The 72,089-nt window shown below is 41.5% G+C and overlaps 1 protein-coding gene across 1 annotated transcript; it reads right to left on the bottom strand.

Annotated features, from left to right (window-relative positions):
- Positions 1–11,818: 11,818 nt before the first annotated feature.
- FAR2 (fatty acyl-CoA reductase 2) lies at positions 11,819–69,602 on the bottom strand. The gene is made up of 11 exons (XM_062490906.1): positions 69,405–69,602; positions 36,373–36,548; positions 33,306–33,485; positions 28,530–28,707; positions 27,359–27,403; positions 22,577–22,695; positions 21,467–21,534; positions 17,943–18,114; positions 13,983–14,112; positions 12,991–13,118; positions 11,819–11,981 (listed from the first exon to the last, which is right to left on the bottom strand). The coding sequence occupies exons 1-11, from the start codon at positions 69,591–69,593 to the stop codon at positions 11,819–11,821; spliced, it is 1,548 nt and encodes a 515-aa protein (XP_062346890.1). The 5' UTR covers positions 69,594–69,602.
- Positions 69,603–72,089: the final 2,487 nt, after the last annotated feature.

Below are 72,089 nucleotides of genomic sequence, written 5' to 3'. Positions count from 1 at the left end.
TCCTCACCTCATAGGTATATCCATTATCAAGGTATCTTGGGAACCTCTGCAAAATAGACTTGGAAAAGGCATTATCCAAACTCTAATTCTGGGAGTGGAGAGGAGCTGCTGCACTGATCCACTAAACTTTTGCTGACACAGCCTTTCCTGGTGCTGGATCTGTATCCCAGAGGGTCATTGCCCAGACCTGGAAAGGGATGTAATAAATCAGGGCTACTGCTGGAATTGCTGTAGGCTGCAGAAAATCCTCAATGATTGTCAGGAATACCAGGAAGGTGGTACCCTTGGCATCCAGGGGAGACAGAACATTCTCAAAGGTGATGTAACAGATTTAAAGGAGAAGAACACAAAAGGCTGGGAAACCTCATCCCCTAGTCCTCCCCTAACAATCTGGGTGCAATTACTAATAAGCACCCAAAACATGCTACTGGAATGGGGACGCAGGGTAGGATGGAGAAACAACAGATGATACATATTTTGAACAGACCCACTACCTTTGTTAATTCCCTAGGAAACATTATCACCATGCCCAGAGAAATAGCAATTCTAACTCATGCCCCTCTACTGTAAAAGCTACATGTTAGGGACAAAATTGGAGCCATCTGTGGGTAAGAAAACAAGCCTAAGGACCAGAAAGGTATTATTACCTCAAACAAGCCTGGGGGAAAGGTATTATTACCTCAAACAAGCTTGGGGACCAGAGAGACATTATAAATTCAAACAGCATGGCTACTGACTGCTTTATCCCAATACAGAGTAAGTAAAACCAAAATTCAATTAGTACAGGTTTTTTGTTGTTCTTTTTTTCAACTCTCTTGAGCTCCACATTGGGTGCCAAAATATTTGCGTTGGTTTGAGACAAATTTGGGAGGAAATGTCCAAAAGGTGTCTCCTCTGAGAAGGCAGATTCCTGCTAGCTGCTCCCTCAACCACTTCAGGAAAGATTTCCTTAGAGAAAGTGGGAAAAAAACCTGCTTATTTAACAAAGCAAAGTATTCACAAGCATGAAAAAAAATGAATAATATTAAACAATAAAACATCTTGCTGCTCTGAAGAGATGGCAAATTCAGAGAGTCCTTCTGTGGGTGTGGCTCTGTCCCCATGAGTCTGGAGCTGGCCTCTGGGCTGTGGCCATGGAGACCCTGGGTGATAGTCTAGTATCTTGGACTGGAGAGAAGCTGGAAGAAGCCACAGTCCTAGGAAACTTTTTGTCTTGGCCGATGAATTAGAAGCTAGTTTAAAACCAAGGGAAAGCTCTCAGTTCTCTCTTCCTGCTGCAGGGCTGAGAGGTGGGGAAAACCGAGACAGCTGAGGAGAACTGAGAGCCTTATATCTGTGTTTTTAAAAACACAGGTGGCAAAAAATTCCTCTGCTCCCCTGCCTTCTCCGGGCCTAGTTTAAAGCTACAGGAACCATTTCTTTTTCTTTTCATTTTTTTTTTCCAGACGATGGGGATACTGGACCATACAGTCACCCCAGGACACTGATCTAGGTACCCCAAAGAGGAGCATAAATCTTCTCTCCTCTGTGCTGGGGGATGGTGCAGTGCTAGCCCAAGAGGCTGAACATCATCAGAGAAACAGAGAATGGCCTGAGTTGGAAGGTGATGATCATCTTAAAGATGATCTCATTCCAACCCCCTGCTATGGGCAGGGACACCTTCCACTAGCCAAGGTGTCTCCAAGCCCCATCCAACCTGGCCTTGGACACTGCCAGGGATGGGGCAGCCACAGCTGCTCTGAACAACCTGTGCCAGGGCCTCACCACCCTCACAGGGAACATTTTCTTCCTAATATCCAATCTAACCCTGCTCCCTGTCAGTGTGAAGCCATTCCCCCTTGTCCTGTCACTCCAGGCCCTTGTCAAGAGTCTCTCTCCATCTTTCCTGTGGGCTCCCTTCAGGTACTGGAAGGTCATAATGAGGTCACCCCAAAGCCTTCTCCACTCCAGACTGAACGATCCCAATTCTCTCAGTGTTTTCTCATAGAAGATGTGCTCTAAATTTGTTTAGGGAACATTAAAATATCTGGGTTTTAACAGATCCTGGGGAGTCTTTAGAGATAAAAACCTCCTAAGGTAACAAGACCTCTGGGCCAGCGCTGGCTTTCCAGCTGTGTCCTTCTGGCTCATTGCTCTTGTTAATAAAGGATTATGGAGGGACTCAGAGTCCTTATTTCCCAGTTCCAGAAGCCCTCCTTCGTTGTGCCAGCCCTTTTCATCCCTGTGGGATCATGGCTGCGCCTTTCAGGCCTTCTCTGTGTTCATGCACACAGCAGAGCCATGGGGCAGCTCTTTGACAGTGATACCCTGCAGCTGAGGGCACAGGTTTAAGTCCCGTGTGCTTTCAGTAGTAGCCCCTCCTTGGTGCTGCCCTAAACTAAGGTGATTATTTTGTTTAACTTCTTGTTTTCAGGCCACTTCCCCTTATTTGTCAGGACTAATTTTAGTATGGGAAGAGCTGGACTCCATGATCTTTGCAGGTCCCTCCCATCTTGGGATATCCTGTGATTTGGTGATGTGACCTTGTTTTGTGGCAGTCTCAGGTCCTGCTCATTGCTTGAGCTTTTCCCTTTATGCAGTTGTGTGCTTTGGAGGATACAGGCATCCCATCCACAGTAACAGACAGTATTTTGCAATAAAAAAGGAGTATTTTCCCTGGACTTCATAGTCCATGATATATGTGTGAAGGAGCTGGTTGGATTAGATGCTGCTGGTTGTCAATAGACCTTTATGCAGCATCCTAATAAATCACATTATAGCAAGGTCTGTTATTCCCTGCAGGGAAAAATGGAAGCCTGGATTAACTAACTTCAACATACTGGAACTTCATGAAAGGATTAATATTCCCACTGTCTAAATGAATCTGGCCTGAGATACTGAAGTGATGAGTGTCATAGAAAAGTGAATTAAGAAATGAATTATTTTCTTGGTCCAGCAGGAGTTTGAACTGTGTGGCATGACAACTTGTAAAACCACCAGGTAATAGAGGTGCAAAAAAGATTGTGAAGAGTTTTCTCACTCATCCCTCAAGTTCACTAAAGAAAGCAATGGCTCTTCAGGCAAAAATAGCATGTAAGTAATAGAAGAGCCTGTTATAATACATGAGTAGGTTAGAACACATTGCTATGGCATTTTATAATTTTAAATTCTTGAGTCTGGGAAACTAGTAATGTTCATTTATATAAAATCTTTTCAAGACTGTATCTCAAATTAGACAAGTCCATATTAGATGTCTGTGCAAGTGTTTTTAATATGAAAGACATAATTTTCACTAACTTAAGTAGGAGCCTTGGGTTTCAATTTAACAGGAATATTCTGTGTTCTATCTAGCCCTGTCCCCTGTACTGCTCACAGCCTTCTCACCTTGAGGTCAAGGTTTTAAAGAGTCTACTCTCTATCTCAGCATTTAGATCCTTAATGAATCTGTTGAATCCTCTCATCTGGGGTTACACATAATTTCCCAGGTTAACACTGAATTGCAAATAAGTATTGTGATTTTCTGTCAGGTCTTGCATTAATTTCATAGTGTTTGCCTCAGCTTATTCGTGAGAATGATCATGTGAGATAAAAACCTTTTAAAGCACAGACTGTATGCCATCTCCAATTCCTCTGCTTTTAACAATGCCTCTCACTCTATTGTAAGAGAAAATTTGATGTGACATAATTTGCCTTTGGAATTCCACACTATTATTCTTTTCCTTTTCAACTGCTGTGTGACTGCTGAGTATTGTTCTTGTACTGAAGTCAGGCTCACTAAAACTAGTTCCCAAGTTCTTGTCCTCTTGTATTTCCTCTATCTTCTTCAATCTTGTCCATCTTTCCTGAGCTCTCCAGGATATCTACTAGCCTACCTCAGCTTGCTCCAGCCTACAGGTGACATTAAAAAATCTAAATTAAGTGCTCTGTAACCTCTGTCTGCTCTGAGTTCTTACCCTTTTGATGCTGTTCTTGTGTTTATTACATAATGCTAATCTTCCCCGCAAAAACAGAGATTTTTTTTTTCTCCCTGTTGTCTTCCAGTCAATAACATTGTAGAATGTTTTTGGACTGTTTTATGTTGCAGTTACTTTGTTGCTTGGCTGTGCTTTACTTTTTTAAAAAACTTTATTTTATGTACTCTGACCTACTTGTCACCTCCTGTGCCATTCCTGTTCATAATTTCATTCCAGTAGGGAAATCTGTGGCTTGTCAGATTTACTCTCTCAACCTTTTTTCTTCCCTTTCTCTAGTTGGAGGCAGTACATTCTTCAGCAGTTTCTTAAAGGACATTTTAGTGCACATCTTCCCACTAGCTGTTCTCCAGAGATTTACCTGCCTTGGGATCTTACTACTGATTCTCTGAGACTGCAGATACCTGATTTTTGGAAATACAGTTCTTTCTTTTTTGGTGGGTATCCAGTTCTCACCATTTCCTCAGCACAAATGAGGAACAGGATTTTCACTTGGTTTTTGTGCCCTGGGGCAGTGGATGTTGCCTGGGATCTTTCCTCTCAGTATTTTATCTCGCTTCTGATAAGGCAAAATTCTTGTATTTCACAGTTATCACAGGATCACTGATGTTGGAAAAGACCTCCAAGAAAATAAGCAAAACTTGTCAATGTTTCAAATCCATATTCATCACAGGATATAGCACTTCCAAATAAAAATGCCAAAGGCTTTAATAGAGCAAGCTGTAAAGAAAAACTTCTCAGCAGATAAATTCTTACTTCACATACCAAAATATATTTACTGTTTTGTAATCCTCATTGATTGATTTTATGCTAAGGCTAAACAGTACCTTAATTAGAAGAAATGCTAATAGAAGCTAGTTGGAATTTACTGCATATTAAATTCTAGCTAATTCCTTTGCTTGCTTTCTATATTGTCAGTAGTTATGAAGACTAGGGAAAAAAAAAATCTCTTTTTCTTTTTCTGGAAATATTAATGTCATCCTAATGCCAAAGATTAAAGAATAAATAAAATAATGTAACTGTTGCTTTTATTATCCCACCACTGGGATTGTCAGCAGATGCCTAAACTCACATCCTCTCTTCCAGCTTTGAGTGCAGAGTGCCAAACTTGAGCCTCACTTACCTTTTAAAGCTAATTTACCTCATTAGTATTCACTGCTGAATTTGCCCTTGCTGAGTAAATCTTAGTTTATTTTTCTGGCATATCCAACATGGCAGCCCTTTATTTTATCAAATAAAGCTTCCCCAGAGGTGTTAAGTGATGGCAAACTTCCCAAAGACCTCCACAGGCAGCTGGCATTTCTCTTTCCCCCAGACCAACTGTCACATCAGCCTCAGCTGGGGGGGAGTAACAAAATGTGCAAAAATTATCAATAATCATGGATTGTGAAGAGAAGGCACAATTTCCCCTTAAATTCAGTGCTGCATAAACACAGTCACTGTTGAACAAGTTAATGCTGTCCACACTTTCAAGCAACCAGTTTTGTTACTCTACAATTACAACTGTGTTTTTACTGTTTGTAGCTGTAATTTTTTCATTTGTTCTTCAAGTTCCACAATGCCTCCATTTTTAAAAGCCTGGGACAAAGATACATTTAAACTCACCTGCCTCTCTCTGCAGGATTGTGCCATACTATCAACTTTCTATTACTTTCTGCTCAAAACCTACCTACCAGAGGCACTAGGATACTTGCCTGAATTTCGGGGGCTCTTCAGTGTCTTTGTCTTGTGACAAATGACAGTAGCAAAGGATCTGTGTTATCAGTAGCAAAACATCAGTCTTTGTGTGCCTCAAATCTTGCCTATTTGCTGATCCAAATACAGTTAAAACCCCTTTCTATAAACATTTTTGCGGCGTTTTTACCAGCCCTGACTACTCTGGCCAGTTTCTAGATGTTTAATCCAGTATTTCATTTCTTGAAGCAGCTTTCCCCAGGTTAAGCCACTGATTCTCAAGGGTTTGTATTCTCTGGAGTGGTTGTGAGTCCCAGTTGGAGAGGAGGAGCTTGAAGTGGTAACTGAATCAAGAAATACAGAAGTCAGGGAACAAGCTGAGGTGGGAATTCCTGATTGAATGCCTTCTGCAAAGCTCTCTGCATACCTTGTTCAGGGAAAGCTGGGAAAAGATTGATCACACTGGCAACTCCAAAGCTATTGCCTTAATCCTCTCTTGCCTAATCTTTTATAGAAGATGCATTTCTTTGCTGTGTACTTTTGCTGTGGCTTTTACATCTGGGGCTGGGTGTTACCTGCTGCTTCCCTGGAAAGAGCAAGTCACCTCTAAGAGTGACTGCTGTTCACCTCTGCAGTGCAGGCAGCTGCAGGAATTTGTATCATCGGGGCACCTGAGGTAAGAGAAGCGTGTGGCCCTCTCCTGGCTCTGGATGGGCTCTGGGCTAATTCAGCTTTCTTTGCTGTGGTATCCATTCCATAGGTAGGGCATGAGTCTAGAAATACAATTTATTGCTGTTCCACGGCACATTTCACAGCCAAGTTATCCTGGGAGTTACGGCTCAGTTCTTAACACCAGTTGTCCTTAGTTGAGGGAGATGGGGAAAATTGAAAATTGACTGGGATGCCTTCCCTTGAGACCATGTGCTTATTCTGTTTTGGACTTGTCTTCCATTACATAATTTTCCTATCCCCCAACTTTTGCTTCCCTTAAAAAATGCAATTTCCTTCCTTTATTTAATTGATCATTTGCCTTGATAATACTGTGCAATTAGAATGTCAAAAGAAAAGCTTTAAATATTGAAGTCTGCAGGTTGACCTCTAAGCCTGCTCTTTGGAAAGAATTTAAACTTTCTTGCTGATGGCTTTAATTCACTGACGCATCTTAATGGAAAACTGATTTTCTTTTTTCCTCCATAAAGATTACATTTACATATAAAAAATGGAAAGTCATATTTTAAGGAAAGATTAGCTAACAAAATGAAAGTGATATCTTCGAGGTATGCCCTGAGTTTCAGGATTGGAAATAATTTTCATTAAGGAAAGTAATGATAATGGTTTGTGTATATTTTCCTCTCATTCAAGTCTGCTATACTGCAAGGAAGTGAGAGATAATTCCTGGACATTATCTACTCTTGCTTGACAGAAAACTAACATAATAAGGTGAGGTCTCTACACTTATGAACTAAAAATTTGGGGTAATATACTCAGGTAAAAATGGAATGTTGAGTTCGAGGAAGTTGGCTGGATTACTCCCAGTTTTCCTTTGCTGCAGTCCTCTCCCAGTGAGTTTCCACAGGGCACTCATCACAGCAGGACCTCCCAGTCTTCTGTATTGAGGTTAAAAGCCTCACTATGGCACCCTTTAAAATTTGGACTTCTCTCCTGTAGGTGGGGCTACCGTTCCACTGACAGCTGTGCTGAAGATGTGGGCAGATGTGCTGGAGAAGCAGCCTCTGCTCAACTGCTGCGATGGCCAGCAAGTCACCACCTCGTCTAGCAAACCAAGCAATGCAAAGTGACCATAGCTTTAAAATATTTTGTTTTATTAAATTTTTCAAATAACATAAACATCGTATTAACAATTTTATGGCTGAGGTTCACGTAATTTGTTGTTTGATAATTTTGTCTGATTTGAGAGCTCAAAAGGTTGCGCCTTAACATTAGAAACTCTGTAATTAAGATTTATAACAGGAAGTTTTCTCATAGCTAACAAGAGGATAGAAATAGCAGACAGAACTGTAGAAACTCTGGACAGTGGGAGAGTATGTATTTTACTATAAACTGGGGTCTGCCAGGATCATGTAAGGACAAGAAAACTTTTGTAAGTGGCTTTATGTTCATCTGAAAAAACAATTCATAAATGGCTTTTAAGCAATAGAGAAAAGTGGGATAGTAGATCTTTAATTATTCCCCAAATACATTTTATTTTTTGGATTTTAATTCTCTTTAAGTAAATCTGTACCACCTTCATACCAGTATTTAGCACCATGTAATGGGGTGTTCACCACTTACCTTCTGGGGAATGTTATTTTCTCTGTGCTAGAATAAGGGGTCCAATTGTACTAAAATTGTACTGAAAGTTCATCCTTGTTTTCAGCAGTAGAATGTCAACGCTGGAAGAGCAATAGCATGCTTTCAACCATGAAGCTGTGGTTTATTTACAAACAAAAGGATGCCCCCCTCCCTCTTTTCCCAGTTGCTTATTTGTGATAATGACTCGATTAGCAGCTACAGGTTAGGTTCCCCCTACACTGGAAATGAGGGTATGTTTTAATTGCTTCCTTGTGAACTGAAGTGTAACAGGGCACACCAAACAAGCACAGCCTGGCACTTCAGGATGAGCTCCACTGCTTTTACCACGTCTGTTGTCTGGTTCTGGAAGATGCAGCTGTACACACAGGCAGATGTACTCATGCTTCCTTAGAAAATGTAAATAAACACATTTCTGTAGGAGGTGGGTAGTGGGCCAACAACCTGTGATTTATCAGTGGGTCTGGTTACCCCTCCCTCCCTACTGTAGAAGAATTGTTTCTTAACAAGGAACAGAGGAGGGTGGAGGGGTAAGAAATTCTATTTTTTAGTTAACAGACATGCTGAAGATAAACAGCTTTGGTGTCATTCAAAAGGCAGTTAAAATACAGATTAATTAAGGGATTTGTTGTGGTTGGTTTGTTTGTTTTGTTATCGCTGTTTAATTAAAATAAGATACTTGTGAATTGCAAGCTTCTTCTCAATGCTGATGGTGAGACGATACTCAGTGTTTTCTTTCAGATATTTTCCCCAAGGCTTAGGTTTCTTCAGAGCACAAACAAATCCACTGAGGAGCACAAAGCAAAGCATTGAACATCAACCACTGCTTGAGGTGAGAATAAGTTCTTATGCCGAGCTACTCATGATGACAGTCACAACTGGCACTCAAGGGCCACTGCCACACATCAGCCCCTGCACTGAGGTTTTCTGAAATATGTCTGTGCTTCAGACCATCAGCTGGAAACATCTCAAGCCACAAGAAAATATATTAAAGATTCAAGTTCCCCTGCATGTTACGTGTGTGTTAAGACAAGCTAACAGCTTGATCTGCCCCAGGCAAGGCCAGAGCTCTGGAGTCAGCTGCTGGCAATGCTGCGTGGGCTATTCAAGGTCTCCAGAAGAGCAGACACCATCTGCAACAGCTCTGTTTTTCCAACCCAAACAAGTCCTGCTGTTTTATTGGGGCTGAGTAGCTTTTCTGCGGCTGTTTCCTTCAGCAAAATACTGAAGAGCCTTAAAATGTAACACCACCACTGTTCTGAGTGCAGCACCTTTTTTGGTGTTCAGAAAACCAGGTCTGGATATATTCAGGGGAGCAGAAAATACACCTCAGACTTGTGAAGACAATACCGTCTGTGCACACAGCTGTGAATGCCTGCAGGCATATTGTGAGGAATTCCTGGCATGAGCAGGGAAGAGGAAGAAAAGGTGGGACACTTTACTCTCAGGAGAGCTGACTGGTGTAGCAGCTCTGCACCTTGGACTTTTCTGAGACCTAAGCTTTTGTCTGTCACGGTGCACAGCCCAAGGCTTATGATCACTACTGTTGCTTCTCTTCATCCTTAAGGCAGTCACTTAAAAAGACTTTCAGGGTCAGTGTTGAAATTATTTCCTAATGTTTGAGTGGAAGTTTGTTTCCAAGTAATCTACAATTTCTGTTTGCTTTGTTTTTCAAGCTCCCTGATGACACGATTATGTAACTGAGGGAATGCACTCATCCTGGAGCAACCTGCCTCAGTCCCACCAATGTAGCAAAGTATAATGCCACAACCTTCAACAAAATATTGCTGTGGCAGCCCTGGGCAGGGAACGTTGGTCCCCAGCCCCTAAACTCACAGGTCCAGGTTTCTCAGGTGCTGACGCCTTGCACAGCATGCCCTGAAGCTTGAAAACACACACCCAACAACCAGTTTCACTACAGGAAGCACATTTCCAAGGCAAGAGCTTCAAAAATTTGCATCTTTGTAAACTGGGTGCTTGACCTATTTAAGCACAGATCAAAAGCAGTTTGTGACAAACACAGAGCCCTGCCATCCTGGATACCACATTTCTGGTCAGGCTCTGCTGCAGGCATCTTTTGGCAATTGCTTGGAACCAGACCTCTGGGACACACAGAGAAAGATTAATTCCCCGAACCTTTAGAAAGATTTCTGAACCAGTCTGAAGTGCTCAGCTATAAATACACTGTCATAATTAGCTCTTTACTCTTTACACTGTCATAGCTCTTACCTTCACTACTAAAACCAAGTAAAATTTTTGAGGAATGCCAGGTTGGCAAATTCTCTGCTCTTCTCAGCTCACGAAAGAGCAACTGTGTCACTTTGTTGTGCTTTTTTGTGTATCATTATTTTTCAGACAGCTGGCATGACACAAGACTAGAGAAACTGGGTGCTGCGTTGAAGACTGATCATCTTAAAAGTGGTTGTTCAGTGTTATCTGAAGAAAAAATATTTCAGTGTAAGATTTGACACTGAAAATCTGACAACACAGTAAATTTGTTGCTGTTGTTGCAACAGCTACTTTCAAGAAGGCTCCCTCTCTCTCTCTGCCCCCACAGGAATTTACAATTCACTATAAGAAACAAGGATCTCCAACAGCCATGAGCATTGGCAAGGTCCTTGGCTTCCTTTCTAAATTGCAATTTAATTCAAAAACTCTGAAAAATCAAGTTCTGAAAATTTTAAACTGCAGGACAAAGTGTGTTACCTTCACAGTTGCATGACTGTTCTTACAGAGAAGTCAAAGAATCACAGAGCTGCTTAGGTCAGAAAAGACCTTTAAGATCATTAAATCCAACATCTAACCTATTCTCAAGAAAAACAAGTTTCACACTTTTTAATTCCTCCTGACAGGAGTGGCAGTCGAACAGGCCCAGTGATGTTTCCTCCATGTGTGTCTTTACACTTTCTTTGCTAGTGGAAATGATCAACTGCAAAGTGATTTAGCTGTAATGCAAGCCCAGTATCAGGCTGGTTTTGAGCTACAGGGAGAAATATTTCCTGCAGGGAAAAACAAATACCTATACTTCAAAAATAATGACGGGTTTCTGTATTTTGCTTCTGATTTTTATGAAGTCTTCTCTTCATTCTCAGAGTTAATACAGCATTTTTCAAGACCCCAAAAATGTTTCAAGCAAATGTGATAAAATGCAAGACCAGGAATTTTTTAATAGACTGAAACCTTAACCACAGGGAGAAAAGAAGACCTCTCTGTAAGAAAGCAGCTTGTGAGTGAGCAGAGTTAACACAGGTGCCTGAATTCTATGTGTGTCCTCAGGTACGGCCTGACAGCATCAGTACTCAACAGCAATACAAGATCTGAAAATTATTCCTTGTGTTCACTGGCCTTGTGTGACTGATCTTTTCTCCTCCTAAGTTTAGAAAAACTGAGAAGGTGCAATCTTGTTTTTTCAGCACTAAATGAGAATGAAGTAATAGCTGCTTTAGGAAGACCTCTTACAGGTTAATTTCCTTGGCTGGGTCTTCTCTGGTGGCATCCTTGTCTTCCAAGGTCATGCTTTAAATTTGCCTCTTTTGAGGAAGAAGATGGGATTAAGGTAACCTAAGGAGTAGTACATGGGAAGACAATGATTAATCCTTACTCTTGCACATCAGACTCTAGATGTCTACAGGGGTCCCAGCTTCACCTGTTGCTAAAGCTTCAGTTATGGCTTTAAAAATTGGCCTGGTCCTGTGGAAGAAAGACCACCATGTATGAAAGCATTAGTTAAAATTAAAAAGGTGAGCATGTAACAGTGTACAATAAATGCCAGCTGCTGTTGGAGGGAGTGGATTTTTCTGCTACTTTCAGACCCCGATGCCCACAGTTGCTGATCAGAGGAGATGGAGGTCCTTCTGGAGGAGGCTGGTTGCTGATGGATGGCTTCAGTGCCTGAGGGTGCTGGATGCCCTGAAGTAGGACAGGAACTTGTAGCAGAGGCTCACCACAAAGTACCAGATGTTTCGAGCCATCTGTGACCTCGCGATGAAGATGCGCCAGATGATCACGAGGAGGGTGGTGTTGAAAGCGTATCGGATGTTCCTCAGCCTGGGAAAGAGGCAGCTTATCAAGAAACACACAAACAACAAGAAGCTCACCAGCTCCCTGCATTTCCTACAGGTAATTCAGGAATAAATCCTATTTACAAGTGGCCCTTGGGCTTTTTGCCACTCCTGTTTTAGTGGAAATGCTGTGCTGGAGGTCCTTGGTCTTGCCAAGGACTGTGCTGAAGCTGGAGCACAGTGAATAGTTCATGGTGTAGGTGGAATTGCGGTACTGGAACTCTCTCCTGTTCTGTACTCTCATTTCAAACCAGAGCAAAGTCATATGGGGAGGTTCTTCTTTAGGACAGCCTGTGTCCGATACTTTCTGCTTTGGTTTCATATATTGGCTTTCTCCCACTTCACAGGACTTGAGACAGGCTAGAGAACCTTCACAGTAGTTGATGAGCAAGGTTCTCTTATTTGGGTAAAACCCTGTATTTGGTGTTGTGAAATGATATAATGATCATAAATGGTCTTCACTATTGCAATACTGCAGGGATTTTTTATTTTTTTGGGGGGATTGGGTTAGTTTACAGCATCAATTTCAGTGGTATTACTGAATTTTTCAGATCCTAATGATCCTGTCTTCTTTCTGTCATGCAAAAGTTTCTGCAGTTCTCTAGTTCTCATTTTCCCAGTGCTTGACCAAGGGGAAAAAAACACCTAAAAATCTCAAGGCTTGTTTCATTTTTATAAGAGCCCTTTTATTTTAAGGTAAACTTCATCACTGAACCACAGCCCACGTTCTGAGGCAAGTCAGTAGCCTATTCCTGAGGTCATTATAATCCTCCTAAAAGTGATCCATGAATGATGAACTTCTTTAGGATTCCTTGCTATGGCAAACTATTCCCTTATTCTATGTTTGTAAATACTGACAAAGTGCTGTGATAAGAAATAAGTTATCTCCATTTTAATCAATAATAATAAATAATAATTTTGCAACGCAGCTAGACTTAATTTTCCCCAAGGGTAGCCAGGAGCTCTTATCTTTTTTGTCCCTGGGTGTGACTTACTTGCGTAGATGCTGCTTTGCTGCTGGAATGCCAGCCATATCCTCATTTAGTAAGTACTTCTTAGCACCTATGCAGTAGCTCTCAATGTACTCTGACCAGTGCAGCTGGCGAACATCGAAGTTGTATAACTAGGATTTAAAGACAAACAGCAAAAGCGTAACACCAGAGTTCAAAACCAGTTCACTTGAAACATCAATTCTTCAATGATCTCTGTTCCTGACAAGGAAATTGAAATTCTGAAATTCTCAAAGCCACCGAGTTCCCAAGCACTGCCAGACTGTGTTTCACAGCTGCTGATTAATGTCCTACCCAGCTGGGGACATGGGCAAAGCAAGCAGAAATGCAGAGCCAGCTGGCAGAAAATACAGGTCTTTATCTTTCAGGTGGCAACTCTTCCATAAATACATGTATTTGTGCAAATGCGCGTGCGCACTCACACACAGAATCATGGAAGCAAATTGCCATTCCACACAGGCAAATGTATTAAAATTAAAACCTCCATGCAGTTTTAATGTGTCACTAGAATTATGTGTAAATAAATTAACTGGACATTGAGTCAACAGGTGCGTCTGCATCAGTGTTACTCTCAGTATTCTCTTTTGGCAGCTAGATCAACAGAAGTCTAGGAAATGGGTCACTCTGGTGTTTGACATAAACAAAACCTTGTTGCAGAGCTAACTACCCCAGTTCATTTTAGGTGCTCACACTGGACAAATTGTTAGCAAGCTCTCAGGCAGCTGTTTGTCTCTTGGAGCAAAGAAAGGCTTTGTGAAGAGGAAGAAGTTTTCACAGAATAGGCTGGGTTGTAAGAGACCTGAAAACATTCTCCTGTAATAAAATTGAAACGTCCTGAAATAAATAAACAAATAAATTCACATTAAAATTAATTCAAATCATCTAGGTATCATTTAAAAGCTCAACAATATACAAAAAATAAATGCTGCAGATGAACAAAATCTGAGATTAGCAACCCATATTCAAGGCATATTTACCTTTTTGTCCTCTGTGTTAAGGTGACTCATTAACATATTCATATTATCTGAAGACCAGTTCCAGGACTGGGTGGAGAAATACTGCAGGAGTGTCATAGACTTGTGCAGCCGATTGATGATCTTCATCATTCTGAAACAAAGAAGGAGCATCAGAGGTGAGCAGGAAGTCTAACCTTATGTAGAAGCTGCTGGTTTGTGTTTCCAACAATCCAGGTGAATAAACATTGCAATTCCTCCTGAACACTGCCCTGCTACTCACTAGGCTGAGAACTTGCTCAGCAAGTCCAAACTTCTCCAGCTAAGCTCTTGAGCCTAGAGCTACCCAGCTTTTATTTTTGACTCCAACATGGGAGAAAATGTGTCTGACACTGGTATCCAACTCACTGGTCTGACCTAAGCAAGGGTAGAAAGCTGCATCTATCTCATGTACTGCTGTGGAAGGAAGAGCCCATCTGAGCTAGCATGAAGTCTGCACTACAAAGGTACAGTGCTTCTGTTCCCGAGGTGGGTACTTCTCTCTCTGCCACAGGAATTCTCTTCTGCTCCCAAGACTGAGTTGTGTACTGAAGCAAGGCTCTGATTTTTAGCATTAGCTCCAGTATTTGGCGACCATATCCGCAGTATGGACTTGTGAGCTCAGAAGTCATTTATCCAACTTCAGTTTCAGACAGAACCAAAGAATCTCAGAGTGGCTTGGGTTGGAAGGGAGCTTAAACATCATCTGGTTCCAACCCTTGCTATGGGCAGGGACACCTTCCACTATCCCAGGCTGCCCAGAGCCCCATCCAACCTGGCCTTGGACACTGCCAGCGATGGGGCAGCCACAGCTTCTCTGGGAAACCTGTGCCAGGGCCTCACCACCCACACAGGGAACAATTTCCTCGTATATAATCCAAATGTGCTTTCTTTTAGTTTGAAACCACTCCCCCCCATCCTATGATTATGCTTCATGGTAAGAGTCCCCCCCTCTTCTTTCCCACTGGTCTGCCTTAAGTACTGAGAAACTGTTACCGCGTTTCCCATGTGCCTTCTCTTCTCCAGCCTCAACAGTCCTGGCTCTCTCAACCTGTCCTCACAGGAGAGGTGCTCCAGCCCTCTGACCATCTTTATGGCCCTCCTCTGGACCCACTCCAACAGCTCCATGTTTTAGTTGTCTTGCTTCAGAAGCATAACTGCGTAAGGACTTGGGAAATGCAGGTTCAGGTCCTCTCATGTGTCTTGGCCTTTCCTTACTAATTTTTTATATAGAAGCGAATGACGATAATGCTGTCCTACCCTGCAGGATTTTTTTAGTTGTCCCAGTGGTCATGAGTAAAAAGGGCCTCTGGCAGTTGTTTTGAAGTGTGATGCACAGGGTTTGGTCAATTCTGAGAGGACACCACGTCCTCTCAGACTGGGTAAGGGCAAGAGAAAGCATTAAAAGGCTGATTTTTTATGGAGAACAGAGCTGTTTTCATGCGAAATATTGAGCTGCCCAGAGGGTAACACAGTTGCTGTGACAAATAAAAGGTGGCAGCCTGGGGGAGAATGGTGCCAGGCTGGCCTCTCCCCACGCAGACGTGACTGCCACGGCAATAAGCACTCAGCACAGCACAGAAAGACACAATGAGTCCATCAGCTCAGAGCAGAAATGTGCTGCTCACCCAAACGAACTGGAAAGAGCACTGAAACCTTACACAAGCACTCCTCAAAGTGGTTTCATTTTAGAAGTAAAGCAGGCCATCAAAGGAACTTTCATTCTGAATAATTATGTGCACGTTGAACTGAATGCAGTTTATGTGAACTGCTTTAAAATTGTTTCAGATTAATCTTCCTGTGTAGGGCAAGCACCATGAGGCAAAGCGTTGTTAATATTTTAATATACTTTAGGACTTTGGGAGTAAGAAATTATGCAGCTAGATTGGAAAGATCTGAAGCTGCCCCACAAGCTGACTCCCCAAAATCTTTAAAATGCTTAGGACTGATGGAAACTGACAGGCAAAAAAAAAAAAAGGATAAGAGAACCAACTCTTTAGTATATGGAAAAAAAAATCTTCCCTGTGAGGGTGGTGATGCCCTGGTACAGGTTGCCCAGAGAAGCTGTGGCTGCCCCATCCCTGCAAGTGTTCCAGGCCAGGCTGGATGGGGCTCTGAGCAACCTGGGATAGTGGAAGGTGTCCCTGCCCATGCAGGAGGGTGGAACTAGAGAACCTTTATGCTTCCTTTCAACCTAAACCAGTTCTGTGATTCTATGGTCTGAAGAGGTGTGTGTGAAAACAGTGTTTCATGTCCACTGCCTGAGCTCAGTTGTCGTGACCACATTCAAAATACTGACTAATAGTTTGTATGAAAGAAAGGTCTTCTGAAAAACATCAACTGAGTAGAAACATGGCAAATATTTCTTACAGAAGTCTCATCCTCCACTTTGGAGGAACTGAGAGGAATAAACTGAGTATTGGCTTTCATTGTAGCCACACTTCAGACATGCATTTTGCCTTCTAGGAAACTGTTTATAGCAATGATTTCTTTATTTGCTCCCATACAGAGCCTTGTATGAGCAGATCCTGTGGTGAGACAGGATTGCCTCAGGAGACTACTAAGGGTATAAACCACATTATGCCCTAAGTCATGATGGATGTGCAGCACTCACAGGAAACCATTTAGGGCACTTTTGCTCAATATCTGGAAAGTTATGTGAAATAAACTTACACCTAAAAAGGCTTCTTTTTTTTTAAAATTTGATGTGGTTTAATGCCCTTAGACCATAAAGGTCTGATATTCAGGAGGCTGGGAAAAGAAGAAACAATGGGCTGCTACTGTGCTTTCTACCACATTGCAGTAATACCTGGATGAGCTCAGGTAGCGTGTAAAAAGAAAAAGAGAATTATATTAAAAAAAAGAAGACTTGAAAAACTCACAGCTTTGTTGGTGAGCCTTCTTTGCTGAGGCTGCAAATCTTAAAAGTTCAGAAGATCATGCTGGGGTCTGTTTGACATTTAACTACAGCATTGCAGGCAGTGTCCACTGGTTAATTATGCCAATCAGCTTAATGAAAAGAAATGTCAATTGTAATGGCAGTGCCAAGATCTTACTGCTGCCCATTTCAACAAAGATTGGAGATTCCAGCCTCATTTTCAGTTTACCTCTATTTCTAGGTAATTCTTTCCTCCTAGATTACTGAAAGTCTTTTTATGGACCAATCTGCCTCCAAAGCAGAATGTCAGGGATAAATCAGAGCAATGCCAGGGATTTCTTCAAAACAGCTGAAGCCAGCTTTCTAGCTGCAGAGGAGCACAAGAGCATCTGACATCAACACAGTGCTGGCATCCTGTTCTCACATTGCATAATAAATCCTCCTATGTGGTGGCAGGGAGGAAAGGAGGACATTGTCTGGAGTAACGTCACTCACAAGAGGATTCCTTCCACATGGGACATGGATATTGCTGTTCCTCTAAGCCATACCACTGCCAGGGCTCAAATACCACCTGTAATGGTGAACTGCCCTCCCAAATACAATTAGAATTTAATCACACTAAGAAACAACTGCTTCCTAGATTTCATGCCAGGGCTGGAAACAGCTACTTAGACATCTGATTTACGGGGGAAAAAATGCATTAGCTGGTACGTTCTAAACCTCGCCAGTCTGAAGTCCTTATGCAAGCCCATGCCAGAAAGGGGTGATCCCACTGGCAAGCTGAAGTGATGGAGATCTGGATATAGAGAAGACAAGACTACCAGCCCTCCTCTGCCTTGGGAAGCTTTGAAGTGTGTAAAACTGAGTTCAAAAGATATGCTGTTCTCCAGGTGGCAAGAAGCAGGGGAGCCCTAGGCTGTGCTTAGCTACAGCCATGCATTTTCCTCATTTTCCTCAAGACAAGGAGACAGGAAGAAGCGCAAGTACTGCAGTTCTCACTACTAGTGCAAGCTCTGCTCTACACAGGAGTGGCAGGCATGCAGGAGACTGAGGACACCATTCCTTACCTGGGCTTTCTCCCTGTGAGCCTCATATACAGGTCATAGAGGATGGCAGGTGCCTTGTGGCTGACAGTGATCCAGTACTGGTTTATCAAGTAGCTGGAGGTCATGTGAGCGTTGGGTGTCCGGAAAGCCTGCTCCAGGGGGTTCCTTTTGAACGTGGACATGACGTACTGCCCTGCAAGGGAACACACATTTTTCACTGGCTATCACTCACTTCCAGCTGCACTGGAACCACAGTGTAGCACGGCCAAAGCTGTTGTGCTTCACACCTCCAGCCCACAGCTCTCTGAACTGTCACCAGAGCTTGGACCGGGTTGTCCCATCTGCCATGAAAATTGATGACTCCATCTATTGCCTGTTTGAAACCCAATCCTGCTTCATACTTAACAATGGCAGACAAAAACCTCCTTGTCAAAGCACCAAAACACGAAGGAGGAAAAGCAGGCAGCAGATGTAAAAGAAATTGGTAAGTGCCAACATTTCTTTAGATCACTGAAAGCAGACTTTGATCTGCTACATAAAATAAAATTTTATTTAAATTTATTTATTTAAATTTTAGATTTAAATTTTTCTATCAGATTTTCCAAAGGGATGATGTCTGAGTTAGTCTGTTGCTTACACAGGGTGATAGCTTTAGAAAGACTTCATTATATCATTTCAAACCACATCTGACCCATGCCACCAAAGGCCTGCCTGTTTTCAGAAGACCTCTGGATGCTCTAAGGCAGCAAACTGTCTTGCATTCTTAACTCAAAAACAAATGATAGGGTGGGAATCGTCCCTTCTGTTTTCATATTAAGGCACAAAATAGGCAGGGTCTGATTCTGAGCTCTGGCAATGGCACAGTGCCACAAAGTGAGACCTAGATGTCCGTATCTGGGGCATTTGCATATTGCAGAGGCTTAATAGAACTGTAATAGTTGAGTGTAAGACTATCATCCTAGGGATTGATAAACAGATGGTGCTCCTATCCCTGAGCACCAGCAAGCTCAAGAAAGAAGAATATTTGGGCTTTTTTCACTTTCTAAAAAACTGATTTGATAGTTAAAGACATCAATCTGTGCTCATATTATAGTTTAGTCTCTAAGCTTATGTTACAAACAGAAAATCAGATGAGAATTTGCAAGCCACGAGAAACATCCAGATCATTCTCAGATAAGTAGATTCCAATTGTAACATTCAGACAAGGCTCTCCGGAGCTTGTGGTCAGCTCATTATTCCACTTCAAGTAGTGACTTTTGCTGTACTACTAAGAACCCCAAACCAGAAATTTGCCACCTCTAGGAGCTACTGCAATGACTTAGTGGGTGGGTAGTCTTTCCCTCCAACCTCAACACAAAAATGCAGCAGCAAACCTTACAACTCAAAGGCAGGTTCTGCAGGGGGAGAATAAGACACAGGTCTCACCCAGGTAGACTGTCAAGAATAAACTGAACTTTATTTTTGCCATGTTGAACATCATTTTCCAACCTGTTTTAAGGTTTAGTTTTGAGGAGAAACTGTAAAATGTACTTCACAAAGTCAGACTAACCAGATTCACATTGCAGCAAAGCAGAATATGCTTTTTCAGATAAAAATTTAGTTGTTTGACCACATCTTTGTAACATCAGGGCAAGTAATGAGAAAGTAAGAGAAAAGAAAAACTGCAAGGCATAGCATTATTTGGAAAAGAAAGAAATCAGTTAAGGTACCTTTTAATACTAAGAGTTTGTGTCTGAGGAGCTTTAGAATTACTTGCCTTGCAATGGATGTTTAAGCATAAATTCTCTTCTAGATCTTTCTCCTCCCTCCCTCCCTCCCTCCAAGCTCATCAAAGTGTACTCAAAGCATCACCATCTCAGTCACTTCTGTTCCCAACCCTCAGTATCCTCAGCCTAATCCAGCCTCAATTTCTCTGTTCGATCTTTCTCCTCTTGAAAAATCTCTACTCCCTTGTGTCCACCTGTCACTCCTAGAGCAGGTCCTGGTGTCATCTGGCCTAACCAGGTAACTCAGGCCCTTCCCTCTGCAAACCCCATAAATGCTCAATGCCAGGTGACTCCCATCCCCCTCCCTGCTTTCTCAGCAGCTTCCAGACACTCAGGACCTTCTACCTCGATGACCAGTCACACACCCTGACTCCTTGAACAGAATTATGTCTGTTTCCCAAAAAGAAAATGGTAGGAGACTGAATTGAGGATTCAGACTGGATGGCTCCAGTCATAACACCATGATGCAGTGAATCTTGGCCAAACTCATTCTTCAGCCATGCAACATCTTTAAAGGCAAAATTTTGCACTTTAATACTCCATCCTAATTCTCTGCAGCATGCTGTCCTCAGGATAACTGTGGCTACAACATGTGGTAGAAAGAGCTTCATAGTGTCACCCAAGGAGTAAGTTTTGTCTTCAGATCCACCACACAGCTAAGGTGCTCAGGAAAGCTGCTGCTGCTGCTGCAACCAGATGATTTCATGGTTAAATCCACAGTTAGAAGCAGAGGAACAGAATAAAAGGAGGAATGAATAAAATGCTGAATAAAACAAATGACAATGCACTAATATATTGCTGTTTTCATCAGTAAATTTACACTGAAAAAGGGTTAAGAAAGGCAAACCTCAGAAAGTGGTACTATGGTGGCTTTTGCTGAAGTCACAGTCTGTGAAGAGCTTTGCATTCACTTCTGTGAAAGAGCCACAGAAGGTCTGTGACTAATCACAGTATTTTATTTCCCATTAAAAAAGAAAGAAAAAAGGAAAAAAAAAAAAAAGAAAAAAATAGCCAGGAACTTGGTGTGACATCCTTAGCACTCAGCCAGCTGCTGAAACCTCTTCCCTGCTAGGCTACATGACCAAATATCATGGTTGAGACACTTACTCTGGAAATGCAATTATGGTCTCATTCTCTGCTGACTTAGTTTGCCTTGTAAATAATACAAGGGGAAAAGCAAAGCAAAGGCTGAGAGTTGGAGTAGCCAGCATCCTGTATTTAAAACACAGAGATATAAATGCAGGGGTAACAGAAAGTAAACCAGGCCCAGTACATCTGTCCATGAAAGTATTAACTGTACACAGCATTTCACAGTACACAGCTGAGACAAATCCTGCTGCTTGGCTTCAGCATGAGTTTTTCTCTGCAAGGGTGTCAGGATCTGCCTCCCTTTCTTTCACCCCTGCCTTGGAAATATATCCACTTGAAGAAAACTCATCCATGCAAATAATTTATTTTTTTTTCCCACAAAACTCATGATGATATTCGAACTGTTCTTGAAGCTCACGTGTCATCTCAATGTTTTCCTCCTCAAGTTATTTCTGTTCAGAATTTTCTGATGGGCAAGAAAAAACATTTCACTTGCGTAATATCACAGAATCCTAGAATGGTTTGGTTTTGAAGTCTTTTTCCTTTGCCTCACAGGACCCTCACCCACTGCAGCTGGGTCCCCAAAATGCAGTTTGAATGGGCAGACGTTGAATGCCATCTAAACTGTGGAAACCAATTTTTCAAAGCGTAAGGAACACTACAGATTTCTCCATTTAAATGAGACCTTACCCATTTCTCCCCAGAAGAAAGGGTTGATTCCCCCTGTTGTGCAGTTGTACACCAACAGGTTTTTTGGTCTGGAAAACAGAAAGAAGTATTATTTGAGATGTGAGGAAAAACTCAGTTTCTTAGGAAGGGATTAAAGAATCAGTAAATTTCAAGAAAATTCCCGAAGTTTGTATTTTTTTGGTGTGGAACTAAACATGGATCATACTGGTTTTATTTCTTCCTTCAACTTCCTTCAATTCTTCAAGTCAAGAATTAAACAGTTTTCTTGACCTAAGCTTGCCTTGCCAAGGGTGTCAAGTGATGACATCAATACACCATTTTTCTTACTATACACTTGAAAACTGCACAATTTTAATTTGGTGGATTTCTTAATAATGCTCTGAGGAGAAAGCTGGCGAGCTGCTCTTCAAGGTACTTTTAGGATCCAAATTTAGCTTACTGGATGTAGGTCTACCCTCAGCTCAGAGGGCATACTCTGTCTTTCAGAGTAAGACACTTCTGCCTTTTATTTGCCTGGGTTTGATTTCTCAAGAGTTGCATAAAACTCCAGAATAATTAATGTGGTTTATTCTCTGTATTCCTACCTAATGATTAAAGGCCATGCCAGAGGTTCACAGGAAAAGACCTTAAATCCTTAATATCACTTCTACATACTCTTCTCAACAATGCAAAGAAGGGAGATTTTTTATATCATATAACCTATAAGCCCATAATATATTTATATTGTGCAGTGTTTCCCAAGGAAAACACACAGAGCATTTTTACCAAGAAAACTCCAGAAGACACTTGAAAAGCAACTCCGTGAAAAGGAGGCCCAAAAATCCACTGCTGCAAAGCTCTTGGCCTTCAGAAGAGTGACTTCCGAGAGGTAAGGAACAGGTCTCACCTATAGCTGTAGAGATTTCCTACCTCTAAACCCTGCCTTCACTGTGTCTTCTACACTCTCAGTCCTTGCCCACCCCCCCAGGGAGAAAACATCAACCAGAAAATCAATCAACCAGCCTCTTGCACTGGGTTTTAATCAGCTCCTGGTTCCCTTTAAAGTGCAGGGAGCAAATATTCCAGGTGCGTGGCCAAAGAGGAATGCTAGGAAGAGGGATACCCTCCCACCTGTGCACTGCTGTGTACCACCCGGCTGCCAGAGTCAGGTTGATGGCGACGTCGACAGGAATCATGTCTGCCACCGCTTCGTTGTTGGCGATGACGGTTCGCAGGATCCCTTTGCCTGCCTGTGGGACACAGGGAGACAGGGAAACAGTCACCCACTTCAGGCTGGGCTGACATTTAACTGGCAGGACTCCAGCCGCGTACACTGGGCACCAGCCAGCACCGTAGCAAGTTTTTTTCTGCTGCAGATTATTTGGTTTCTGTGACAACGAAGATGGATCTTGTGTAGATCCCACTGTCCTGCATTTTCAGAGGATGCCTGGAAACATGATGATGTCTGTACTGTGTACAACAAGAAAAGCTGGGACTCTTAATTTAGCTCAATATGGAAGAAACACCCAGGGAAAGAAATTTATCTGAACTTGCTGCTGTGAAGTTCCCAGTGATGCCTGAAAGTTACTTTTTCTTAAATGACACAGGCAGACAAAGGTCTGAGTGTATATCAGAGACTGCAGTCGCTTTGGAAATGACACCAGTAAAATTTTTAAAAAGTTGACTACCTTTCCCTTGGATGTATTCACATTCTCTTTTCCAATGCTGTCTTTTAAGCACAAAGATGCAAAGGATGGCCCTGGCCTTGAAGGGCACATCACTCACCAAAACTCACTAAAAGGAATCAGTGCAAATACAAAGTACTGACAACAAAAAAGAAGAAATAGGCAAGAAGAAAAAAAATTCACCTTGCTTTGGTTGGAAATACATTTTTCAGGGGATCAGGCTCTCCAGAATATATAGATTTAACCTGACTGCTTATCAAGGGGTTTCCATGATGACCAGTCAGGCTTTGGAGGTTCCACAGTCTGCCATGGCAACAGCACGGCAGACTGGATCAGAGAGGACAAGGCAAAATACAGAAACGTGGGGGTGAAATGGGGTGAAGGAACCTTACTTGGTGTGTCATGGACGAGGGCTGAACACACCACAGAAAGAGATTAAACCCCACATGGCAGAGTCAAGGCTGTAATCAAGTTATTTCTCATGTGGGAAACAATGCAATGAAGCTGAGGAGCCAGGGAAAAAGCTGAGAGGATAAAAGTGCTGGTGAAGCAATAAGGAATAAAACCTCTTGTAATTTAGATCCGTGCAAAAGCAGAGAAAAGGACTGAGTGAAGAAGCAAAACAACATCTGCTACAGATCCATCAATATTTAAAAGTTAGGGCAAAGGAAATGTTATAGCTTTTCTTAAATTATTTTCATACAATCTCTGTTTTCAGAGATTTCATAATAAATGAGATTACATTTTTCTACAGCAACTAAACAGGAAGTGCCTAGTTGTGGAAAACCCCTTGTCTGAAATCTGAGGAGAGAAAAAAAGTCATTAAAAAAGTATTAAAGACTTGCTATTAACTTGTAAAGGACATGCCATTGTCTAGTGGCTATCGGTGGATTTTAAGGGACACTGTGTCCCCTCTGTGGGAGGTGCTTCTCTTTTGGGGCCATTTGGTAGCTGTTCTTTCCCTCCTTTCGCCTTCTACAAACAGATGTGTTTGTTGCATCTCACATCTTGCAAGCAATGGAATACCACTCCTGACTGATTTAATTTTCAGGAACTAGGACACCTGAGCAGTCCCATCTCATCCTTGGTGCATCTGGCAGAGGGATCACAGACTCTAACATAGACAACAGTGCAAGATTCCCCACTTGGCTCACTCCATTCTCCTCAAACCTGTGCCATGCACTGAATTCTGCTCTCCTGAGCTATGGTTAAGCCTCAGACAGTAAGACTTCAACTTGCAATATCACTATGATTTTCTCTGGGTTCTTACTACAGTGTTTTTTCAAGGGTGGGAAAAAGTCATAAAGAAACAAAGGAGGCAACCAAGCTCAGCTCTGAATTTTCCACTGCTATGAGCACATGCCCACTAGAGACCACTGTGTGATCAACTATCACATTTTCACACTGAAGACCTTTCTGAGGTCTTCAGAATGAGGATGTTTGATGGATCTGCTGCAAAATGTGTTCAGAGAAGCATGTGATGGTCATACATACATGAATAATTTTGAAATTTCCTACATTTTGTACTCAATAAAGGTTTGGGATTTAATTTTTTTAGGTTACTTTTTACATCAAAAATGGTTCAGTGGTACTTCCATCAGGTATGGCTTGGGTTTTACTTATAGATGCTGACATTTTTCTCTTTAGTGAAATAGAAGCTACTGCAAAGTGAAGCCTCCAAAATAATTTCCTGGTCAGAGTCTGATGTTTCTGGACAGCCTCTCAGCTGAGGCACTTTGGGGCCAGTCACTGTCCAGACCACAAATTAAGCAAGTTGTGCCCTACAGCTTCACTGCCTTGCAGGGAGGAAGGTCTCTGCATGTAATAGGGAATGGGGAGACAAAATGCCTTAATTACACTCCAGCGGAAATATAATTAATTTCATTTTGTTCCTCAATCAACAAACACAGCTCCCCACAGCAGCTGGAGCAACTGTAGGCAAAAGAAACATAATTAGATTATCAAAACCAATTTGGACTCCCATATTTCATGAATATTTAAAAGAATTGTGTCTGTTTATGGAATGAAATGATCAGACTCAAACACTGCAACTGAGGAAAAAGGCTTTGCAAGATTTGGAGACCAGATTCTGCCCAAGTGACATCAAAGATCATCTGAACCAAACCTGAATCTGGGGGATGTTCTCCATATAGAATGAGCTTGGTTAGAAGTTGAAAGTGAGTATTTTGGTCTGGAGGGATACTTCAAATGCACAAAACCAAACCACCTAAACCACTTCCCTTTTGCGTTTTTCAACATTTAATTAAAGCAAATAAAGCTACTCATCTAATGATCACAGGTTAAAATACATTTGGCCAGGAGAGCTGCTTGTACTGACACAACATTCAGGTAATCAAACTGATGCATCCCTCAGACCTTTAAGGGTTCATTTTCAAACAACTCACCACATTCAAGCACATTCATTCATGCATTTAATTCCCCTCCTTCAGAAGAAAAAAGTCTCTTGGGTTCCTAATAATGAACACTTTTGCCTTCCAGAAAACATTCCAAAAAACTCTATCTCTACATCCTGCATCCTTGTTGGCCAACTCTCAGTGTAGTTACAGACTGTATTTCAGCACCCAATAGCTCAGTATAGATGACACAAATTTTATTGTCTCCTTATCGACTATACTGAGAAGCATCAAAGTTTCAAACCTGGACCAAAAAATTCCACCTCTTTTTCAAATCTCAGTGCAAGTCTAGTCTTTGAGATATACAGAAAAGCTCTTTCTCTAGAATCTCATAATCTTTGCTTTCCATGGAGCCAACTTGGATCTAAAGATACAGGCTGCATCTGCATACAAAACCTGGCCCAATATTTCTTGCAAACCAGTCCTGGATAAATTTTGTGACAGGCATCATCAAAAGTTATGATTAAAAAAAACCTCACACAAATCAAAACCCAAACCAAAACAACAACAACAAACAAATCAAAACCCAAAATAAAATTTGTGTCATTACGGAAGTTAGAACACGACACATGAAAATCTAAGACATGCATCTGCAAAATTAAGGAATTGCAAAACATTCCTTGATCTTGATAACATCATTAAAGAACCCAGAAAACAGCACAAGATGCTGGGACTAGAGCAGAGGGGCAGTAAAAGCTTCTTGAGTTGTCACCAAGGAATAGAAGGCTTTTATTAAAGAAACTGTGACATGATTAGAAGCCAATAATTTGTGAACAAAAATGGAATGCCTCTGAAGTGTATAGATGGGGTTCAGATGAAAGCTTTATTTGTCCTATGCATTCCACAAGTCTAACAGTTTCTGTTTGTGCTCTACTTCAGATATATTTGGATTTTATTCTGCTCTCCTATGACTGCAGACCTCTAATCCTTTTATACACTCCACCAGGCTGATTAGAACATAGTTTTAACAAATTAATGAAGTTGGACAACTCATATATGAACATAAATATCTGCCCAGAGCTATACAGCATTACGGATTGACAGAGAGACCTAAGGCAGTGATTTTAGTTCAGAATAAAAAAATTATAAGGAAGTAGAAAAGGTATGCAACTTCATTTTTTTCATGTATTAATTGTAATGATTATTTTCATCCTACAAGGAATATTTTATCAAGTTAGGAAAAAACATAGTGGATTATCCATGTGACTGACAGTGTCTGAATCAATCATATACATTTTTTTAGGTGTAGTCTGTACAGGGAGAAATCCTCTACAGAGCAGTGGCAAATGGGACCAGAATCTTTGGTAACGTGGAGGGATAACAAGTTACAGCAGAGGATTTCAAAACAATACACAAAGAGACAAATGGAAGGATACACACTGCTGCCTCATATTGTCAGTGTGGTAACCTGGCCTGGAAAATGAAGCTGTGTTAAAAGATTCAAGATGTGACACCCGTGAATTACCCTCATTTCAAAGAAATATCTTTTGCCTTTTCTTTGAAAATCTGGCCAAACGTGTCCAAACCTTTAATTTTTTCAGAGCTTTTAGGAACTGCAATTCACATTTTAGTGAACCAGCAACATGAATACTTTCTCAATGTCCTTTTAAGGGTTCAGTACAAAGAGATCATCCTCTGGGCTCTACCAGCTGATAAATGTGTGGCAAGTGTGTGACAATTTCTCCCAAATTCAGAAAATTCCTGTGGTCCTTTACTGCACACAGTTTCTAAGTGGGGCTGTAGAGTAACATCAGAATTGCTATTTTAGTAACGCAAGCTGCTTCAAGGGGAGCTTAAATAGTAACCAGACATACCGCAATAAATATTCCACTAGTCCCGTTGAAGTTGTCAATCCAACCCTGTGGAAAAGAAGAATGATTAGTGTTCCTTTCAATGATGTACTGCTTACACAGTCTTCTAAATGATGACAATGGTGTGGTGTAGACAAAGAAGGAAGGAGACACCAGTTTAGATGGGATGCCAGCCCGTCTGGGACAGCTGCCAGGATGCCAACCAGTACCAGGGGATGCATTGCCTGCAGTTTACTCATCAACAACAGAATCGAAGTTTGTTCTTATAAGCCACTTCTTTCCTATTCCCTGGTGTCAGGAATAAAGTTTGCTTTTAACCACCACAGTGTCTTGGTGCTGCCACATTTACTGCAAACAGCTGGCGTGATACTTACCTTGACAGACAACATGAAGCCGTCACCAAGAGTGATTTGGTCACTGCAGCTAATTTCTAAAGCAAGGAAGAAAAAAAACCCCAAACTAAACCAAACCACACCACTCCTTTTGAATCCTACCCTACTTAAGGTCAGGGAAGCTACCACTTGTGGGAGCTGGAGTTCAGAGCAGTGATGAGCTGTTTGACCCGAAACAGGTTGTGACACCAAACAGAGCTCTCTGTCTTTCCAAGATGGGGAGCTTGGCTCAGAGCCTTGGCTGTATCTCAGCCATCTCTGGCACACTTCAGGCTGCATAAAAGCCAAAGGTGACTTTGTGCTGCCTTTCCAATTTGGCTGCAATGTTAGGGCATGTTATTCCTATTAGTATATTTAGCTTAATGAATGATCTCATTCCATAGTACAGCTGCATTTAATTACTGAGTGCCTGACATTTGTACTTCAACCAGAATGCACCAGGAGTATGACTGACCCTCAGATCCCACATTTTGAGCACAGAAACTCCCCTGGTGTGCCTGAATGGACAATCAACTGCAAGCCTAGAATTCTGCACCATAACTATCCCAGCTCTTGTTATTATTGCTTAAATGTGGTATTTTCAAAGGAGTTCTTCCTGAAGATGCTGAAGAAGGCTTGATGTTCTACTCCAGCACAGGATCTCCACCCCTTCCTCACATTTCCCTATGAACTGGACACCTGTTTGTCAAGACCCTGCTACAAGGAGGGACAGATTCCTGACAATACCACAGCTCCAGCTGCATCCAAACACTCTTAGTAGGAAATTGTGTATTCATGCTTACTGGGAAAGGCTCATGCCAGCTGGCTCCCACGATGGATGGCCTGATGATAGCAATGTTCAAGTTTCCTTTCTCTTGCTGAATCAGGTACTCTGACAAGGCTTTGGTGTAGGTGTAGGTGTTGGGCCACTCCCCAAGCAGCTTAGGTGTGATGTCTTGAATGATGGATTCATCCAACCACCTACAGGAAACAAGGAGAACATCATCATCCACCATGCAGGGAGAGAAAAAGACTCGGGCAAAACAGACCAGTGGGACAGGAATCCTCACCTGAAACAGAGGATAAGCCAGTCAAAGCTATTTTAGGTTTGGATTTAAAACAGCTCTGTGGGAGAAGGTTACTTTTGTATTCAAAGTGCAAAAAAAATACCCTGGTGAGTGTCATGCTACAATTCAGGTACCTCTACAAACTCACTTCAGAGTGATCTCTTGCAGGGTTAATGCTTCACTGCAATCTGTAACATAAATACTGCCATGGTCTACAGCCTGATGGAGATCTCCCAGCTAGGAATCCCACTAGGCAGTGCTCATCCTTAGCCAACACAGTCCCTATATACTCCCAAATACGTTTCTGGATATTCCAGGTAACCTAGAGTTAGCAAGTCATGTAACAACACAAAGGTCTCAAAAGCTGGAACAACATCCTACAGGATATTATTCCAACAGTGGATTTCCACCATTTGCAGTGTTAGATGCTCCTTCTAGCAGGCTTTCCACAGGTTTGTTCACACACAAAACCACTGGTGTTCAAAAAAAAAAACCAACCAAAATCAAACCACCAGAAAACCCCAAAAGAACTCAGCCGAGTTGTTTTTTTTTATTTTATGAAGATATTAAAGTACTTAATCCATCAGAAGCAGTTATGCAGATAGTTTTTAAAAAGCAGCCCTTACCACCATGGAGCTGCAGGAAGGGCCTAATGCCCAAAGGCTCTTCCCTGGCACAGCACCAGGACCTCACAGGTCCTGCCAGCATCTGGGTCTAAAGGACAAGAACTGGCTGTGCTTCCAAAGCCCTTGCTGCCAGTCTCTGACAGGCTCTCAGCAGCCTGGTGTTACACCACAGAATCGAAGATTAGCTCCTATAATCCAATTTGTAATTAAGTCAACGGACTTACAGTTCAGTCTGAAGGGGTGGACTCTTCCCAGGGGCATTGCAAGGATACTGCTTCCTGCAGATCCTCACTTCACCCCTCCTTGTCTTGAATTTCAGAAAAAGGCAGAGGTCAAGGGGAGAGAAATACAATGCTGACTGTCACACCTGAAAAATTGCTTGATCCTGTCAGCCCTTCAAAGACATGTGGGCTCAGGTGGCACAGCACTTTTCAGATGGCTCTCATTGGGCACAGATTGGAAACTGTTGTATGAGAAAGCACTGATTCACAGGGGAGGATTGGATGCAGCAAATCTCTCAGTTTTGGAATGCGTTAAAAATCAGACAATTTGTAGTATACAGGATTTTTTTCTTTAAATAAAAAAGCCCTATGGAGGCACAAACACATTCCTTGGCAAGCCTGGTCCCAAGCTGCAGAAACAAGGCAGAAGAAAGCATTTGAACATAAAATATGAACTACGCAGAGGTTACAAGAAGCACATAATATTGACATACTTTGCAAAGCCGCTTAGGCAGCCACTGAACCTCAGGGTCTCAGCTAAACTGCTATTGTTTGAATCTGCAGAGTAGCTAATTGCCAGCCTACAAAAGGGAGATGGCTATTTCTGCAGAGCCTGGAGGAAGACTAAGTTCATTTGGGAACTCTGGTTAAGCTGTGTGCAAGTATTTTTCCATTTTTTTTTTTAATTTTTATTTTCATAATAGTGCACTGCAGGTTTGCATTCTCACAAAGCAAAGACAGGTGTAGAAGTACAAGTAGAGGCAACTTCCCCTTGCCCTCATCCTTCCAGAGAGGTCTCTGCATTACCTGAGGACCTGTCCCAAGGGCATCAGCCTGCCAGGTGATTTGATTGACCAACATTCCCATCAGGGAAGCTTAGTTGGCACTTCAGCAAGGAGAACTGCTCTGTGACCCGCTCGGAAGCTTCTGGAATGCTAATTTACAAAAGCTTCTGCTTCTCCTCAATGCTGCATTTGCCCCTTCCTAGCAAACAATGCAAATTAAACAATTAATAACTTCTCCATTATATGCACCAAATTACTCTGCCTCAGGAAAAACACAACTTTCTGTGTTAACTCTTACTTGTAAGCAATGATGGATCTGTATTTCCTGCAATAACCCACAGCTTCACCCAAGACTTTGCTGTGTGCTGTGTTCCTTACCTCAGCACACCCTTCAAAGCTGATTTCCTTCAGCTTTAGATTAAGGCAAACCATGCTTGATGCAGCAGATTATATGTTTCCCCTGTTGGCCTGGCAGCACTTAGAAGTGTGACTTTTGGTTTACACAGCTTAAGCCTCAAAGTTTACTTGCAGGTTAAATATCAGAATATTGAAACAGCAAGATGTAACAGGAGGATAAGAGCAGAAAAACCACCCAGCTGGGAGTCCTCCTTGAGATTTCAAGTGAATAAGTAATCACAAGCATATATCAAGTTCATGGCCAAAAGCATTGTTAAGTGGATGTTGCTGCATTCAGTTGTTCAATTATCCCTCTTAAATAACTTGCAGAGCAGCACCTTAAGACAAGGGATGGCTGTGAAGGGAATTCTCCAGAGCTGGCTGATGCAAAACAAAATCTGTATTTCTCTCCATTTTTGAAGGTAGTTTGTATTTCCTTGTCTGCTTCCCCTCCCTCCCCTTTGAAGGTAAAATTCTGATACCTGATACTCTCCTCTCTGAAACCTTCTGTACCCTGATATCCACACACCATTTCTTTCACATACATGGCAAATATTAAAGGTGCATCTCAAATGTCATGCTCTCTGCTGCATTTTCAAGCTATGATACATAAATTCTTAGTGTTTTATATGAAGCAGCTCAAGTAGCAACCTCTGAGGTGGCCAAGCCCTTCTCCACTTCTCTCCCTTCTGACTAGTAATCAGACTTCTGCTAGTGACTAGCGCTGCAGTCTTTTTTTTAATCTGAGCCATCAGCATTGGACTTGCAAGTGATGGTAAGCTTTTTGGGACAGTGAAACGTAGCCTTGACACTGATGAATGCCAAAGGACTTACAACTGAGCCAGTGGGCAAAAAGATGACTGAGCAGCTTTACTTTTAGGGAAAAGTAGTCTATTAGAAGTGCTGTTAGAGGTTGCTGAGCTCAGAACTGGCAACTGTAGCTCAGCAAAAGCTCTTGAATCACAGCTGACAGCTCTGAAACTTCCATGTCCAGTGAGTAACAGCAGACAAAAAAAAATTCAATTAAATGCTGTCCACCATCAGGTACTGAGAATGAGACCAGTGGTGTCATTCTGAAGCTATTTAAATAAAACTTTGAGTGACCACATCTTGCATACTGCATGGAGTTCTGACTGGCCCCCACACCTCAGGGTGGGAGTAAAGAACAGGTAAAGAGGAAGGACAACTAACATCAGCACATGAGGAGACAGTAAAAAGGCTGAGATTCTTCAGGTTTCTGTGAGGGGAACAGAAAGGAGTATCCAGGCTGGTGAAGTTATCCTAAATAGCATCTCTCAGTGACACTCTTGAGGGCAAGGTACTGGGCCAGGGAACCCATTCCTCTAATGCACTAAGACATTTCTCAAGTTTTTATCATGCTCCACTTACTGAATAAATGATAAATGATAGATGACTACTAGCTAGAAGTAAATGTATCCAAGAATATGGGCTACTAGAGAAATTAAAATAGAAAAAATAGTTTGTACTAACTTTTCTGGACTAGTGCTTAGTTAAATTATTTCTTAAGACAAACTTTACTTTTATTTAAAAAAATGAAAAAAAAAATCAGTTCTCTTAGTGGACATTAATAAATTTTATCTTCCATTACCCTAAATCAAGAAGAATAAATATTTTATACCAGCTCTTTAGATTTAGATCACAGATAAGTTGCTTATATTACCCACTAGAAAATTAATGAAAATACATTAACAGTTGTGGGAAAATTCTTTTAAGGAGAATGTCTCCTGGGGCTTTTATCAGCTGATTTTGCTACTCTTTCTAATTATTCTTTATTTTGGTAAATTCAGTTAACCAAGCTTTCTTTGTTGTTTCATCAAAGCTCTGTATTCCTGTCCAGGTTGAGAGGACATAGCCTCATGCTGTGACAGGAGAGGTTCAGGTGGAAATCAGGAAGATTTTCTTCACTGAAAAAGGTTGCCAGGCATTGGAAGGAGTTTCCCAAGCACATGGTAGAGTCACCAAACCTGTAAGTGTTCAAAACCCAACAGTACATGGCACTCCATGCTCTACTTCAATTGACAAAGTGGTGATCAGTCAAAGCTTGGACTTGGTTATCTCAGAGATTTTTCCAACCTAAATGATTCACACTGAACTGTCTAAAAAAGCCCGTTTCTTACTCATCCCCATATAACTCCAGTCAAATACCCAGGATTTCTGAAAGAAGTGGAAACAACACTGGGAAGCTGAAGAGATAAAAGAAATAAGGTATATGAAAGAAATCAGCTCTTGCTAAGGCAGCAGCAGAGCTGAGTGCTACAAAAGGCAGCAACTCCATTCCTGGCAGAAAATACACTCCTGCAGAACTTAATACTGGACTCTCAGGAAAACAGAGTAGTTAAAAAACCACAAAGAAACAGCAGTAACAGCTGAACAGAAATCCCACTCGACCCTGTGAACAGTTCCCAGGTCTACTGCAGATGAAAGGAAGCCAGCACTGGAAGGGGCAGTGCAGTTCCTACTCACTCTACTAAATCGAAGAGCTTCTGGGGCTCGGCTGGGGGTGGGTAGATGATCTCCTCGATGCATTTCCGGACACAGTTTGCATAGGCAGTGGAGATGTGGATGAAGGCCTCGAGGTTCCGCATCTGCCGGGCCAGCTCGAGGAGCCGCTGCGTGCCCATCACGTTCAGCTGCAGGGCATGTCTAAGGAAAGCAGGGGAAACAAGCAAAAGGCATTTCACTGGGAAGAACGTATGAAGGCTGAGCTTCACCCAAACCTCATCATGGACAGGGAAGTCAAGGAAGAGAAGGGGGCATGGTGGAGCAGAAAGTGTCAGTGAAATGCAAGTATGAAACCAGCTCTGAAAGCAATGCTGCTGGATTCGCTGTTCTGAACACTGAATGTGTCTCAAATATTTTTACTCCATTTGAAGGGTCACAATTAAGACTTTACTCACATCTCTAAATGTGACATGTTGGCCACCCCTCTCTGAACATGAACATGTATTTCTAACCCCTGAGGCACCGCGGCTCCTACGGTACACATTCAGACTTCTCTGGAGGGACCACTGCTAAACCAGATGAACACACAGTTTCAGAAAGCAGGAAAGGATCCTTGGGCCAAGAAAAAAACAGATTCATAGTATCATATAGAATGGCCTGGCTTGGAAGGGACCTTGCAGATCATCCAGTTCCAACCCCCTGCAATGGACAGGGACACCTTCCACTGTCCCAGGTTGCTCAGAGCCCCATCCAACCTGGCCTGGAACACTGCCAGGGATGGGACAGCCACAGCTTCTCTGGGCAACCTGTGCCAGGGCCTCAGGACCCTTACAGTAAGGAATTTCATCCTAATATCTAATCTAAACCCACTCTCATTCAGTTAGAAGCTACTCATAATCAAAGAAGACACAATTAGAGATAACAGCTTAAGTTCCCAAGGAATGGAGACAGGAACTGATAAGCATAACATAAAGAATGTCCTGGTTAGCAAGGCTGACCTTCAAGCACTCAGCACAGCTAGAAGTTGTCCTAGAGACAATCTGCAACAGATCTCAGCCAGCAGACTCTGGTACATGCTTTGTACTGGAATAGAGACACTTTCCTGTACAGAAGGGAGAAGGCTCAGGAATATACCATCTGCTCAGCACAGGAGCAGAAGCTTTCAAATACATGTACAATGTCAGGAATTATGCCATCAAGCACAGAGTACACTAAAAACACTTAATTATGTTGAAGAGAAATTGTAAACAGTCCAAAGGAATGAAAACACGAACTAAAGAGTATGATCAATATTTGGATCACAGTATCTAAAGCTAGAGATACTTTTCTTTTTACGTGCTGCAATTAAAGAGAAGCCTTTTCTGTACATTTCTATTTTTTCCTGCCCTTCTAGCAGGATGAATACATCTACTTGAGCTACCCTTCAGACAAAACTTACTTTTCTATGCACATTTCTGTTTGACTGCATTCCTTCTGAGAAGTGGTGAACACAACTGTGTTCATAATATAGGTCTAGCACAGATTTCTGCTGAGTTTCTTGGAGTTCCTTTAGCCTTCGAAGGGACTATCATCTAACCCTGGTGGTTTGTTCTTTTTCTTTTTCCTATTTCTATTAAAACAGCATCTATTAATATTTCAATATAACACAGATTTTAAGATTTATGCCCTCAAGAATTCCATCTGGAGAATTCCCTAAATGTACTGCATGTTGATACCAATAACTCATTTAGTGCGTCGACTGCTTGTTCCTCCAGCATCTTCACAGCAATGATTCTGCCCCTTCCTTATCTACTGGCATTACATACTCTGTTGTAATCCCAGAGCTTCTGCCATGTTGAAAAAATAACTATTTGTGTCATCATCAAGCTGCTTCTTGAAATTCTTAACTGAGCAGCAATATTGTGCTTTCACACAGGTAAAACTTTTACACATCTGATATATTTTATTCTTCAGTCAGGAATAATTTGAGCTGAAGAACTTCTCATATTTTGTCTTGTAATCATAATTTTCCTTGTTCTGTTAGAGAGATTTTGTCAGGTCAAATACAATCAGTCTTTAAATAGTTTCTCCACTACCTGCAAGATGATGACCTTTTAAACTTTCTTTCTAGCTATCCTCCCTATTAAAAACGTGGTTTCCCTTTGATGTTTCATGCCACTGAGACTTATTTTTAAAGTGGGTTAATTTGTGCATTTATTTAAGAAAATTTGTGGCTACTTATGTATTGGCTCAAGATCATAACAAGAGCTGCTTTCCTTCTGGTGTTTCTCTAGTTATTTCTTCTAAAAAGTAAATATTTATGGTGGACATAGTGGATATCTCTTTAGCCTATGCACAAATAAAGACTGGTATTACGATTGGTATTGGTGTTATTCAAAAAGAGTATGAGGATCTGGCGATACAGATCATCTACCTCAGTTTGTTGCACTGGACAATCTGCACATAAGCACTTACACATCTAATTTTGTTTCAGTGACTTATTTTCTGCTGGTTTTTCTTAATGGAGAAGCCTGCCTGGACAGGCACTTCCAAGGGAAATCCTTCAGAAACCTTATTGTAAACAGTTATTGTAAACAGTTAATTACAGTGAGAGCTGGGTGTTTTAAAGGTTGTGATGGGCTGTCTTCTCGAACCACAGCTCATTTCCCTCTCCAGCTACTCAGTGACAAAGAAAAGCCATTAACAACACCAGCTTTAGAGACAGACACAACACAGTTTCACTTCAAGCTGCCTCCAGCTCTGCCAAAACATCTTCCTGATGGCTTAAACCACACATTTCCCCACGCCAGTTTTAGGTCATACTTAACTCCCTTATTACAACCCAGTCCTGCAGTTCTTCCTTCTGTTCCCATGGGACTGTGCCAAGACAGCTCCCTTTTGACATGTGCGTGTGCGCGCGCGCACACACACACACACACACACACACACAGCATTTTCAGCACATGCCCCCTGCATGTTCAGTGCAGAACCACGGGGAGCATGAACATGGAAGTGGGGAATTAGCACTGCAGCCATGCAAGGGATGCTGTGGCCAATGCCATGGTGCACCCTGGGTCACACTCAGCACACACAGAAAAGCAGGACATACTTGAGGGGTTCATCAAAGCGAACTGTGGCTGCACAGTGGAAGACAACATTGACCCGGGTCAGAAGCTCCTCCTCGTCTTCAGCACTGATGGCCAGCTTGGGCTGAGTGAGTTCAGCATTAATAGGCTTAATCTTCTCGTGGAAATTAGGGCAATCTTCTCGGACCCTGTCAAAGACCTTGAAGCACAAACAGAGATAGATCAGGTACAGAATTAGGCTGCTGAGATTGCTTTGATTAGGGCCAGTCTGATTACATCAATCAATGCAAGTGGCACAAAAGAGAATTCCTGTCTGGGGGGGACACAGGGGACATGATAAAATAGTCCATTCACCTGTTCCCTCCCAAGGGAAATAGAACAAAAATATAGGTGGTAATGCATTGTTCTGAAGAGATTAATGAATCTTCTCTGTCACCACTCAGATCCTCAGCCACCAAAATTCCTGTGAGTCCACATCTCCTGCAACCACTTGCTACTTGACCTCGAGGGCTGCCTGTAGGACCAAAACAGGAGCTAAAGAGCAGGAGGGCAGAGTATGGAGTGGGAAAGCCTGTGCAGCATTAGACTCAGTCTAGGTGGTTCTACCAAGGACTTGCAGAGAGGAAGGGAACTTGGCACAGCCTTGCTCCTTCTCCTCCTCTTCCTTCGCTGCTCCTTGTCTACTATCACTTTGTTCATGTCAGAGGAGTCCAGTGGGGACCTGCTTTTGGGACGGAAGGATGTGGCATCTCAATAATCCCTACTGCTGAAGCTGCTGAGTGCCACCAGTAGTTTTGTATAACTGAATACGTGTGCAGCTGGTTAGCCTCGCAAGCCATCTTCCAGCCCTATTTTTTTACCCTACAAGTATAATCCATAGCTCTTTCCAAGTCACATTTCTGCATTATTATATCTGAGCCATTTCAACTGAATTAATAGAAACTGATAAGTACAAAAAGATCTTTCCCTTTTTTCTTTTTTTTTTGGGGGGGGGGTGGGGGTTGGTGGGGGAGTGAAGTGACACCATGAAAAGTAGAAAGAATCAATAGGATGGCTGTGGGATCTGAACAGGTATAATCTAGATTCCAAAGGATAATCACACCTTCAAGGTAACAAGTCTACTGACAAGAACACCTAATACTTAAGAGAGGGTGATTACTGAGGGATACAAAGGATGAATCACACCACCTTTGGACACCTTTAAGAGCTGTATAGATAAACAGTGCCAGGAAAGGTAAGGAACAGCTGAACCTGCCTTGGGGCAGCTGGATGGACCAGCTGATTTTTCAGTAGCTCTGCATTTTTGGGGTGTCTCCCCTCCTCTGTAGCCTACACATGAATAACACCAAGTTTGGAAATATCTTTACTACCATGGCCTCTTGTTTTCTTAGAGTTTCTTTTGCCTTTGATGTGCCTAGTGCTTATGTACGAGCAGAAATTCTGTGACATAAATTAAACATATTAAGAGACACATGAAAGATTAAATTGATCCTAATAGCAGTATTTTTTTTGTTTGTTTGACTAAGGGATTATCATCTTTCTGCTTATCTGACAAGCAAATCTAGATAAATCTTGGGGATCTTAGCGATGAAGAGGTGATAAAAGAATCATTAGCCTTCTCCATTATGCACCACACTCTGTACTTACTTTAAACTGCCACACAGCTGCATATCCATAAACATGGAACTTTAGCCCAAGTTAGGACAAGACAAAGCCATTTCACTGTTCTCAGCTGCACCTGTGTGCACACATCTTTCATCAGTGTGGCTAGGCCAGAAAATAGATCTCTAGAGAGAGTTATTAATGGGAAAAGGTGTTGTTGAGAGCTGGCTGGGCTGTAGGAACTGAATTCCCAGGCACCAACAGCCCTAAATGTCTGCAAAAAGCTTGTTTTCCAACAAGATGCTACACTGGCTCTCCAAATACACATCATGTCCTGAGGGATGCCAGCAAATCTTGATGGGATACAAAATGGAAAGGTTTCTCGGAGAACACATGTGAAACCAAAGCTATCTTGTGGGACTCTCAGAAATATTAGTTTGCACTTGTTCTGTTGCAAAGAGGGTGGAAAATGCCACGAAATTAATTATTTTCTATTTGCTTGGCATAAATAATGCAAAGGCAGAGAAAGAATGTATCAGCCCTTTCTCCATTTCAGTCATGGCATATAAAGTAAGAGTAGTACTTCTGCAGTGCCAGCCTTGGACAGTTAAATTCCCACATCTCCTCCTGACATTCCCACTGCAGATAATATCCCCTCCAGCTTCTGTGCCTGCTGCTACCACGTGCCACTCAGCTGCTGCAGTTTTTCATCCCCTCCAATGATTCACTGCATTCCTCTGAAGGATGAAGGCAATTTCCAAATGCAAGTGCACAAGTCAGCATGCTGCTTTGGAAACCTTCTGCACCACGGGAACATTCAGTACACTGTCACCATTAAATCAGATAACGGGAGCAGCTGCTTAATCAAAGTCTGCTGCTTCTTTTATGGAAGCTGAAGGGTTCAGACTTGCCAGTGCTTTACAGGGAAATGAAGGAAGATTTAAAGGCAAAACAAATGCAGTTTATTTTGTACTGCTTCCTGCAGTTCAAGGAGTACTTAATATAAAGACGATGCTTAGGCTGAAGGTAAACTATAATTGCATCTCTGAATTCTGATGAACTCACCAAGAGCATAAATAATAAATCCCCAGTAACTGTTGGAGGCCTAAGGATTGTTCTGTCTTTTCTTTTTAGAAGCCATCTGCCAATATAAAACGCCGTCAGTGGACTGGCCTGATGCACTGTTGAAATTACATGAAAAGATTGGCCAGGTCAGCAGCACTTCTGAAGGGATACAGGAATTGCCACAAAATTACACTGAAGAGAAAGGCCTTTGACTTCATGTTGTCCAATATTATTGAAACCGAGGGAAACCAGTAATAACGTTAGCCTGACTGCAGTGTCTTTTTGAGCATCCCGATGCTGCTATTCTCATTTTTAACCTGAAAATAGGATGCAAGTTCAGCATGGGCTGTGTTGCCCCTCAACAGAGGGGAGAATTTCTTATTTTGCATTTTATAATCAGGCAATTTATAATACTAATCAAATCTCTGTGTTTCCACCATACATTGTCAAAAATGTGAAAACAGGACATCTGGATTTTCTCCCAATGTTCTAGTTGAGTGTGTCTGATAGATATGTAGAGGGACACTTCCTCTACTCCTGCCCTCCTAAACTCTGACCTCCCTTCCAAAGCACATCTGCAGCTCTTGGTGTTCTCTGCTCTTGCCTTAAAGCATGTAATAATTCAGAGAGGTTTCTGCCTACCAATCCTTCAATCAGAAATTCTTCCATGCCACAAAGATACAAAAACCTCAAAGAAAGGGCAAATTGCACATCCATGGAACAGCACAGCTGAGAAATAAAGGAACCACTGAACAGTGCAAAATGCCAAAGGCTTCACATCTTCCTCAGGAGGCATCTTCAGTGAAGCAAATACAAAGTAATGAAAAATAGAGTGCCTAAGCCGTGGTCCATTTTCCAAAAAGAGCTTGCATGAGTTTGGTCTTGTCAAAACCTTCTCAAAGGCTTGGGTAGTCCTTTCTTTTCTGGACAGCACTCCTGCATCTCCCTCGACCCCATCAGGCACTGGTGACTGACCCAAGCATCAAGTTTTTAAGTGTGATCAAGACAGGCAACCTTTTTTCCTCAGGTCTGTTTAATAGGAAATCTGGCTTCTCTAGGAGGATTGGTAACTTGCATCACAACATGAACATTTCAAGGCATTAATGTATGACAACCTTTAAAATTGAGAAAATCCAGAGGATTTCCACAAAATGGAACTCATATACGATGAACCAGTAACAACATTAAGGTTGAGAGAGCTCAATTAAAAAAGAAAGAAAGAAAAAAAGTAAAAAGCTTCCACCTCTCAGATAAAGAAATGGAAGAGATTGCTTAGCATGATTCAGGAGAATATAGGCAAGACTTGCTCCTTGTGAAGGAAATACATAATTTATCCTAAGAGAGACACAGGCCAGGGGGTAAAATATCAGGGCAAAAATTTCTTCAAAGTAAAAGGTGTTCACTGGCTGTGTGGAACAATTTTAAACCCAAGATGTTTGAAATCCCTCTTCTGAAAAGAGCACTGGTGTACAAATGGAGGGGAACAGCCTATGTATAAATACATAAAGTAACACCCCCCAGGGTGTGCATCCATCCCTCAGTGATTTCAATGACAGCATCATAAATATACAAGTGGTGATCACAAATTTAAACTACTGAAGGTACCAACTCAATGAAAACAACTCTTAAAAAAACACCTGATGTGTGCAGTTTAGTCCTGCTGAGAGGGTTTATCAGACTTGTGTTTGCCGTTGATAAAATCCTCCAATATATTTAAGGAAGGAAGGTACACAACTATTTTAGAATTGCCATTGTAGCAAATTTGAGAGATAGTTGGGCAGCTTCAAAGTAATTAGCCAACAATTAATCTTTAGCCTGGAAGATTTCCAGAAATAAACACCAGGATTATTCAGTCAAGAAATGTGTGAAAATGCAGATCAGGAAGCTTTAATTGGGATAGAGATTTCCTGCCCCCCCCCAACCCCCCCCCCCCCCCCCCTTTTTATTTTTGCACTTTCTGCCTCATTTTCTCTTCAGAAAATCACTTTTAAGTACAGTTCTTCTCAAGGCAAATAAAGCATATCATCTTATCATCATCTTATCAGTTGCAAAGCAGGCAGCAGAGCATTCCTCTTTACAAAAAAAACCAAAAAACAAATGGCTTAGGCTTCAATCCAGAGCTATTGCTTTCCCCTGTGTAAAGCTAATGTAGTGGAAATACAGGACCCACCACCATCACCTAGTAAACAAAACAGCGAATTATTTAAAGATGAAGACTACAGAAACAAAGAGAGGGACAGAAAGTTTCAATAACCGTCAGCTAAGACTAATACGTATACCCAGGTATTTGGGATGTGGTTTTGAATAGCCAGTTTCCTTGAAAATTGGCTGCTGGCCAAGCCTGCTGTTTTCTAGCAAGAATACTCAAATTACACACCAGTGAATATGGAGCACAGAATTTCCAAGTCACATGCTGTGGACAGGAGCGTGAAGGATTTGAGAGACATGGAAAAGCCTTCCATGCTCTCTAGTGCCTTCTTCATGATCTCTAGGTGGGTGGACAAGTCATGGATAGAACAAGGAGTTTTCTGATGTTTATCACAGATGTTCCTGGTGCCCCTGGGTGGTACTTTGACATTAGAATTTGTGTTTGATGTAAGTGCAGGGAAAGAGAATGACAACACTTGGAGTTTTTCCTACAGGAACCACTGAAAATTTTTCTTCTCACGTATTTCCTAGGACTGTTTTCCTTCTCATCCTCCTCCATAACTATGCCCCAACGAGGCCATGGGTCAATAGGAGTCAATTGCCAAAGCATGTCAGCAGTCACAACTGGAGTCAGATCCCTGTGCCCTTCCTCAGTTCCTGCCTTGCAGAAGTGATTACACTGGCTTTGAGAGTCACTGTATGGACTGGGAAATATCAGTAAGGATAAAGTTAAAGAAAGCAGACAAGAGATCTTTATCTGCTTTTCCATACCCATTACTTTTAATCACAGATCTTCAAAGTTTCACTGCCAGATTTGCTTAGACACCAGGGAATTTCAGGAGTGTTTGCTGAGTTCCTGAGGATAACTATTCAGGACTAAAGGCTGTGTCAAACACAGACTCCTACTTTTTGGAGATGTTGTTAGAAATTACCAAGAAAGACTTGGAAAGATATTTAAAGAAATTACCAAAAATTACTTTCCCATTTGAGAGCATATTGTCTGTCACACAGACACAGAGGAGGCAGCACTGTATAAAACACAGCACTAGGATGCAATTCCAAATTCTTCTTCAAGGACAAAACATCTGGGCCATTCAGTTCCTAGGAGTACAACTGGGCAAGTCTCGAGATGCAGTCTTCTGAACTTGTGTCCTCCCAAAGAGCTCTTCCAAAGGAATGGCAGGCTAGGGTGGGTGTCCTGCACTTCCTCACCCTGTCCTTCTGAGGCAGAAAGCAGAGAACATCACCATGAAGGGGATCAAGGGTAATGTGGGCACCAAAGTGCACCTTAATTAAAAGGGTAAAGGGAGGTAAAAATCCTTTGATGTCACACACAGCAGAAGCTGGACAAATCAAGACAAATGCATCAAACATTTAAAGATACTCAAATAAAAGACAAAGGTTCTTCAAACATTGCAGTGAAAGGGCACTCAAGTATAGAGAGCTGAACATCTGGGAAAAGAGTACAGTAGAATAATAATTCACTCTTTTAGAATGAACTATGCTAGAAGATTACCAGAAAAAAGAACAAGCCACTGGTTCAACAAGTGAGGAGTTAGCCTGGAAAAGTCAGGGCTTTTCCCAACAGATATCCTACCTGTGACCATGATGTCTTGGAAGGTAAGAAAGCTTTCTGGCATGAGTGCAAACCACTTCCTGCCAGCTGGTTTCAGTGACTGAAATTCATGCCAAGAATATTGAATTTATGGACGCATCAAACAGTACAATCAATTAAAGATGGAAGTTTTGCATGAGGCTCCTGGAATGCATTGATGAGAACCTCCTTCTCCAAGTGACAGAGGAGTCACAGTGAGGAGAGGTGCTGTGCCGGACCTTGTTCTCAGCAACCTCTTGCTCTTATCAACATGTTCAAATGAGATATTCTTGGAAATTCCTCCCTGTGAAGGTGGTGAGGCCCTGGCACAGGTTGTCCAGGGCAGCTGTGGCTGCACCATCCCTGGAAATGTCCCAGGCCAGGTTGGACAGAACTTGGAGCAAGCTGGTATAGTAGAAGGTGTCCCTGCCTATGGCAGGGAGTGGAACTGGATGATTTTTATGGTCCCTTCTGACTTAAACCATTCTATGATTTTGTGATTTACCTAGGACAATTTCTTGTTTCAGCATGTTTCTTTTGTGCTCACATCTGACACAAATATTTTGGCCTTCTTATGTCATCCCACATGTATTTTTGTTAACTTTATCATGACAACTTAATTTTTTGAGTGGTGCTTAAAAGAAAATCCCTAAACTGGGGTATCCCAGCCTGTTAAATATGTGCCTTTTTTTCCTTTCTGTCGCTTAACTAGTGAACAAATTCCCACGGTCAGGCTACAAGCAGCAAACAGAGTGACAAAACAAATGGGAAAATCCCTGAGAGATTATCAGAAGCTAATGCAATTTAGAAGACTGATAGGAAGAGCAGAGACACTACTAGAAATGAGGGCCCTTGTGAACGAGGGACCAAAACACTGAATAAGAAAATAGTTGACATTCTATGAAAACATCTAAGAAAGGATGTCTCAATCACTGTAAACCGATTTGCTATAGTGTCACTATTCCAAGCAAGCAAGGAAGTAAGAGAGTTACAAGTAATCCTTGATTTCCATCCAAGGAGCCTTCAGCTTAGGGAAATTAAAATTTCTCTAAGAGGATACAACCATCTGTCCAAATAGAGTCAGCTACTTACAGCACAGTCTAGCTCTACAAGTACCCCTGCTACTGGAGACAAACTGTAACCAATGCCTCTGATCATGGCCAGCTCTCTGAACAATCCATAGAAACCTTTTGGATATGGTTGCAGAAGCCCCTCTGTAATCACAGATCAAACCTTCTCTATGAATCCAACCTCTTTGCAAGCCATTCAAAATATGGACTTCTTCTTAGCAATGCTTGGCTCAATTGGTTCTGCCCATAATGAACATTCTTAAAATTTACCAATTCCTGGCAATAGGTAAAAACAAAACAAAACAAGAAGTTATTAAAAAAAACCCATTTCACTGAACTTTTTCAAATGATCTGGATGTAAGGAAAAGGCAGAGCTGTCCCAGGAAGTCTGTAGCAGCCTTTTGGCACACAGACTTCCTTTTCCAGTCGCTTGGGTCTCATCAAGCAGGAGGTGTTGTCTTGTTTCACAACAAAGATACCTGTTGTCAGGAGGGCCATTTCCCGTCAGCCTGCGATAGTAACACGTCTGCCAGGAGCAGATGTCGCTCCCTTCCCTGTACAAAGATCAGAGTGTTGCCACAGATGGCTCAGCTACACCCTCTGAAGTGTCTCTCCCTCTCTGCCATTGCAGTTGCACCCCACTAGAATGTTCTAACAGGCTTGATGCTAAAAGACAAGAGAGATGATATTTCACACACCCAGCAAGACTGTTCCTCTCTAAGGCAGGGACTTTATCTGTGTTTTGTTGTTTTGTTTTGGTTGGTTGTTTTTGTTTCTTTTTTTCTTTTTTTTTTTTTAAACAATAGAGAAATCCAGTTATTTTAGTATGGAAAGAAACACATACACATTTTAAACAGGATCAAGAAAGCCATATCAAGTGTCCTTAAGACAGGCTCAGGTTTTAGCTTGCTCTGGCACCTCAGAGACTACTGAAGGGTAATCAACAAGCCTAATTTATAATCTCTGGCACTTTGCTAATTCTTCTAGCTAAAGCCAGAATGTTAAAACTTTCTGAGCACAGGATTTGTGACTCAAGACATCTTTCACACTGACATGCATTTTTCAATACATCTATCAAGAGAAAAGTTGCTTTTCTCTGCAAGTATATTTTCAACCCATACTGCTTCCAAGGGAGACTAAAGAGGATAATCCATGTAAACTGAGCTGGAATTCATGCTTGCTGCCTTTAGCTTCCAGCTCTAGACTGCAACAATTAATTTTGTGTTACCCAGTCCATACAAGGCAGAAAAGTGAACACTTGGGCTAATTATGCCTCAGCTGCAACAAATCACTTGACCGCATGTCACCAGAATGAGCAATGTTTCCAACCAGGTTAAACTGTGCAGGGCCAGGAGTTGGATTTGATGATCCTTGCAGGTCCTTTCCAACTCGGGGTATTCTATGATTCTATGAACAACAAAAAGCTGTTTGTACACAAAAGCCTCCCCATATGTCTGAGCAGGGATTACCAGTAATGAGCCTGTGTCCTTGGCCATGGTCCCACGAGGTTAAAAATTCCTTTAATGCTTTAATCTACTGGTGAAAAAATCCTGATATAAGAAGTGGAGGAGAAACAAACAGAACATACCCCAGCCAAGCATCCCGAGGTACTGAAATGCACCTCTCACCCCACACAAGTAAGAAACACACAATGTTTGCAAATACTACTTGCATGAGGCGACACTCTATCTCCTAACTGTGTATTTAACTGAGAGAACTACAGGTTATTTCTCCACCTGTCCTGCTACAGTCAGTAGAGGTAGACTACTGGTCTTCCAGATTCCCAGGGGAAAAAAAAAACAAACAACCCAATACTTAAAGATTTGCCCCAAACTACGTGGTTGTAAAGTTAGCATCTCTAGGGCATACAGTACAGCTACCACAGTGTGATAAGGTGTGTGAAGGAGATCCTGATGGAGCACCGAGAAATGCTTCTTCTGAGAATGAGGAAAGCAATTAAAACAGCTCAAGGACAACAAGCTGCAGGAGCACAAAACCAGAGTGTGACAAACACTCTGGTGCTGTGTTATGCAGGCTATGCTCAAGAGGAGAAACTGCTTGTGCTTAATTAGAACTGGGTAGAAGAGTCAAAACTAAAATAAAAGTGTCTTAGTGAGTGAATATGGTAAACAATATGACACCAGCATGAACTGGATGCTGACAGGGCAGTTTTGTGTTGCAGTCTTCAAAGCCACCTGTACCCAGGAAACCATGTAAGTAAAACTATACAAATCAAGACTGCCTGAGTAAAAGCATGGAAAAAATCCACCAAACTTGAGTATGAATACAGCAGTAATGGGACCAACTAGGAGAAAAAGTAACCAGGGACAGACTGTCTATTTGAGAGGAGTTTGGATAGAGAAAATGAAGTGCAAGTGTGGTCCGAAAATCCAAACATTGAGAAAAAAAAAAAAAAAAAAACAAAACCAAACCACCCAGGAAGATATAAAATAAGGTAAAAATAAAAGAGGACGGGGCTTCTTTTTTTTTTTTTTTGCCTTTTTTTTTTATCATCGGAATGTGAAGACCTGTAAATGATGATGAATCCAAGTCCACAGTGATGTCAAAAAGATCCCTACTGGAAAAACTGCTGAAGCTTCCATCATGCCTTCATCTGAAAAGACCTGGTATGAGACAGTGGAGGAGAAAGGGGGGCACAGACTTGAAGTGGTTAGGGAGATGAGAGTTATAACTCAACTGAAGTTGGATGTCATTCATTATAATTATATTGATAATTAGTAGCTTTATAGTTGTGTGTGCTTTAAGATTAGTTATCATTTAATTGCATTATTAAGTCTCTTAGCAGCATATTGCCTAATATAACATAATCATAATCTCTTAATTCAGGTTATGTCTCAAGCCTGGACCCCGAAGGGGAGAGCCAGGCTCGTGCTGGCTACTTGCTTTGGCTCACCAGCCTGAAAGACCAGCTCTATCCTTCAATCAACAGGGACAGCCTTCAACCCACCTTCAGATGGATGCTCAGTTCACACCCAGTCAGTCTCTGTCTCCATCCACCCACCAAATCACACCTGTAATTTCAAAGCACTTGTAACAGAATGAGAAAACACTCATCTTGGTGTTCTCGGATTTTCTGTGCTTAGCTCATGACATTTCTGCTTCTCACATTTGTACAGGAAAATGAGAAGCCCACTGGTGTGTTGTAATCTAAGAGAGATTGTGGAATTGTTTCGTGGTGTCATCCCTGTCAGCCTGAGGGAACCATGACAGCACAAGCAGAATTTCACCACTGAAGCTGCAATTGTGATGGGGGGGACTCTCATACTTCACTGGACTTCCACCTTCCTCTGTGCTCTTCTTTTGCAGAACCTTTTTTTGGGGTTGTCATACCAATGAATCTCCAGGTCTCTGGGACCCTTTGTATCACCCACGAGTCAGGATCCCCTGAGCAGCTGAATGAGGTGCCCAAGCAGGAAAGGAGAAATACTGTTGTGCTGCAGCTGCAGAAAATAACCTCTGAAGTGGCACGTACCTCAGTGGTGAATGTGTGTTTTGTATTCTCCAGCAGCATCCAAGTTAATGGCCAAGTATCTCACATAGAGATTGCTCTAACTGCAGATATGCTGCTTTCAGACTTATTTTCGCAGCAAAAAGGTTTTAGCTCACCAGGTCAGCAGAACTACGAGGAAAGGACAAGGAAAATCCTGGTCCATGCAATTTTCCTTATGGCAAATGGTGAGTTTATGGCAACTCACCCCTTTTAAATGAAAGGCATTCAGTTTTGGCATCTTCTCTCCAGGAATAAAAGCACATCTATTATCTCCCCATCATTTGCCCAACTCATCACTCAGAGCATTTCAATTTTGTCTAATTCAGAGAGAGTAAAAACATACTAAGCCAAGAATATCCCCTTCCCTTTTACACTGGAAGAGATGACTCTCCAAAACACTGTGTTTCCTTCCCTCCCACATTCCTAAAAGCATCTCCTGAAAACGCTCACTTTATATAATAATATCTGATCATCACTCTCTGAACCAAGAGAAATAACAACTAATATACAACACTGACAATGCTGGAGCCATCTGTGTCCTATAGGGTATGAAGATCAGTGGTGTGCCACCATATAAACAGCAGCTCAGGAAATCATCTCCAAGATTAAAGCCAGATTCCAAAAGGATGCTAATCTATGTTCAGTACTGGAGCCATGGAAATCTGCATTTCCTTGCATGATGCTCAAAAAACCTTGCCAGTTTAGGTATGATGTCACCAGGACAGATTCCATTTCTGAAACATTACTGCAAGATGTTTTGTACTGGATAGCCCTCAGCCCTGCAGTTTAATATCAGTTATTGTAGCCAAGAATGGTTTAGAACATATACAGTAATTTATTTTAAAAATGGAAATTTTTACTGTAATGTCAAAGGGAAGGAAAATTTAAGTTTCAGACTGCTTAGCATTGCTTCTATTAAACCCAAGTGAAACTCTGCCTTGTCTGCTACATTTTTAGTTGCAGCAGCAGAGTATCCTGGACTACTGGTTAACATAAGAGGCTGGGAATTCCCTACTATATTGCAGTCAGTCCTGAGCCAAAAAAGTTTGCCACAGATATGGACTTCTAAATAATCTCCCCTGAGCTGTGCTGGGTCTGCAGGCCTAACAGACCTAAAATTCCATTTCAGTCAATATAGCAACCAAAGTCCTGAAAAAATACTGCCATATAAGAAAGGGTCACACTATTGAACCACTTTCAGATGTCGTGCTGGTAAAATTGAGATGCTACCTCCCAGCTGGTAGGCCTGAAAATGAAACATCAGCGTATCAAAATGGCTGACAAGGAGCTTTTAAGAGATTACTCATGACTGAGCAGCAGCCCACAGTCCTGGACACTTCTTTTGTAGAGGAAAACCTGTTTCATGGGGAGAGGCTTTAATCCACCCACTCAGAAATTGTTCAGTATTGGTCATGAAAGTTGTTATCAGCACCAATAATTAAGCCATGGCCTTTAAGGGATGAGTGCATTTTTATCAACACTAGTGGACTGAAATGAGCTTAAGTTAAGAATTTGTCCCTTCCAACTGTACGTATTGGTAGGTCTCCCACCCTTAATGGTTTCCACCTTCAAGAAGGCAGACACAAATTTGTGGATGCAAATTTTCTCCTAGTGCAGAATTCTTTTTTTTTCCATTCTGAGTTTTGAGTGCCTGGTTTTCTGCCCTCTTGTGCTCAGTGATAAATAAATTTGCATTTGAAAAAGAAACATCTTAGAGAATCACTTCCATAAGAGAGCTATTAAAAAGCAATTTCTTTACCAGAGAGAAATACCGCTGTCAACCATACAACAGGCAGCCTTGCTTCACCGTTCATTTTTTGCGTTTGTATTATGGTTATTTTCCCTATTTCTGTTCATCTGCAAATCAGCTTGATAGATTAATTCTTTTTTGAGAGTCGGTCTTAGTCACTGGAGTCTGTTCACCAAGAACCATCTGTTCCCCAAGATTTCCCTCCCACACACCACAGCAGAATTACGCCTACAACCAGTTTCTTCTATTAGGAAAGAAACGACTGCAACAAGCTGGGTGATGAGTCCCCAGGGAGACAACACACCAACACGTAACTTTGCTCATCATTATTATAGAGCAATAGACATTACTCAAGGACGGACTCTGGAGGATAAGTGAACCTGTCTGCCCCTTCCCTCCCACTCTCTTGCTACAGTACCAAAAGGTTAAGACCTGTCAATGAAATGGGAATGGGGAAGGACTGGATGATGTCCTGGCAGCCCTTCTTCCTCTCCCACGGCCTGGGCCCCTATTTCATTGAGTGTTTTTATGTGTGAGTTAGGGATGATGCTCCTCAAATTCCTTCCGCTGCCTCCAACCTTTTCATGATCATGCAGAGGTCTCCTAATCTTTCTGACTCCAACTCATCCCATCTACCTTACCTAAGCAGGTAACTGGGAGACTTTAATCAGATTAAACAAATGAGCTAACAGATCCATTATGAAGGTATCATCTCACCTCAAATCCGTGACATCTGCCAAATAACAGCAGTGAAGTGGGAGCCTCATCCCAAGTGCAGGACACAGGCAGAAGTTGGACTGTAGCCTATGCCAGGCATTCCAAGACCAGGATCAAGTGCATCCTGGGGAGTTTCCACCTTCACTTGTGTCACTCAAGCAAGAAGCCAAATTGTCAAAATACAGTGAGAGAGAGCGAGTAAATAAATGCCTTGCCTTCCACAGTTAAGAATCTCTTCTGGGAAGGACTGAGAAAGGGAATTGCTGGTTTCAGGTTAAAGACAGTACTTCTCTTCCCTCTCACCTATACAACATTTTCCCTAAGTCCCTAAAGTGACCTGCTGAACCAACTCCCTGGAGGTGTGCTGCTGGCCTCAAACAAAATCTCAGCTCTTTTAACAGAACGTTAATCTTTTCTGAACACAAATGACATTTCTTGCCACTTCCTCTTTTCAGTGCTGCAGCTCAGAAGTCCTGGCACCTTCCCAGTGCACAGCCTCAGCTGTGCCTTTGGAGCTGGAATCCATCTAGTCTTGCAGGCTGAATAAAAACTAACAAAAAGAAAAGGACTGGTTAGTTAATTAAATGCAGCTCCTGTCAGAGGATGGGAGCACAAAAGCAGGTGTAGGCAGAAAAATTATCCAGGGGCACAAGAACTACCATGCAGAAGCAGAGCGAAGATGTATTTGATTTGAGCCACCATATGACAAGAACTATAAGAAATGTTTCAAAGAAAGACGTAATTCAGCAAATTACATCCTCCCAGTCAGGTCTCATCATCGTTTATAGAAGGAAGGGAGTAGTTTAAGTGTTTCATTTGCAACATTACCTTCTATATATATTAAAATATGTATTTTTAACCATACAAATGTTTAGTACAGCTTAAAGCCTCATTTCACTGACTAAACATCATACATAATTAATTTTAAAATCTAGCTATTATTTAGTAAAACACTCTTTCCTTCTTCAGTGCTGAATTACTTTCACTGAACGTTGCCTTTCCTGGACACTGAGCTTATCTTACTTTGGGTTTATTTATTTTTAGCACAGCTGTCTCTTACCACTCTGGTTTCATGTTCTGCTGATTCCTGATGCCAGGGATTTGAACATCTATTAGTACCTGAACAACCTGCAGACAAGCACACAAAGCTGACTGCTTTCCTAGAGAGCACCTGCACTCCAAGGAACTCACTGCTTCCATGGGTGCACACGGAGAGCAAACTGAAAAAGGATGGTCTCAAAGTTGTTATCAAGTGACCAGGGAATGACATTGATTAAATGTCCCTCAACCTCCAGATTAGATATTAGGCAGAAGGCAGAGAAGGGTAACTAAAGGTCTCCAGACATGTATTTTGGATTTCAAATAGGGTTTTTTATTAAATGTTCCATTAATACCTATTACATAGCCTTCTTCATCAGTAAGTTCTTTATAAAGAAGAGCCACATAATTTTTCACAGAAGAAACAGACACATAGATTTGAAGTGACTTACCCAAGGTCACACAAGTGGAAGAAAGACCTAGCTATTTTAAAGCCCTTTAGGAGGCTTTAACCAAGTACTTCCTTCCTGACAGCTGCCTTTTGAGGGTCAAACTAACATCAAAATTTTGGCACTAACTCAAAGCCTGATCTATGCTTAAAAACATATATATATACAGCCCATGTTTAATTTTGGGAATATTACTTCTCTGTAACTGGGTAATAAGAAATTTTGTTTAAGACAGACAAGATTCATTGGGGTGAACAGTAGAAAACCCAGGTAACAGGCTTGTGGAAAAATGTGCTCGTTTTTGTTGGTTCCACGTGCTATCCTCTGACATTGTTCATTGCTTCTCAGTCCTTCTTCACAGATGAGCAGAGGCAGAGGCAGCTGTATCAACTCTCCTTTGATGCAGCACAGAGTCACAGATCTCGACAGCACCTATTCCAGAGCTTTTCATAGAGTCCATTTTGTGCAGATGGATGGGTGACACACAATTGGATGAGGTTAAATGTACACCACTGCTATAAACAGCAGCAGGGAAGCAATGCCTTGGGATTGCTGGTGCTTGATTTTCCATGTCCAGCAGGAGGTTAATTTTTATCACAGACATAAGCAAGGCTTTGGTTTAGCCACACCTTTGGGCTTCTAGCACAAAAAATGTTTGGTCTTACAACAGTTGCTCAGTTGTCCCCTGCTCTTATTCCAAATAAGGAATCCATTATGTTCTCTAAAATCTGGATCCTCCCAGGAAAACTAACATTGCATTTCATTTTGACAAATTACATACCATGCATTTCTTCTGCAATTGATTCTGTCCAGCACAAAGGGTAATTTCACAGCATGTATTTTTGTGTAAAAGTTAGGACTTCTACCTGAATTATTTGCTTTCTCCTACTGTTACTGGAGAAATGTTCACCTTTGAATCAAAACCAATGTACAGATTCACAGGAACACAGAGACATATTCCACATGCTCCTACTTCAGGTTATAGCCTGCTATTTAAAATACACAATAGCACACATGGAGAGTTGATATCACATACAACTGCTTCTCAGTTAAGTGGAAAATTTAACATGAGAGAATCTGGTTTGCAGCCCAGTTTCCTAGGAAACATTTCCAGCTACTATTGGTGGAGGCTACAGGTTGACTGTCAAGCCCACGATTTCCTTTGTTCCCAGTCCATCAGTTTGATTTCTTTTATCATCTGGTCTTCCCTACTGAAATACATCTAATATGGGGGGAAGGGTTCCTTAACACACGTAAAATAATCAGTATTTCCCAAACAGCCTCCCCAAAAGAGAGACACATAGTGATTAAAGATGAATAAATGAAATGAAGTTATTAGTACTAATTTAAAACGTGATAACCAGATTTGTATATGTTTGAGTCTGCACAATGTTGATAAATATCTGCCAGAGATAATCTACAATTTTACTATTTACCCCTGACAAACAGATGGGCTTCTGCATTGCCATTTACAGGAGTATAAACATTTTGAATACAAGAACAAAACAAGGAAGAATTTAGGAATATATGCACAGGTTTTTAAGGAATGTGCCATTACTTGGGTGAGATTTTATAACTCTTTAGAAGATCTGCATTTTTAAAAATTAAAGCATTACTGAAAACTGCAGAAAATCTATCCCAAGTGTCACTGTTCTTTGAAGAAAACAGGCACAACACACTGGAGTGTATCTACAGGAAGAAAACAGGTCCCAGCCCCACAGACAGGCACTGACCTGGGTACGGTGCCTTGCTCTGGAACCTTCCTGGCTTTCTTTCTTACCAAAAAAAGGGATTGCTCCAGAGAAAGAGAGGGCAGCTGGATATCTTCATGCATGCAGAAATGAAGCCTTGCTTGCAGTGCTTAATGAAGTTATGCAGACTCAAAGATACATCACTGCCTCTGCTGTCGTTTGCCTTTCTGCTCGCTCTTTCTTTGTGCCTTGGCAGGGAAAAATACAGGCAACTGTTGTGGTGGCTCTTTTCTTCTTCCCTGGTGGAAGAAGACTGGACCCCTCCCTTCTGCCCCAGACATCCACCTGAGCTCAGACTGCAGTATTTTTGCAGCTCCTTTACCTGTTCCAAACCCACAGTAGTGGTAGAAGGCTGGTATGGCTCTTTTTAAGGATGCTATTTAATATCATCCTTCAGACACCAGAGAAAATTTCTAGCAGCTATTCCCTTTATGCCCATGGAATACCCAGTCTCCCTCCTCAGTTGTTTCGGTCATTAAAAATGGGCATACAAGTGGGTATTGTTTCTGGGGATTTTTTGTTTTTTGTTTAACAGACAACATTACAACATTTCCAGTGTCTTTCCACCGTACTTTACGTGACTCCTTGAGCTCATGCACCCAGTGGTGAAGACGGCAATCAAGAGCAGAGATTAAAGACTGTGCTTTATGTTAATAACATGATTATGGGTGATGACCCAGGCCTAATAACCTCAAAACTGGATCAAGACCTGCCCTGCTTGTGTAGAAACCACAAACACTGATGCTGCTATGAGCTGAACCTGCCCTTGTGAAATGGCCTCCTTGATTCCCACAGAGCAACACTTACTCCCTGAATTTTCCTTTTAGACATCTATAATTTTGGATTATGAGGATAAAGGTGAGACTTTTCCAATCATGTAGTTGAAACAAGAATGCCATAACACTGTAAGAGCTCACCTTTCTCTCCTGAACTAAACTACCTGAAGACACTACATGATTATGAAAAAACTGTGGGTAGCACAAGAGCAGTATAATTTTTTGGTACTAATCACTGAAATTGTTGGAGAAGTAAAATGCTGTCATTTCATTTAAAGTCTGCAGCAAAATTTGCCTAGTTGATAGTGAACATTACAAAGGTTTATTTATTTTATGCATTTCAGTTCTCACCATGACACACCTTCTATTCAGGGATGTGAATGTATTTGCAATGTACCTCAGGAAATGGAATGTGTCCATCAACAAATTCCACTGTTTATTCATGGTTAATATTTCACAGCAATAAACATTAAATACGTTCCTATTTGATAAGATAACAATCTGAGGCCAACACCTTCCCTTTTGAGGCTCCCAGTAAAATGATAACCTTTGAAACACATCAGCTGCCTGATGTAAAAACTGAGAATTGTCTCCATCAAACAACTCAATAACTGATCTATATCTTTATGACTACAACTTCTCATTATGGAGATAGAGATACCACCTAAACCACTTCAGTAAGACACAAGCAAATGTGGGGTTAGCTCAGTATATCAAGACACTGATAAGAGGAAGTTCTGCAGGGCGGTCTTCCCAGCCAGACAAATCCCAAACCACAAGGTTTTTTTTTGTTGGTATCTATGGGCTGCATAGCTAATCTTCCTGCAGTGCACTTCAGCTGTGAACTGGAAGAGAGGCACACAAAAAATGCAAGAAAAGGAAAATAAATAGTTAATCCCATTTGGGAAAATGGGCAGACACTCAGGAATAAGAGGTTTGTATTATGCTGAGAGGCAGCAAAGATATACAGAGGGGTATGGAATAAAGGACTTTGCTTCCTAAAAGGAGTTGGCCTTTAATATCACCTGGTTTAGTGAAAGGTGCTCCAGCATGGCAGGGGGCTGGAATGAGATGAGCTTGAAGGTCCCGTCCAAACCAGACCAAAGCAAAGCAAAGCAAAGCAAAGCAAAGCAAAGCAAAGCAAAGCAAAGCAAAGCAAACCAAACCAAACCAAACCAAAACACACTATTCCATGATGTGAAGATGGGACTGAGCAAATCATGGCTGTAAGGAACTGCAGATCATTAAACAGATATGAGCAGCAGAGCTGCACACTGGATTTGGGGAAGAGTTGACTTGGAAAAGGTGAAGCTTGAATTGATGATGTTTGAGTGATGTTCTGACGAAAACCTTCCCTAGAGATTTCTGGGATTAGTGGAAAGTGGGGAAATGGGTTGCAAGACCCCAAGGCAGCAAATCCTGTCTGTCAGAAAGAAACAGAAGAAGTGATGGGGAAGGGCAGAACGAATTATCATCTTCCAAGCTTCAAAATGAAAGGCTGAAAGGCAGAATTTTGGAAGGATGACAAAATGATTTGATGCTTCCCTGCTGTATGGAAGCTCAAGGTCTCCATGCTGCTAAGAATGGTTACTGTCCTCTCACTCAATGTACTGTGCACATAAAAAATCTGACAGGGAAGAATCTGATTACCATTCCCTAAAGGCTCAGAGACTCTCCATTGATAAAACTCCATCAAAAGCATACAGGCACTACATTAACAATTCTGAATTGCAGCAAACTTGATTTTTTCTGTATTCCTTTCCTGTTCAGACTGCAGTGCAGAGTCCTGATGCCCTTTGGACATCCCAACAGAACCCAGCCCATTGCCTTTGATCAGTTTGTACTTTTGCTCACCATGAAACAGAAACAAGCAAAATCAATACTCAGGATGTGTGGAGACATTAATCTTTTAAAGGATCAGGTTTAGTGGGTTAAAAATATTAGAGTAAGACTCATATCTATGTGTCACAATATATTTTAAGTCTTCACATACAAGAATTTTTTCCCCCCTCTGAAATTCCATGCTTTGATCTCTTGTGCATCCTTTCTTAGGGAAAATCCTTTAAATAGATTGTATTTAAAGAACCATTAATTTAATGCTAGGAAGAGATGCTAAAGCAATATTTTGGCAGGTGTTTATGAAGTGATTAATATCTTCTATTTATTCTACACAGATATAAAAAGGGATGGTAATTTATTTTGCTAATTGATATGAAATGGTAAGGACTAGAACTTTAAACTGGTGGAAAGAGAAATTAGAAGCTGACTGTCCTTTCTTCATCAGACAAAGCAAGAGACCCACGCAGACAAAATCTCGTCCTTGAGGAACCTGTGTGGTGACAGCAGGAAGGAGATGGAGGAATCAAAAAGGATGGAGAAGAAGAGAGTCTTATCTCTCAGTCCTTTGAGCAAGTCTCTATTTTCCCTGCTTATCTTTCTGGATACACCTAGTGATGTTACACCTCCCTCTTCAAATTCTTATCTACAATGCAGGTTTTCTCTGCAGACTATTTCTATGTTTCACCACACTCTTTATGACACTAATATTTACATGTACATTTATTTATTGTTCTCTGGCCTTTCTGGAAAACAAAACAAAACAAAATCCCAAACAAAGGAACATATACACCCCAAAACAAACCAACCAAACAAAATACCCTGAACAAACCAACCAAACAGAAACCCCCAAACCTATTTCAGCTTTTCTACTACCTTGACAACAATAAAATAATAAACCGTATTTTCAAAGAGGAAACCCCTAGCTATCTCAGAGAAGGCATGTTGTAGGTTTAGGCCTTACCTCTCAAAAAGATGCATCCTGATACTTTTCTGATACCACATATGTGGAGAGAATGTGACATGGGAAGTAGTCAAGTGACAATGACATTTTACAAGAAGTTACAAGCCCCACCTCCATGTTCTTAGAAATTTGGGTAACTTGGATAGTGTACCTAGAAAGCTGAGGTGCACCTTGGGCATGAGGTCTGGAAGAGAAAATAGCTGGCAAGAGCATATTTGAACAAGCAGCCACATGAATGAGCTCTCAAACACATTCTGGGTATCTCTGGCAGCACAATGTGTAATTCTGAGGCTGTGGAACTTTACCCACAGCATGGGAATAGATTTCACAGATTAGTATTCTAGCTAGGGAAGATGAACCCTGCTCTTACAGGTCTTGGATTAAAAAAAATCAGAACTCACGAGATACAAGCTCCTTGCTTGCTTTCTGTTGACACAGGTCAAATAAACCTTGCTCCAGGAAAATGTCTAAGTACTTATTTTATTTAAAGCACATTTGTTGAAATGGGAGCTCACTGAAAATTTCACATGAGCTTCTGACACCCTGCCTCTGTAAGATGCACATCTGCTTCATCCCACATTAAAAGAGGGAAAACAATTTTCATTTATTCAACAGAAGGGGCAACTGATTAATCTAGATATTTAAACAGTTGTCCTGAAGGAAGAATATGAAGTTTTGATGTATTTATTATCTTCTCAAGTCCTTCTTCAGCTTTCTCATGGGCCTCCTTTAGGCACTGGAAAGGCTTTATCCTTCCTAAACTGCTCCCTGGATGGTTGAATTCCCCCATGAGGACCAGGGACTGTGAACGTGAATATTAAGTGCTGTTAATGGCACTGCGGCTGTTTTAATCCCTTTCCTGCCAGCCACTCACTTGCTTCACTATCGCCAAATGCAGTAATTCCTGTGACTTAAAACACCCTGCCAGGACATGCTGAAGCAGCTGGAAGAACTTACCTTACTAAGGTTTGTCTAAGGAGTGACCTCTGAACACAGAAACTTCCTTGTAATGAACACTGCCCAGCAGAGGCAGAAAAGCAAAAGCCAAAGGATGTATAAAAAGACTAGGAAAGCTACCAGCACCCAGGAGCTCAGAGATCCAGACCCTGTTTCCCTTCTCCAGCTTCCTAAATTAGGTATTACTTATGATAAGCACTACCTGTTACTAGTAGAGCCTGTGGCAAAAAGAATGTGCTACAACCTGGAGATTTTTTTTTTTTTAAGGTACTAAGAAGGTTAAGTTCCCAGACAAACCCTTAGGGAATTCTGCTTATAAGTAACCTCCAGGCAAAGCATGAACCATTAAACTCTTGCAGTCTGAATGTCCAGCCAGGTTTCTTTTCCCCACCTTGACTGTAACATCCTTATCTGGATGTTGGCAATTGGATGGAGATAATGAGGAAAGCTTTGCTATTTATAAGGTAAATGATACCCATGGCTTTCCCCCCATCCACAGATTCAGTCATTTTATCACAGGACCAGATTGGTCCAGGTACCTGTACCAAGGGTGAATCATAAAATCATGGAAGGGTTTAGGTTGGAAGTGACTTTAAAGATTGGGGTTCCAGGGGCAGCCACAGCTTCTCTGGACTGCCTGTCCCATGCCCCCACCACCCTAAAAGGGAAGAATTTCATTCCAATATCCAAGCTAAATCTTTTCTCTTTTAGTTTTTAGTCCAGACCCTTGTCAACAGAGTCTCTCCATCTTCCTCGCAGGCTCCCTTCAGGTACTGCAAGGCTGCAATTAGGTCACCTCTTTTCCAAATCCATGCTGACCTTCAAGTCACCTCCTTTTTCTTCACGTACCCAGAAATGTGTCAAAAAAAATATCACACCATGATTTTCTTATTCAGAGACAGAAGTGAAACTGCCTGGTCTGTGGCTGCCTGAATTGTCCCTCTTGCCCCTTCTGACAAAGGGTGAAACATTTGCCCTTTTTTCCAGCCTTTAAGTGTCTCCAAAATGCAGAAATCCTGAAGGCTTCTGAAATAAATGGAATACATAGTTGTTCATGCTCTTTGTACCTCCCCGGCAAAAAAAATTGCTGCAAAACATACCCACACACAGAGCTCTAGTGAAGTCAGCTTCCTGGAGATCAAAGCAAGGGCTTGGGAACTGCCCACATCCAACAGGAACTCAACCATCAGGGAGAGAGCATGACTCCAGGCATGGATACAGAGCAGTAAGGAACACATCAGATTTCTGAACAGGTTATTCCTTTTTGCAAGCAACCACTCCAAGCAGAAATCTACCCCTAAAAACGTTTTTCCCTCCTCCATCATTGAGAATTTTGACACGCTTTGTATGGAGATGCCCTTCCCAGTGTTGCAATTATTTGTGGGTGGATAGCTCAGGTGGTTAACTCCTCGGCTGTGGGCAAACATGCAATGCCAGTTGTATTCACCCGGTCTTCTGAAACATGAGCTTATTACCTGCAAAATGATAAACCCTTCTCTTACCCTCCAGCATCCCTATTATTGTGCTCTCACAGCCTGCTTTATACCTGAACACCTTGAATAATGAGTGAGGTACTTCTAAAAAAGGTTTCAAGAGGTCAGACTGAGAGCTGTCACAGAAAGTATCATGCAACTTTTGAGTGGAGGTGTAATTACCCATACTGACAGTGTGTGTGTGCATCTTAGCAGATTTTGATACAACTTTAATAAATAAAACATTAATATAAATTTCACACAAGTACAGAGTCCTCTGGACACCCTGATTTTTCAAGATGCATTCACTAAAAAAAAAAAAAAAAAAAAAGAGAACCTAAATAACTTATTCTTGCTTCATCTGAAGGGGAAATTTTCAATGTCATGGAAAAAACTAGCAACTGACTAGAAATTTTTGCTGTAATTTAGAGCTCTAGTTCTGCAATTATAAAAATAAAAGACCTGAAATAGTTAAAAAAGTAAATTGTTACTTTGGAAGACTATTTTGTGGTTTACAGATTTTTTCCCCTCTTTTTAGGGCCCTGGGATTGGAGCTCTACCAAACCAATCAAGGTAATTCAAGAAAAAAATGTGTTTTGCTTGTCCTTACCCGTATTTTCTATGCCAGAAAAACATGTGGAAGGCATTTCTTCCCCTCCCGACTAGGAAGATACTGACTGTTCACTGTAAACATTTTATTATACAGATGAAATATTCACAATATTATACACAACTGTAATCTCAATAATGCCCAGCATGGAAACTTGTTTTGTTGAGCTCAACAGTAGATTGAAGGCTTGAAAACACATTGTAGTGTTTTGCAGATACAAAACCAAAATAAGAGACCATTGTACCTAAACTAAGCTATTAAATCCCACTTTTAGAATGAGATGGCAACACAACAACAACTGGCAGAATAGACAAGAAATATAAGAAGACAAAATATCAGAGATCAAAAGTACACGCAGTTAGTTAGTATCAAAGGTTTGTTTGGTTTTTAAACATGCCCCAAGTCAGCGCTTGTTTTTGTTATTCATACTTGCTATTTCTACTGCAGCAGTGCCCAGAAGTCCCATCAGGACGTCCCATGCTCAGTCCCTGCTTTTAAATCTTGATGCAATCAGACACTGACTATCCCAAAGCTTCATGTATGAGGAGATCACTCTAAATTTTCTCTCTCATCTAAGTCATATAAATAATAAGCCATGCATTTGGCAAAACTCACCCAATTCAGATTGTAACAACACAAGGCAAGTTTCTGTTAATTCTTCAGTGGCACCCACTTTGAAACAATCTCCTTGAATTTGGGATAAAAGACCCAAAACTGCAGCACAAGACTGATGCACCACTGAAGACACACCATCCTTCTTCAGTGGAAACAAGTAAAAGCTTATAGTACCTGAACGTATATGGGGTCAAAAATCAATCTAATGATAATTTTCAACAGAGTGAATAAAGCATGTCTTGATTTTAAAAATATTTAGCTAGACTAGAAACCCTTTCCCTTTGCCAGCTCCAGATCAAACACCAATCAGGCAAGAACAGCAGGCTCTGGACAACCACCTCCACAGTCCAGAGTGTGGCAGTGAATTATCCCTGCTCCCAGAATTAACAGGGTTTCCCTCTGCGGAGTCAGACCAGCTCATTCTGGAAGTCTGGCTGCAGACAGTTTGTGCTGTTCAGAGTCATGCCATCGTTCACATTTAACTTAGAACAGAAGAGCTGTTTCATTTCAAGAAGCAAAATGAATTTACAACACTAATAATATTCTCGCTCCCAGCTCCCTTGAAAGAAAGTGAAAGGCCTAATACAAGCCCCCCAAAAATTACCAAAGTCCAATTTTCAGGCTTGGGTTCCTTGGCACAATTCAGACATTTTGATTTGTGTATGCAATGACCCGAGTCAGAACCTCACAGTTTTTTAAAGCAATCTTCCTAATATATTTGGCAGTTCGTATGGGTCTGGTAAATGTAGTAAAAAACAGCAGGCTGGATTTGCCAGAGTAAACTGCAGTCAAAGATGACCTCCAGACAACTTTTAAGCTGTTTGATCCTCTGGAGGACAGATTTTAGGATCAACTGTGGGACACTCAGAAGATCAAAAGCTCTGGATTGTGAATATCAAGACACACCCCTGTGTCACAAGTGGAAGCTCTCTCAGATCCCAAAGGATCAGAGTACTTCCCCCCTTCTCTCTAGGATTTCAATAACTTTGTTTATCCATGTACTAGCCAGGGATCAAGTTTTGAGAGGGAAGTAAAACCAGAAGTCTAAAGATTCTGCCCCACTATCTTTAGGATTTCTTCTTAAACTGCTGCAACAAAATGTATTTCTCTGCAGGGTGTCCCACTCAACCCACTACACAGGGTCTTCTGACAAATTTGGTCTTAGCCTTCGTCATTCAGTCACAGTCTGCTCCCAGAGAAGAAAAAAATACTGGTAAGGAAGGCCAGAACTCAATTCAGGAAAACAGAAAAGCTTTATAGAAGAAAAAAAAATGGAAGAAAACAGCTGAGGATATAATGAAATAAAATCAGACACAAAGGATACAACATGAGTTAACTGTACATTGTGTTGAATGACTAAATAGCCAATTCTGCTCTTTGGGCGCTGACTGATGGCTCCATTGCCAACCCACTCCAGAAAAAGATAATCCTGTGTCCTTAACTATGATTTGCAGGCCCTCAACCAGAGGTTGTCTGAGGTCAGCTGTCCTCATTCAGCCCCAGTTCCAAGCAGAGAATCCACGCCCGCAGACAAGCTGTGGTACACGAGCAGCTCTGCCGGTGTCCAGAGCCGTTCTGAAGTGCAACAGCCCAAAAATGAATTGTGCCAACTCGCACACATCAAGAGCCAAGTCCCAGGCTCCAGCAAAATGACAAACATTGTTTAAAAACGTGTTTGCTGAAGGCCTTGTTGGTGAACGGGTCATTTGGCAAAACTCTGAGCACAAGGCATGCTGTGCAGCTGCCTAAAAGCTCAGCTCTCCCATGTGCCTGAGCAAAACCAGGATCCAGGAGGAATCAGCAGCTTACAAAGGACGCCCAACAGGACTTCTCCAATGACGCTGCTCCATGGCCTTGCTGCCAGCCAAAGCTGCTGGGAAATGGCTCTGATTTCTGCTACTGATGTAAAACTCTCAAGTCTGTGTAGGAGAGCTTTTCTCTTCAATGCTTTTTGTTATTTTCCCATCCTCTTTGAAAACGCCATGCTGCACTCCTCTATCCCTCTCATGCACACTCTCCCACTTCCTCGACTTTTTCCTTTAGGATACATAGACAGCAGTGGAGGTGATGCTGAAGTTTTCTCCTGGCAAGGAGACCTGGAAAGGCACAACCTTCTGGATGGAGAGCTCTTCGACTGGCATAAAAGTAAATTTTGTGGATTAGAAAATCTAAAGCTTCTCTTCAGTCACATTAAAAAGATTTTAACATTAGGATACTACTTCCATCTCTGTTTGACACACGAGGCTGAGTTCAGATGTAATCACATGGGAAAAGAGGTGGATGAGAGCAGTACTAATAAAGGTAGATGGTCAGCAGTACCAATAGAATAATTACTTCTTGGGTTTGGTAGCTTTGGTAGCAAACCCAGAAGCTGTCTAGCTTGCTTATGCTCCAAGGCTGGAATCAGACAGTATTTGTTTCCCAGATTTAGAAGAGTGATTAACTGCATTTTCATCTCTGCACCAAACACTTTTCACTGTGTTTAAATTGCTATCATCTGACGTCGAACTACTGTCAGGGAAATCAAACTAATACATGTAATCATCCGGAAAAACACCAGAAATGCCACAGAATTAGAAGGACGATTAGTGAACAACTTATTTGGGCCCATCACCTCTTTGAAATCTACCCTTCATGAGATACTCAACCAATGCTAAATGAAGGTACCAAGAGAAATTCTACTGATTCCAGGAACTGGGCCTTGGCTGCAAACCAGAAAGTACACAGGCATAAATGCAAATTCAAGCAATGTTATGAAGATCCTTTTAAGTTTTGACTCAGCTGCAATCTTAGTTTGCTAACTCCCTTATGAGATTCCCTCTTTCTTCTGGATGACACCCTTGCACATTAAAGAAAAAATATTGTGAAGTTACAGGCTGTAAGTGTCCCAAAATATCACTGCTTATGGAGCACTAAAAATGATTTCATTTTACAGATGGCAGCAAATGCAGCTTAGCTGCAACCTCTACGCTGTTACTGGCAAGAGAAAATCTTACTGTTGATGTTTTTTTAATTGCACCATTCTCAAGGTACTGCCTGCTCATTTGCTTCAAGGGATTAACTTTTATTTTGTCATTTATCAGCTGGAAGAATCTTCACTGCAGCATCTTCACTAACACAGAAATCCCTTGGGATACCCACCACTAAATAAAACAAAAATGGCTAGGTTGAAAGAGAGTGCCCTTATGTATATGTGTGCACTTGTGTCTATACAAATGTGTATGTGTTAATTGGGCTGCAGAGCACAGTTTTGTGCTGGCTGCATAAAAAGCTTGTCCAAAACTTTCCTTGGACAAAATGAGGTCTCTGACCATCAGAGTTCTCAGACAGCAGCATACTATTAACCACAATGTCTTTACAGATTTAGCAGAATAAATGAATATTAATATTTAAACGTGCACATCTCTTGTTAGATGTCTTATGTGAAACTGAGAAAATTCTCCTTTCTTTTCAGCTTTTTTAAAACTTTACTGAACGAGCAGCACATGCATTAGCATACAATTGGCTATAGGGATTTTTCTGGAATGCTTCTATTTGAGGCTCTGTATTCTCTCCTGGAGGTGTAGCTGTTTAGATCACAATCCACTTTACAACATGAAGTGATGTTAAGGGGAAAAAAAACCCAGACAAACAAAAAAACCCCTTCTTAAATCTGATGATTTATTGTGATTGCAGTCCAGGCCACAGAAAAGTTGCATGAAACCATGAAGTAAAGATAAAAGTGAGGGGCAGCTTTTACAGATTGCTCTGCAGGTGGTGGGTATGTGTGTAGAATGACATGAAGACAGAAATCACTAACCCCCTTGATGTTGCAGCTGTGCAAGTAGGCAGAGAAAGCTGAGCTGCATGAAAAGATATTGCTACAAGGCAATTTTTCTGTCTACACACCTTGCAAGGATCAAGACTCTGCTGAGCTGGCAGCTGCTGCCAGACAGGGGGCCCCTGGTTGATGCTGGACTACCCTTATTCATGCTGGGTTTCTCTTTCCAGTGGAAGATGAGGAAACCGATGTGATAGGTTTTGACACCAAGACATTTTTATACACAGAATGATGAACACACTTGAAATGAACTGAGAAGCATCTTTGCTTTAAATTACTTACCAATTTCAGAGTAATCCACCTCATTTCTATAGTTTCATATCATACTGTGCTCTTAATTTAGAATCTTACGTCATTTAAACATTTTAATTCCTTTGTGATTTACTGTATACCTTTGTGCAACTGGAGGAAACTGAAAACTGAAGTCTATTTTTTAAAGAGTTGACTTTACTACTGTGAATACCTACAGGAGCAGAAGGACTGAAGAAAGTTTGCAAAGATGGAGCATTACACTGTGACCTCTCCATGACAGTGATAAAACGGAGGTTTGAATTCTGTACCATGTGGCAGAGCTTGTGACCTGCAGACAAATGGCATCCCTAAGGCTTGTCTTGGTTTCAGCAGCATTGCTTCTTTTAATGAAAGACAACGTATCATGCCATTAGGTCATAATCCTTCCTAGAGCTTCCAGTACTGCAAGTTCTGCTTTTAAGGGGCAAGATCAGCAGGAAACATGCTGATAACACCACAGAACTGCATCTCTAAGTGATCAGAGACTGATGTTTCAGGGAGAGAGTCATGCAGGAGCACAAGGAGAAGCCATGTAATGTAAGGGACACAGCTTCTTCAAGTCAGAAATGCCTCTGGGAAGGGTCTAGAGCACAAGTCTTGGGATGAGTGGCTTAGAAAGCTGGGGTTGTTTAGTCTGGAGAAAAGAAGGCTTGAGGGTACCTCATGGCTCTCTACAACTACCTGAAAGGTGGTTTTAAGAAAGCAGGGGCCAGTCTCTTCTCCCAGGTAACAAGTGATAGAATGGAAAGGACATAGTCTCAGGCTATGTCAGGGAAGGGTTAGACTGGGTATCAGGAAAAAGTTTTTCACCAAAAGAGTTATCAAGCATTGAAACAGGCTGGGAGTGGTTGAGTCACCATTCCTGGAGGTATTTAAAAAATGTGAAGATGTGGTGCTTTGAGGACATGGTTTAGTGGTTTATTAACCCAGACTTGGCAGTGCCGGGTTAATAGCTGGACTCCATGATCGTAAGAGTTTTTTCCCAAGATAACTGATTAGATGACTCTAAAGTTCTGTAACTCATTTGTTTGAAAAAGATAGAAAAATATTATTTCAGTCTTGGCCTTGAACACTTTGAGGGATGGGGCATGTACAGAATCAGAGAATGACACAGGCTGGAAAAGATCTCTGGTATCATTGAGTCCAACCCATGACCTAACACCACTGTGTTCCAACAACCTAAAAACCTCATTAACCCTCAAAACCAATTAAATCATTGGCCTTATCCAAGCTCAGGCCCCTCCTACAATGGTCACAGCAGATTTCAGGGATGCTGTTCCAGATGGAGTGGCACTGAACGAGTTTGGCATGGAGAGATTTTATTACTTATGGTGATGAGTGAGGGGGCAAAGACAAGGACAGTCATAGGAGGAGGGGAAAGATAAATCTGGAATGATTTGCTGAAATGTACAGGGCCTTGCTGGATGTTTGCTGATAAACACAGCACACTTCACAAGGAAATACTGAAGAGACAAAGGTGTCTGATAGCATTGCCCATCCCAATGTACAGTTCCAGACAAAGCTTTGTAGGGAAGAGAAGTTCTGTCTGTAGCATCCACTGTAACTAGAAGGATTAACTGTGGTTGGACGACAGGAAAAAGCAGCAGCATTTTACAGTCACACCTAATTCCCCATTTTCAGCAGCCTCATCCACAGCCTCCCCATTTTCTCTCTGTATTATCAGAGACAATTAATAAGAGTCTTTTCTACTCCCCACTTTGTCTGGTCTTTCTAATTAGGAGCACTGGACAAATATATCTGTGAAACAGGCTGGCAGCAGCAAGTAGCCTTGGTTCACTGCATGCAGGGCATGGAAAATGCTCTGCTCTCCCAGGGACAATGGAAGAGTGACAACCAGTGACTCAGCATTAGCCCAGTAACTGCTCTCCAGAGAATCCAAGACAACCCTCCAAACATTCCTGCCTATTTCTGTGCACAGAGGGATCAGACAGCAAAAAATTCTCCTTGAAACAATTCTCTACCTCTGATAAAGACAAAGACACATCTCCCATCAACTAACAATTATACAGCCCTGTGAAATTTTGCCTCGTGATCCACATCCCTGGACACATCCAGGCAGCAGCCAATACTGAAATCTGGGTTTTTTTTGTGTGACAGCTGTGCTCTGTGCAAGGCAGACATGGCACTTCATTAAGCACAGCATAATAGCTTGATTCCCTTAGGGACTTGCTGCTGGAAAATAGAACATCTCCTTTCATAAATAGGCAAGGTCACCATGCTTGTTTCGGATTTGATGCTGAGATAATTGAGTATCTGTTCATTATACATTGAATACTAATGCAATAATGCACCTGCATGTAAAAACTAAGGAAAGCAGCCTTATATTAAATTTCAATGCCTATTCAGCTACAGAATAAAGTCAAAGAATTCTGATTTATACCCAAACTATTTTCTGTATTTTACTTTCCATGCTGGATTCAGAAGTTGAAAAATTCCAAGTAACCAACTGCTGGAAAGCACAAACTAAATTATTTTGCTTATTCACACTGTATCACCTTTTTGTAACCCACAGGTGCTCTTCTATTTAACTGGAGTCATCTTCCAGCATATTCACATGTACACACTGTGAACAAGACAGGGCACAAATATGACACCTCAGCATTTAAAGCCCTGTAGATATAATGATAAAAGTCACACAGAGTTCACAGAGAATTATGAAAAGGGATCAAAATTCTAGGCAAGTTCTTTCAAAATATTTCTAAGTACTACCAAAACTCAGGAGTCCCCAGAGGACCTTACCTGAAGAACCTAAATATTATGCAACTATTTCTAACCAATCTGCTTCACTTTGATCTTGATTCATCTCTTTGTTTAGAATATTTAGAAGTTGGCACCCTGTATTTCTCTGTTCCTTTGGTTCCCAGAATACTTCCTTTCTGGGTATGCAAACAAGAAAATCCAGAGGACAATACTAGGTCAAAGCTAAATGCAAAAGAAGAAAGAGTTACTTACAAAGTGAAAGTGTCATAGGTCAGTAGGGAAGATTACCTAGGGTAGGATATGACAGAGGAAATAAAAGTATGTTCTCCTAAACCCAGATACTAATATTAAATCAGCTGTGGGGAAAAGGAATAATTATTCTCTAGAGTTTAGAAATTATAAAGATACACATAAATAGTACACATAAATAAGAGAAAGGATTTTATTCTGAAGTTTCCTGTGCTTACTCCAATCTATCTCATCAGAGATTATGATCAGAAATTTCAAATGGGAATGTTGCCTGAAGATCTGGTACAAAGTTTTGCTGCATTATTATTCATTATATACCTCAGGGATTTTTCAAAGTGGAGGATGCAAACCACAACTGTAAATGAAAGGGCAGTCTCTAGATTGTGATCAACTAGAAGAGATCTGCAAAAATGTTAGGAATAATGTTTCCTGCCCTCCTCATCTGTCATTAAGTTAACATTTAGTGGTATTAACATTTTCATTTCTAGAAAAAAATAAATCTGCAAGGGTGTCAACATTTGTACATGGCATACACCTTTGAGGAGTAGGGTTTCTGCCTTAGGGAGGATTTTTGAGTAATTTTTAAATGATCAGCATCAGAAAGACACCTTCTTTCCTTGAGAGGACCTGGATGACTTGTGAGAGGTTTTTTTTTCCTCCCAAGCCTGCAGCAGCCTAACTTAGAGCTCTGCCTTCTCTTTTTGTTCATTTGAAACACGTTGGAGCAGGCTGCCAAAGGTTCAAAGAGAGGTTATCAGGTCCTGTTTGCTGTTGGCATGTCTAAAACTGCTGACACATGGTAGGAAGAAAAATGGGTACATCTAGTACAGCTGCAGCAATAAAACAGCTACTAGGGAACCTCACCTAGATGTAACAACACCTCCAAGCTGTGCTGCCCAACTGAAGAGATAAGCCAGTATTTATATAGTAGTGTTTATACATAAAATGCAAACAGAGCTTACAGAAGTCTTGTTATATACCTACGTTTATCATTTCCTCAAGTGTTTTAAAACACAAAAGGCAGAAACACACCACATTTGGGATTTTGTTGGCTGGCGATAAAAAACATCCACTATGATGAACGCTGAGGGTGGACTTGGCAGTGTGAGATTAAAGGTTGGACTCAAAGACCTTGAGGGTCTTTTCCAACCTAAATCATTCTATGACAGACTTGTAAAAAGCAACCAATGTGATTGTTTCCTTTTTATATCACTCACAAATCTTTCTGAATATGAAAACAATCTACCCTCTGTTAAAAACACACCAAAACCAAACCAACTCTGTTCTTGGACATACATAAGATTTTCCCAGCTTAATGCCTCAAAACATTAAGAGGAAAAAAACATGTTTTCTGACAGACCTACTTGTCTCTAAGTCACCTATTTTACCTTTAACTTCTACAGAAGGAGGAGATTCTTCCAGTCAAGTCTTATTTAAACTTTTAGACCAATACTCCACAAAGATATGTTGATATTTATCAGATTAATTCCAAGTATTTCCTTGTCTGCTAGAGCCAGATCTGTCCCTTCCTCTCATTTCACATCAGCTGTGTACAAATTCACACTAGCATTAGGCATGAGCTTGAACTCTGGCATTTTTCATAGCTGGAGGACTCTGAGCAAGTTCACAACCTCACCACTGGCTTAAGACCCAGAGCATCTTAAGAATCCTGAGAGCCTCAGGCCAAGTCAGTGTCTCCTTACAAATGTTTACATTAAATACAGCAAAGGGCTTTGACATCCTTCTTGCCACTGGAGATTTCCTCACTGGGATGGCAAACTAAACATGATCAAGACACATGGGTGGAGGTGATGCAAAAAGGGAGGTAAAAAAAGATTACACTGTTACAGTGTAAAATGCTGTGGCACCCATCGAAATCAGACAACTACAGGTTTGTTCATGTACAGTTCTTTTGGCTGTTTATCTCAGACACAGCAAAAATACGCAGCTGTTACTGCAGAAGTCAGCATTTTGTTCTTCGTGAACTGAGTAAAACAGAAGCCCTTTGCTCCACCCAGTTAGATTCCAGAATAAACCACATGAACTTACCTTACATTTCAACATGCTGGCCACTCTCTCTTGCATTGACTGTCCAGCCTTTGGCCTGACAAGAATATAAACTGCTTTCACTTCAGGGCTGGAGCGCAGAAGTTTTTCCACCAGCACTTTGCCCATGAAACCTGTAGCTCCTGTGATAAGTACGGTCTTTCCATTGTAATAAGCTGAGACTGAAGACATGGTGCTTTCTTGTTCTGTCCCTTCCTGCAGCGGGTACCTGAGAAGATGCAGAAATAAAGCTTTAAAGGCTTTTGGGATAACTTTTTTTAGTCACCTACCTCAACTCAAATTAGTTCAGTCAATGGCAATTAAAAAAAATATTTTTCTTAAAAAGTCTTTATTGTGAAAATAAATATCTGAGAAGCTTAAAAAAACAAGCTCAGCCTTATCCTCCATGTGATACCACAGCTGCACACAGAGGTCAAACACAACTCCTGCTGTCCAAGGCTCCCAGCAGGAGATGCTCACTGCAGTGCTGAACAATGTTTATCTGCTACTGTGAAGTGGCAGCCATGAAGATATGCAGCTATCCCTACAAGACAAAGGAGAAAGAGATTTCCTCGCAAGCACTGTTGTGCTTTCCACTTCAATTCCACTGTGCCTATGGCATTCCTTGTCAGCCATCACTCATCAGCATGCTCAGTCTTCCTGTTGCCTTGGCTTGGAATAACACCATGAAGAAAGCTTTTCCTGCACTGCAATACCCCGTGCAGGTCACCACCATTTATGAGCTGTAATGGCCAGAATTCATCTCAGTTCCCTCTAAGGACTGCAGACATGACAGACCCCCCCTTTAGAGATCCACTGATGTGGACCAAGCTCCCACATGATGTGTCCCAGTTAAACATTTTAATTAGATGCAATGGTTTCAGGCCTGAATGTTCCCAGCCATCCCAATTCAAACTCTTAAGTTGATTAAATGCAAACAAGGCCAGACTGAATCCTCTTAGAAAAGCCCCTCTTCCCTTATTAGCCTAATGGAAGCAAAACAACCATCTTTGAAGTGGGGCAGACCACATAAAGCACAAAACACACACTGCAAGGAAAAGGCTCATGAAAAATGCCAGTAAATGTTTCCAAAAAAAGCCTACTGATTTTGAAACAAAAAGAAACAAGAACAGTAGCATGCTGTCAATCATGCATTCAAGAGCCAGAATGATGATATCCAAGTATCCCAGAAAAACTCTTCCTCCAGCAGAATCTTCAGAGACACAAACTAGGGACTCAAGCCTAAGAAAATACTACTTTTCTTTCCCAGTACTGCCTGGGACCACAGTAATCAGCATCAAACAAATTAAAATCCCCAAATTTCTTTATCCATGACAAATCGTCAGGTGTAGAATCCAGTTTAGAAAGTGGGTCAAGCAGAATAACCTCTCAGGGACACTGTTTCACAAATAATATCTGTGGGTATTCTGGCTCAGTGAATTTGGTTATTAGCCTGCTTTCAGATGTCGTCTAGATTACAACTTAGATGATTGCAGAAGGCTCATCTAGGCCGATTAAAAACCTGTTCTTATTAAAGAGCTGGCCACTTGGGAAGTTAAACCAACAGGTTAAAATTATTGGATAATTAACTTATTTATAACAAAATTTCACATCTCGTTCCAGTTCAAAAAACCTGAGTCATACTAGAAGACCAGGACTTGAAGAGCCTGGAAGCATGTGAAAGGTGTGCAAGGCCAGAAGAAGGTTTAGTTCAGCCAGATGAAGACAAAACACCCCAGAAATTTAGCATGACACATGGCCTGAAATGTAGAAAAATGAAGGAGAGAAGTCCTTAGTCACCAGAGGCCATACCAATCCCACTGAACAACAGGAAACAAAAAGATAAAATATAAGGACCACTTCCAGCCCTGGGATCCTTGCTTTAAATTCACATCCAGAAGATCACATCTACACAAACAATAGTACATTTACAGAGTTTGCACCATGAACTTGGAGATTACCAGAGGAGTTACTCTCCTTCCCACACTTCAAGAGTAGAGAGCATTTCCAACCTTCATCACTAAGCCTTGCTGCTCTGCCTTAAGAGTTGTAGACTACTACACAAGTAACTGTGAAAGTCTTCCAAGTGTGGACATCAATTTATTATGTTGTTTCATTTGGGTTCCCTGCTTCAGTTATCTAAAAAGGGCTTAATTTGTTTTGGCCAGATGTTCAATGCCTGCTAGAATAGTTAAGTAAATAAATCACACTACTTTGAAGTGTCCCTATAATTAACCATGCAGCCATGCTTCATTAAGCATTTCTGACAAGGACTACATGCATATAACTGACAGTTCCTCTCCATCTAGTCTGAGACTATTTTGAATGTCTGATTCCAAACAAACTCAAAAATCTAATCTCCCAAGCCATTCTGGTATGATGAAAATGGAAGTACCAAACACAGCCACGGAAAAAACAAACTTTCAAGCCGATCTCCTGTTATCCTTGATTACTGGCTTATCCTCCTAGTGCTGCAAGAAAAGAGAAGAAAAATCCTATCCTTTCTATCTTCCATGATAAAGCAGTCCAAGTTATGCAGCCAGGAGTGAGTAGGGCCAATTTCAGAGTTGGATCCAGTTGCTCAGGCCTCATCCACGATAAAAAGCCACGAAGAATGAGATGGTGTTTGGCTGTTATGGGAGTAGATTCGTGTCTCTTTGCACTACATTTAGTTTTCTATTTCCTAAG

Source organism: Cinclus cinclus, chromosome 4 (genome assembly GCF_963662255.1).
Source record: "Cinclus cinclus chromosome 4, bCinCin1.1, whole genome shotgun sequence".
NCBI classification, from domain to species: Eukaryota; Metazoa; Chordata; class Aves; order Passeriformes; family Cinclidae; genus Cinclus; species Cinclus cinclus.
This window is presented reverse-complemented; position numbering and strand designations above follow the sequence as displayed.

Coding starts and splice junctions, on each gene's coding strand:
- FAR2 (XM_062490906.1), bottom strand. CDS start 69,593: ATGTCTTCAGTCTCAGCTTATTACAATGGAAAGACCGTACTTATCACA. Junction 22,696..27,358: donor CTAGTGGAATATTTATTGCG/GTATGTCTGGTT, acceptor TGTGTCCCACAG/GCAGGCAAAGGGATCCTGCG. Junction 13,119..13,982: donor TTAACACAGAGGACAAAAAG/GTAAATATGCCT, acceptor TTTAAATCCTAG/TTATACAACTTCGATGTTCG.